The following is a 72,089-nucleotide window of genomic DNA, read 5'->3' as shown; positions in this document are numbered from 1 at the left end:
GCTTCTGTGCCAGTTTTTTGCAACTTTCTTAGAATTTTTCCTTGGCTCTTGGTTTAGGACCTTTCACATTTCAGGGGTCTTACAATATCTTCCCCTTGGGAACATTCATCTTTGAAGGAGAATCATTGACATGTAAAAGGATATTGCACAAGGACTAGCAACCCAACATACTTACAATGACACTTAAGACTCATGAAATATGAAATCTTTAAACTTGAGCTTAAAACATAACTTTAAAATTCAACTTCATGAAGATGCATGCACATGTTGACTTGGAAAAATTGAAACATAAGTCTTAAACATTTGAACATGAATGGCGTATTACCTTAGGCTTGAGTATAATGAAAAAGGTGAGAGTAACATCTCATCATATACGATTCAACTTCTCATGTAGAACTTTCAACTTGTTGATTCCTCTGAAGGATTTTAACGGATGCCACTTCTTTGTTCCACAACCTTTTGACTTGCCAGTCAAAAATTTCAACCGGGACCTCTTCATAGGTCAAATTCTCCTCAACATTCACTACCTCCAAAGGCACATTGGAGTTAGGGTCTCCCACACATTTTCTCAACATTAACACATGGAACACCGTATGAATCATGGTCATTTCTGAAGGTAGTTCCAATTCATAGGCAACCTTTCCAACCTTCTTTAAGATTTTATAAGGACCCATATACCTAGGGCTCAATTTTCCTTTCTTACCAAACCGAACCATACCCTTTATAGGTGAAACCTTCAAATACACCCAATCATCTCTTCTTCTAGTGTTAAAATAGGACTTTTGATGTCTTTGATCCATCTTTAACCTTTCTCTAATGATCTTCACCTTCTCCAAAGCATCAAGTACCAAATCAGGACCTAACAAGGTCATCTCACCCACCTTCTCTCATACAAAGCCTCAAACGCACCATATCAATACTTGAGTAGTAACTATTATTGTAAGAAAATTTAGTGAGCAGTAGGTAATCATCCTAACCCCCTTTAAACTTCAACACACAAGCTCTTAACATGTCCTCTAGGGTTTGAATTGTCCTTTCATCTTGCCCATCGATTTGAGGATGGAATGCGGTTCTTAACTTTACTTTAGTACCGAGGCCCTTTTGAAATGATCTCCTAAAGTGATAAGTGAATTGAGTACCATGATCCAAAATGATTGACAATGGCATACCATGCAACCTCACCAACTCCCGAATATACAACCTTGCATAATCTTCGTCCCTATAGGAAGTCTTAATAGGTAGGAAGTAAGCCGTCTTATTCATTCTATCAAAAATTACCCAAATCGAATCATGACACTTCTGAGTGTGAGGCAAACCCACTACGAAATCCATATTCACTTCTTTCCACTTCCAAGTAGGGATCACAATATCTTAGGCTAGGCCGCCTGGCCTTTGGCCTTCACTTATTGGCAATTTGGACATTCAGACACAAACTTTGCTATGTATTTCTTCATGCCACCCCACCAATATAAATATTTCAAGTCTCGATACATTTATGTCGAACTAGGGTGAATGGAGTATGCAGAATTATGTGCTCCATCAATATCAGACTCCCTAGGCCATCCAAATCTATAACACAAAACCGACCTTGGTAATATAACAACCCATCTCCCCCTTGTGAAAAGACCTCTACCATCTTTTCCTTCACCAACTTCTTTAACTCAGCAAGTGTCGGTTCAAGGTCTTGTTTGACTTGATATCCACTGCCAAAGAGGATTCGGACCCATTTTGGACAACCATACCACTATCATCGGTACTGCACAACTTCAACCCTAATCTAGCCAGCCAGTGAATATCCTTCACCAACTCCCTCTTTCCTTCATCAACATGGGCCACACTCCCCATAGACACTCTAGTAAGTGCATCGATAATCATATTGGCTTTACTCGAATGATAATGCACACTCATGTCATAGTCCTTGAGGAGTTCTAGCCACCTTCTTTGTCTTAAATTGAGGTCCTTTTAGGTGAACACATATTAAAGGCTTTTATAATCGGTAAACACATCTACATGTACCCCATAGAGGTAGTGCCGCCAAATTTTCAAAGCAAAAACAATGGACACCAACTAAAGATCATGGGTAGGGTAGTTACGTTCATGTGCTTTCAATTACCTAGAAGCATAGGCTATGACCTTACCATTTTGCATTAAGACACAAACCAAACCAATCTTTAAAGCATCACAATAAACCACAAACCTTCTAATCCTTTCGGTAGAGTCAAAATAGGAGTGGAGGTAAGTTGATCTTTCAAAGTTTGGAAACTCCTTCTACATTCATCCGTCCATATGAATTTTGCCTTTTTTCGAGTCAACTTTTTCATAGAGGATGAGATGGATGAAAACCCTTTGGTGAATCTTTTATAGTAACCGAATAGACCTAATAAGCTCCTAACGTTTGATGGAGACAATGATCTATGCCAATTCTTAACTGCCTCTATTTTCTTAGGATCCACTTTGATCCCCTCGTCGGATACTATATGACCGAGAAAGGCCACCGCTTTCAACCAAAACTCATACTTGCTAAATTTTGCAAATAATTTCCTATCCCTCAACGTTTGGAGCACAATCCTCAAATGATCTTTATGTTCTTCCTCACTCCGAGAGTAGAGCAAAACATCACCAATAAACACTACAATGAAAGTATCAAGGTAGAGTTTGAACACCCTATTCATTAGGTCCATGAATACCACCAGTGCATTCGTCAACCCAAAACTCATTACCACAAATGCGAAGTGACCATACCTTGTCTGGAATGCTGTCTTTGGAATGTCACACTCCCTCACCCTTAGTTGGTGATAGACGGACCGAAGGTCAATCTTGGAGAAATGACTTTCCCCTTGCAATTGATCAAATAAGTCGTTTATCCTAGGAAGTGGATACTTGTTCTTAATGGTACTTTATTCAGTTGATGGTAGTCTATGCACATTCAAAGCAACCTATCCTATTTTCTTACAAATAACATGAGAGCACCCCATGGAGAAATACTTGGTCTTATGAACCCCTTTTCTAGCAAGTCCTTTAATTGTTCCTTCAACTCTTTGAATTCTGCCAGGGCCATTCAGTAAGGAGGAACAGAGATAGGTTGGGTATCAGGGAGGAGATAGATACCAAAATCAACTTCTCTTTTGGTAGGGACACCAAAAAGGTCATCGGGAAAGATATTGGGAAACTCATTGACTATGGGGACGGACTCAAGAGGAGGACCTTTGGAGTCAACATTCCTAACTCTCACTATGTGGTAAATACATTCCTTAGCAATCAATTTTTGAGCCTTGAGAAAGGAAATGAATCTACCCTTCACCAATGAATCATGACCCTTCCATTCAAGAACGAACTCATTTAGGAATGAAAACTTGACTCGATGAGTTTATAATCTATGGAAGCATAAGATGCTTGTAACCAATCCATCCCAAGTATGACATTGAAATCTACTATGTCAAGCTCTATAAGATCACAAGGAATGACTTTATCCAAGATGGACATGTGATAACCCCTATAGACCTTTCTAGCCACAACTGACTCACCCACGGAGGTAGACACCAAATAAGCCTCTACTAACATTTTGAGTAATAAATCAAACCTATTAGCTAAGAATAAAGTAACAAATGACAAGTTTTCACTTGGGTCCAATAATGCATAGACATCAAAATTAAAGATCCTTAACATAAAAGTAACAACGTTTGGTGCTTCCTCAACCTCTTGCCTCCCGTGCAAGGCATAGAAATGGTTGGTGCGTTGGCCACCTTCTTGAGCCTGTTGGCCATGAGCAACTTGAAATTGAGGTTTATTACCACCACTACCTCTACAATCCTTAGCATGGTCACCCAGTTTGCCGCATTTGAAGCATGCATTTGAGCTTGCCAAACACTCACCCTTATGGGTACTCCCACACTTTTTACACGGGCGAAAACCTTGGGTGCCAACATTATTTCTTGGGACCATTTGATTAGGACCCTTATCCTTGTTGAACTTGGAAGGAACAGTATTAGTGAAACCTTGTCCCATAAACCATTGCCCACATTAACCATTGCCATTGCTACCATAACCGGACCTTTGAGTGTTAGACCCTCCACTATCTACTTTAGCTTTCTTGAACCCTCTAGAACTCTCCCTCAACTTCTCATCTTCGATTTGTTTTTCATAAGTCATTAATTGGGAGATGTCCATCTCCTTGACCAACATGGCCATTTTGCACTCCTTGGATACCAAGCTTGAGACGCCAAAAATAAACTTACTCATCCTTGCCTGGGGGTTAAAGACCATAAAGGGAGCATACCTAGAAAATTTTGTGAACTTGAGGGAATACTCTCTCACACTCATACTCCCTTGACGGAGGTTGATGAACTCTTGGATTTTGGCCTCCCTAAGCTTCAATGGGAAGAAACAGTCTAGGAAGGCACTTTTGAAATCTTTCTATTCTATTAGTCCCCTTTTTTCATTCCTCTCAACAATCGATTACTCATACCACACTCAATCCATGCCTTTTAGTTGGTAAGTCACTAGTTCAACCTTTTTATTCGATGGCACATCCATGATAGCCACAATTTGGTATATTTCATCGATAAACTCCATAGGGGTCCTCATCTAGCTTAGAACCATCGAACTCGAGTGGATTCATTCATTGAAAATCCCGAATCTGAGAGGCTGGATTTTGCACTTGAGGAGGAGGAACACCTTGATTCCCTTGGTGGGCTACAACTTGATCCAATACTGTGAGGATGTTATGGAACTCGACATGAGTTACCTCTTCCTCATGATGTGGGATATCCAGAATTGGAGGAGCTTGGTCCTCACTATAAACCCTTGGTCATGGAGGTTCTCTCCTACGAGGCATTATCTAAAGAACATAAAATTGGTTGTTAGTTAGAGGAAAACTTAGGACACTATAGAGCACGACATGAATTGAAAGAAGTGAAGACCTTCCTAAATGTCCCATAGTTTCCTATTCATAGCTGTGGTAGGCTTCACAACCATGAACAATACCATACTTGACGCGGTGTGTTAGACTCCGAGGACCATTTCAAAACCTCGTACTCTGATATCAAGTTTTTTGCGATCCAAGCCTAGGTCCTAGATGTGACATAGAGAATGAGAAATTCGAAGGTACCTCATCCAAGTCTCTTAATATTCATTAAGAATTTCATTTTTAATGATAAACTAATCAAATGGAAACATGAGGGATATAGGGACTAAGGGGGCTTCACATTAATAAAATAACTTGAACATTTGGGATCAGGCCAAGAGTGTATAATATACTAAGAATAATGTGTTATGAGGTATTATAATAGCACAATGATCATATGTTAAGTTTTGGAGTCAAGCTAGTTGTAAAATAAAGGTCGGCGAAAGTTATCGTAAGTTTTTTTATAATTATTTTTAAACTTTGGGTCACATATCTCAGATCATTTCTCCTAATATATAAAGAATTTTAGGGTCTTCGACCTACTAAATTGATGGCCTATGAGTCTAGTTTGCAACAAAAATAGGATACGTCAATCTGACATTGGAGTATAAAGTTATGACTATTTTACCGCAGACTGTTCAAGTTGAAACTGGGTCGCGAATGGAATGGGTCAACAATTTGGTTTAGTCAACATTTGGACGTTTTAAACCATCAAACATTTCATTTTCATTCCAAAATAGTAAGCAAGCTGAAGATAAGGTTCCATGGTGTTCTTGGGTGATTAAGAAGAGATTTTAATGATTTCTACCATTAAAGTTTGCCCCCGTGCCTAGAAAAGTGATCTCTACGCGTGGCAATCATTTTCCCCTTCTATTAGATGCGTTTGGATCTATTTTGAAAGATAGGACTTTGTAGTTTTTTAGTTTCTTTTCAAGCTTTATACTTTTTTTCTAAGGTAATCATCTCGAGACTCTTTTGTGATCGTTTTTACGAAGGTCTACGCATGTTTTTACAAGTTATAATCCTATGGCAACTCTGCTAATTTAAGCTCAATTATGAGCTACTTATAGGTGTTTATAAGCTGCGTATATATAGTGTTTGCGAATCTTAGGATGTAACGAACAACTTTTGTGAAGGAACTACAGGCATTCAGACGTTCATTGGAAAGGTATGTTAAGGCTAAATTTCGTCCTTCCTTTTATCACGAATTCTAGGAAATTCCTAAAACGCCAAATGTGATATTTTACTATTTTATTGTTAGAAAGACCTTTTGTGAAAGGTATTGGGATTGAAACTGAAGTATTTTTATGATGCTATTAGGTTGATATTCCACTCGTTAGGTTAACTAGGGTATTCAATATCTATATATGTCATTTTGTTGGCTTTCTTGACCATATGTCCATATGTACGAATTCTTATTTGTCTTTCGGTGGTGTGACTGAAAAATATTATGAAAGGAATTTTAATATTTGCGATAAGTTTTTCTTCCTCATTTAAGTATATTTTAAAAACTTTACCCATCGATTTCCCAAAAATCTCAAATATAATTTTTATGTTTAAACTACTAAAACACTTGATTTTTAAAAATACTTTCTTTTTCTAATTATCAAGGAATCAGGTATAAGAACTAAGTGAAGTACCTTAATCTCCTTATGGACTCTTCAAGGTTAAGTTATATGTCTGAAAGGTTGAGTTAAGTTTCCAAGCTTATTTGAAAAATATATGAGGTTCCACGAGGCATTTACATGCTTTACAAAAGTAATTACAGAATTATGAGAATAAGAGTGCTAATGAACTAAGATTGGCTAAGTTCTTGTTATGACCTAATATGTGCATTCCAAGTTCATATGATATATGGGATGTTATGCGGACTCCGAGTTATAATCGGAGGTAAGGGATCTATTTTCCCAGAAGACTATATATATTGTACAGATGGACACAGGTTGGCAATATGATGTCGGTTAGCTTCCAAAAGAGGTCGTCATTGCTAGCTTTGGTTGGGTATATCATGCATTTGCATATATATATATATATATATATAATCACGACATACGATTACACGAGTATACCATGCATATTTAATTACTATGAGGTTGAATGTCTGCCATGGAGGCTTTTAGAGTTTCGTTGACACTATATTTTTATTTCGTGTGTGCAGGTCCAGGTAGGGACTTTGATCGACCACTCTGCTAGGATTCGGGGTTCTGCTGTGAGTTGGTAAGCTTCATCTCTTCCTAGAGCTTTCAGAGGATGTTTACTTTTGTTGTACAGTTTAGGTATAGTCGGGGCTTTGTCCTGACAGTGTTTATGATACTCTTAGAGGCAATTGTGGACACAGTATTCTGGGTTTCCTTTTTGCAGTTTTCATTCTCTAGCCCATAGGCTTGGCGTGTATATATATGTGTATGCATGCATGTCTTCAGTTGAAGCTTCGTCGACTAACTAGTACTTTATCATCTTGACTTATCTACCTTTGATTATAGGATTTACTATTATTCAGGTCATGACCTTAATGGTCCAGGCTTAGTATTTCAGATGTTATGTTGCTCGATCTTTTGGGCCCCATGTTTTGTTAGCTAGTATGTTCTATGGCAAAATCGATCACTTACGGTATCGAGTGCCAGTTGTACCTTCCCTATTTTTGGGTATGACAGCTACTCTGACTCTACTCTTTTTATCAAAAATGTTCTAAATCACTTTCACAAACATATACAGACCCAGCAAATAAATTATGCACAAGACCTATGGTATCAACCTAACCTAACAACCACATGAGACATGTCTAAACCATCACCATGGCCCTTACCTAATTTCAACTCACCTTTTAATTAACCCAAAGAAACTAAGGGATCCTTAAGACATCTACTACAGTGTAAAATGTTGAAGTCTGTATACACAAAAATCATCCCAACATTAAACACAACAACTCGGCCACTTATGGACCAACATACATCACAATGAAATACCCGATTCACTTATGAAACCAACAGACATATCGCACCAAACATGTACTAGGCGTGGTACCCGAGCTAACCATATAGTAACATGTATCAAGCATGGTACCCGAGCCAACTGATAATAGGACCTGTACCAGGCATGGTATCGAGCCCACACCAGGCGTGGTACTTGAGCCAACTAGTAATATATACCAGGGGTAGACCCGAGCCAACCAAGAGATATCCTATACAAACTAATGAATCACAAATATTACATTATCACAACCATAATGAATATCACCACACTTGTAAAACCACAAACAATTAAGAAAAGTTCAATTCATTGCATGATATTGATAATAACATATTATCCACGTACATTCCTTTACTTTATTTCCAGAACATGCATTACACAATCATTACATATGGAATAGTCAATGCACGTGGGCGCTCAATGTTGGACACCATTATGAGTTAATAATCATTTTTGAGAATTTCTTCCCTTATTTCCATGAATTAGTACCCTTCCCATTTATTCTATTTCCCCTTTTTGATTACCACAAGTCTAGAATTCCATTGTAACTGAACAAATCTAGTATGCTAATACACTTACGTACTGACCCTCCAGGTCATTTTTGAATTTAAGTGTTCATTCCATTGTTTAGAGCATTCTCGTAGTGACTCTAAGTCATTTATGACTTGCTAGCACTGATTGTTCGGTCGCCTGGTCATTCATTTGGATTTTAGGCTCTTTTTTCTATTTTGAAGCTATTATAACTTGAAAATTTGGTATCAGAGCCCCAGGTTCACTGGTCTCACTTGTATAGAGCTAACGTCTAGTAGAGTCCTGCATATCAGCGCGAAAACTTCTGTGACTTATCCTCTGGAGGCTATAGTACATCTTTAGAAATGTGTCTCTTTTGTATTGTTTTCTTGCAGTGTGTGTCTTGTTGGTTTCTGGAAATCTCAATTGTTCCACTTTTTTATAGGATGGCTCATATACGCATTGGAGAAAGAGGACGACCACGGGGTCATGCCAGTGATATAGCACCAGCTCAGGACTGAGAGCAAACTTTTAAGCCAGAGATGGAGCCACCACTAGCTCCAGACTTGCAGGCGATGTTCGCCCAGATTTGGATGCCATTAGGGGTATGCGGCAGGCCCTATCTCCAGCCACTCTAGTGCAGAAGGACCAGCCTACACAAGAGGCCCAAGTCGATTAGAAGTCGTCGGCACCTGCCACTCACCCAGATGATTTGAAGGGTGCCATCCCGCTTAGGGAGCAGAAGACACTCAGGGTGTTTCCTAGACTATCACCGCCGAGGTTTTCTGGGATGTGGGTGAGGATGCCTATGAGTTTTATCTTACTTGCCACAAGCGGATGTAATCCTTGGGCCTATTAGAGTCAAGAGGAGCCGACTTTACTACTTATCAGTTAGACGATCCCTCTTGGCAGTGGTGGAATACATACCTAGAGACCAGACCAGCTGGGTTTCCACCGGTCACAAAGGTTGTGTTTTCAGAGGCCTTCTTGGCCCGGTTTATCCCCAGGAGCGCCATAGATCAACTTCGAGACTATTTCTCACGGTTGAAGCAGGGCTCCATGAAAGTATCAGAGTACAAGGCCTAATTTCACGAGCTCTCCAGGCATACCTCCATTATCTTACCCATAAAGGAGGAGAGAGTTTAGTGCTTAATCAGAGGATTGAGGCTCCAGTTGCAGATTGAGACTCAGTCTTTAATCTCAGTGGGTTGACCATACCCACATACTCAAGAAGCTCCATTAGAGGCCTAAGGGGTCAGTGGCAAGAGAGCTATAAAATAAGATAGCCATGATGGGCGCCGCTTTAGACCCCAGGAGTCCTATGATAGATCTCACTAGAGATTTCCGTCGGTTCAGTCTAGCCACCCCTTCCAAGCCTCCCTTCAATCTTCAGTGGTGATCAGCACCATCAGGTTGTCTCTAGTGCTCATCCGAGTCAGAGCTGAGGTGGTTCCTAGGCAGGTTTTTTTGGCCAAGGTGTCCGACCTCCAACTTTCAACCGACATTCCTAAGGTGTTATGAGTGCGGGGAGCTAGATTATTGGTTTTACTAGTGCCCTCAGCGCAGGCTAGCCTTACCAGATCAACAAGCAGGTAGACCCATGCCAGCACCAACACCTCCAGTTAAAGGCGTAGGCCAGAGCCAGGACCGCAGTGGTGGTCATCAGGGTGCATGAGGAGGTCTCTAGGGAGGCAGGTCAGGAGGAGATGTCACGCCCTGAGAAGGTACCCTAGGAATGGCCGACACTCGGAAAACATATCTGACCTCCAAAAAAACCACTTGGTCTCATCCCTCATTTATTCACCAGTGAAAGAATTAAGTGAAAACGAGAATACTTATATGGGCTCGCCATCATCAACATCAAAGGAAAGAAATAATTCTTAGAAGAAGTAGTTTCAAAGGAGAACTACTCTAATTATATCATCAAACTCTATCTATAAAGCCTCTAACAATATCAGACGGTGTCAATGACATGTCCATGTCTACCTCAAAAGAAACATAATACTCAAAAGTAATAAAAGGATAAAGAGTTCCTCCGAATACAAGAAGGACTCACCAAATAGATGGAAAGTAATGATCTTCAATGATATGCCTGTTGAGGATCTCTAACACATGTATCTGCATCATAAAATAATGCATGTTAAATGACTTCAGTACATGGAATATAAGAGTATATAAAATGACAGGAAAGTAAGGACAGATATCAAGAAACTCCTCTGAGGAAGACTCAGCTCAGAACTCAACATCAACATGTAATGGAAGTTTAAAATTAATAATAAGGAATGCTTATTCAGTTGGGAGTTTCTCTAACCGACAACCATCACTTATCAGCTAGTGATGATACAATGAAGTGATGTTGTTTCCACATCCATCCAATACCTTGCCAGGGTAAAGGACATCACCATCATGGATCCAATTATCAAAGTCCTCTTTTTGGGACTTAAGAGGCATAGCCTCCATCCTACGCTGGCTACGTAGTTTTGGGATTTGAGTCAATTAAACTCTTATCCAACTCGTTGCTCAATACTTTTATTTAAACATCAAACTAATCTCATTACCTCTTCCACATTCATTACACTTCAAAACATCATTTATATCTCATCAAGACATCTTGCTCAAAACATCATTTAATCCAAGATAATCAAATTCATTTAAACTCAATTCTTTTGCTCTTTCAAAACTTAATAAAATACAAATATAGTATTAATTCAAATCACTCTTTTTGTCAATGAATATTAAAATCCAATATCTTTACTCAAAACACGCATAAAAATATTCATGAACACCAAATAAATTAGGGTTCATGCGAAAGTAGATGGGAGTAATAATTCCAATAATATGAGAGATAAAAATAATAATAATCTCAATGCATAAATATATCTAACGCAATAGAAGAAGAATTAACTCTTATAGAATTCAAGAATTAGGGTAAAACTCAACTATAACTCAATTACGATGAATTTGAATATTGGGCGCGTGAACGAATTCAATCCAATGCTATGAATAGCCTTACATACCTAGAATCTGAAGCTTTACTCCAAATTAAAGAACTCAATGAACACTCTTGAACTCCTAGCCTTTTCTCCTCGCCGGAGTGTTTCGTGTACTATTCGGAGTATAAGAATCATTGAAATAGTATTTCTACAAAATTAAAAACTAAAACTATATTTCAGAATGAATAAAGAAGTGTATAGAGAGAAGAGTTGCTTGAGAAAGCTTGATGAATAAAATGAGAAAATAAGGTGGTATTTATAGCTGTGGATGAGGGACCTAACAATAAATAAAAATAATTACATATGATGATCTTGAAAATTCAATGAAGGATTGTGATGTCATAGGTGATGTCAAATGGAGGACTATTGATGTCATAGATGATTTCAAATAGATCTAGATCTTTTCATGTTTGGTGAGATGAACCTTTTTTTAATGTAATACCCTTTTTCGGAGCTTTGTTTGAATAAGATAACTTCCTTATTAGATTTGTTTCTTCATATGAATTGTAGCTCTAGAAGTATAATTTCAAGTCGTGCAAGAATCAACTAATTTGGAGTAAGCTACAGTGAGATATGATATTTCTTCTATAAATACTTTATTTTGTCACAACTCCACGTCTTGCAAAACTTAATTTATTTGGCCTACTTAGCCTCTGAATCATAAGATATGGTATTCAAAAAAGTTGTAGGTAATGATGTTGGAGTTATTCAGAAATTTCAATCACCTAGTTTGGACTATCTTATGAAAAGTTATGTTAAACTTACAGAAGTAGTATCATTTTCATCGAGAATTGAAACACCACATACAACGTTTTAGAGGGTGTTACAATATCTCCCCCTTGGGATCATTCATCCTTAAATGAAAATGAAACTAGGAGACATCAAGAAAAAATATCATCAAGACATCAATTTCTCTAAAACAATGATTCTCAAATGCTCAAGCAACACATACTCAAATACTCAATGACTCAAACTCAAGAATATACATTGACTCAAAGGTAGAAGTAAGGAATATTACCTTGAACATCATCATCGGAAGGCACGAATAGATGAGGAAATTTAGCCTTCATATCTTCTTCAGCTTCACATGTAGCCTCTTCAACAAATTGATTTCTCCATAGGACTTTGACATATACCACTTCCTTACTTCTTAAATTGCGAACCTAACGATTAAGAATCTAAACTGGAATTTCTTCATAACTCAAAATCTCTTTCACCCCAATGTTCTAAGTTGGGACAACAAGTGAAGGATCTCCCAAACACTTCTTAAGCATAGAGATGTGAAACACGAGATGAATAGCTACTAATTTTGGCGGCAACTCTAATTCATAGGCTACGTTACCAACCCTCTTCACAATATGATAAGGGCCAATGTAGCGGGCACTAAGCTTTCCTTTCTTTCTAAATATATTTACCCTTTATGAATGAAACTTTCAACTATACCCAATTACACACTTCGAACTCCAAATCTTTTCTCCTAACCTTAGTGTAGGATTTCTGGCGACTCTAAGTAGTCCTCAACCTCTCTTGGATGGTTTTCACCTTCTCCATAGCTTGGTGAACCAAGTCTGGTCCAATTAACTCAGCTTCATCAACTTTGAACCAACCAATTGGTAATCTACATCTCCTCCCATATAGAGCTTCATAAGGAGTCATTTGAATACTCGAATGAAAGCTATTATTGTATGCAAACTCAATAAGAGTTAAATGATCATCCTAATTACCTTTGAAGTCGATGACACATGCTCTCAACGTATCCTCTAAAGTCTGTATCGTACACTCTGCCTGGCCTTCTGTCTGTGGATGAAAAGTAGTACTAAGGTTCACTCTTGAACCCAAACCCTTCTAAAATGTCTTCCAAAACTAAGAAGTGAATTGAGCTCCCCTAAATGAAATGATAGACAAAGAAACTCCATGTAGTCTAACAATCTCTCTAATATATAGTCTGGCATAATCCTCTGCGATGTTTGTAGTCTTAACCGTCAAGAAATGGGCCAATTTGGTCATCCTATCTACAATCACCCAAATAGATTCATGATGTTTTTGGGTTCATGGTAAACCGATAATGAAGTACATATTAATCATCTCCCACTTACATTCAGGGATTTATATATTTTGAGCCACTCCATAAGGCTTTTGGTGCTCAACTTTAACTTGTTGGCAGTTTGGGCACTTGGACACAAACTCTGTTATATCTCTCTTCATTCCACTCTACCAGTATACTTCTTTCAAGTCATGGTACATCTTTGTCGAACCTGGATGGATGGAATACTTGGAATTATGGGCTTCTGCCATGATTCTCTCTCGAATGCCATTAACACTTGGAATAGATAATCTCCCTTGATATCTCTACAATCTATCTCCCTCTTTGGCAAAAGCCATTAACTTCTGCTTGTGAACCTCGTCTTTCAGTTGAAGGAGAATGGGGTCCTGATCTTGCAATCCTTTCACCTCTGTAACTAGAGATAATTCAGCTCCATTCCAGACTATTGTACCACCCTCACTATATTCAATAAGTTGAACTCCCAAACGCGCAAGTCTATGCACTTTCTTTGCCAACTCCTTATTTTCCTCTTCTACATGGATCGTATTCCCTATGGATAACCTGCTAAAAGCATCAGCAATTATGTTTGCTTTACCTGGGTGGTAGAAATGCTCATGTCATAATCTTTGAGCAACTCTAGCCATCTCATTTGCCTCAAGTTCAGCTCCTTCTGACTGAATACAAACTGTAAGCTCTTGTAGTCCGTGAATACATCCACATGTATACCATAAAGATAGTGATGACATATCCTAAGAGCAAATACAACAACTGCCAACTCAAGGTCATGAGTGGGGTAGTTCCTCTCATGGGTTGTAAGTTGTCTGGAGGCATAGGGAATGACCTTAACTTTCTGCATCAACACACATCCCAACCCAACTCTGGAAGCATCACAATAGATTAGAAAATCATTCATTCCCTCGGGTAGGGACAGCACTAGAGCAGTAGTCAATCTAGCTTTCAACTCTTAAAAGCTTTTCTCACAAGCATCAGACCATTGAAATTAGCCTTTTTCTAAGTCAGCTTAGTCAATGGTGAGGATATGGATGAAAATACTTCAACAAACCTCATATAGTAATTGCCAAACCCAAGAAACTCCTTATGTCGTTTAGAGAGGTGGATCTGGTCCAGTTCTTAACTGCCTCAATCTTTTGATTATCAACTCGAATTCCATCACCAGATATAATATGGCCTAGGAAATCTATAGACGGAAGACAAAATACACACTTCAAAAATTTAGCATATAACTCCCTTTCCTTGAGAGTTTGACGGACAATCCTAAGGTGTTTAGAATGCTCACTCTTACTTCTAGAGTAGAAAGAAATATCATCGATGAAGACAATCACAAATATATCCAGGTATGGCTTAAATACTCAGTTCATGAGGTTCATAAAATATGAAGGAGCATTTTTCAATCCAAAAGACATAACAAGAAACTCAAATTGACCATAGCGGGTTCGGAAAGCCATCTTTAAGATGTCACATTCTCTCACTTTCAACTGATGATAGCCTAATTTTAGGTTTATCTTAGAGAATCATGTGGAACCCTAAAGTTGGTCAAATAAATCATTTATCCTGGGGAGAGGATACTTTTTCTTTATGATGACCTTGTTCAGCTATCGATAATCAATGCACATTCTAAAGGACCCATCTTTCTTTTGCATGAATAGGACAGCAGCTCTCCAAGGTGATACACTTGGCCTAATAAATCCCTTATATAGGAGATCTTTCAATTATTCTTTCAACTCTTTCAATTGAGCGGGATCCATTCTATAAGAAAGAACGGAGATAGGTTATGTATCGAAAAGGACATTAATACCAAAGTCTATCTCTCTATCAAGAGGAATTCTGGGTAAATCCTCAGAAAAGACTTCAGGAAACTCACTCACAATGGGAACTACTCAAGAGATGGAGCCTGATCATTAATATTTTTGAATAAAACTATATGATATTGTATCCCTTAGAAATTGACTTTTTGGCCTTAAGTTAGGAAATAAAGTTACCCCTAGGCATTATAGAAATCCCCTTCCACTCTAAGATAGGCTTATTTGGAACTTGACAATTCAGGTTCTACAATCAACTGAGGCATAACAAGCATAAAGCCAATCCATGCCAAGAATCACATCAAAATCAACCATGTCTAACTCAACTAAGTCCCTATCATTTTGAAGGACACTCATTCTGGAAGTGACTTATCTTTCCACATATGTAGCAAGTATTGGTGCCTACATGACACTCCCAAATATAGCTTTCCACATTTAGCATACGGTGGCTTTCCTTTAGTACCTTGAGCCACACTTAATTAGGACTAAGAACCCTGAGCTCAAAAGTTCTAGTAACTCAGCGACCTCTATTTAGGTGTAAAAGCACTTGTTGAGAAAGGGACATATTTAGAAGACCTCTTTTGAAAAAAGGACTTGTTACCCTTCCATTGCTTCTGCTCGTTCTCATGCCCAACAAATTTAGCCTTCTTGATTAAGTGTTCCTCTCGATCCTTTTTCTTGTCATTCTCTACCTGTTGAGCATACACCATCAATCTAGAAAAATCCATGTCATAAATCATTAGCATATCCTTACATTCTTTCTTTACATTTTTGCCTAGGCCAGAGACAAACTTCCTCATCTTGGACCTTATATGACGAATCATTTATGGGGCATATTTGGACAACTAAATAAACTTCAAACTATACTCCTTTACAGTCATTCTCTCCTGCTTGAGGTTCACAAACTCCTCAACTTTTCTTTCCCATAGCTCTTGGGGAAAGAAGTGGTCAAGGAAAGAGCTTTCAAACTCATCCTAAACTACAGGTTCAGTATCCTCTCTATGAATCTGCTCCACTGGTCATACCACACGTTTTCCACATCTTTGAGCTAGTGGGAAACCAACTTAACACCCTCAACCTCGGTAGTATGCATTGCTTTCAATATCTTCCACATCTCATCAATGAAATTTTGAGGATCCTCCTCAACCTTAGACCCTCTGAAGACTAGTGGGTTTATCCTCAAAAATATCTAATTCTTGTGGTGGAAGAAGACTCTTGAGAGATAGAACTAGTAGTTGGTGAACTATGGTTACCCATCTAGACAGCTACCAGTTGAGTGATCATGGTAATAGCTCCTCTGAATTCTACCTCTGAAGTAGGAGTGGTCTAAATAGTAGGTATTTAGGGTACCTCAGTAGACCTTGCAGGTAGGTCCCTAGTTCTTGGTGGAGGCCTCTCTGACTGTGGAACCTCAGTTATGCCAGTGCTCCTCTGACTGGCTGTACATTTAGGATGCATGGTCTACAATGTGTAAATGCACGAATTAGAAAAGAAGTTTTTATAGAGTTAAACTCTATCGCATGAACTCAGATTATGAATGAAATAAAATAATTTCAAATATTCAATAGACACCAGATTATAAGTGTTGTGTATGACACACCCATAAGCAAGTCTCTACTAGACACAGCTTCATAGACACCCTAGGACTCTTGAACTCTATGCTTTGATACCAAGTTTGTCATACCCCAAGAGGGTACCCTAGGTAGGGTCATCACTTAGAAACCATCTTTGGCCTTCGAGAGAACCACTTGGTCTCATCACTCATTCATTCATCAGTGGAAGACTTAAAGTGAAAATAAGAATACTTATATGGGCTCACCATCATCAACATCAAAAGAAAGAAATAATCCTTAGAAAAAGTAGTTTCAAAGGAGAACTACTCCAATTACATCATCAAACTCTATCTATGAAGCCTCTAACACTATCATACGGTGCTAATGACATGTCCATGGCTACCTCAAAAGAAACATAATACTTAACAATAATAAAAGGATAAAGAGTTCCTCCAAATAGAAAAAAGACTCACCAAATAGCTAAAAAGTAATATTTTTCAACGATGCGCCTATTGAGGATCTCTAACACCTGTATCTGCATCATAAAATGATGCAGGTCAAATGACTTTAGTACATGCAATGTATGAGTATATAAAATGACAGGAAAGTAAGGACAGATATCAATAAAAACCTCTCAAGAAACTCAGCTAAAAACTCAACATCAACATGTAATGCAAGTTTAAAAATAATAATAAGTAATGCTTACTCAGTTGAGATTTTCTCTAACCGACAACCATCACTTATGACCTAGTGATGAAACAACGAAGCGATGTTGTTTCCACATCCATCTAATACCTTTCTAAGGTAAAGGACATCGCCATCTTGGATCCAATCATCAAATTCCCTTTTTAGGACTTAAGAGGCATAGCCTCCATCCTACACCGGCTATGTAGTTCTGAGGTTTGAGTCAATTAAGCTCTTACCCAACTCGAAGCTCAATACTACTTCCAAAATATGTGCTCATATTAACCTCATCATCTAGTCGTATTGAACTTTTATTTAAATATCAAACTCATCTCATTACCTCTCCATCAATCATTACACTTGAAAATATCATTTACATCTCATCAAAACATCTTGCTCAAAACATTATTTAATCCAAAGAATCAAATTCATTTATACTCAATTCTTTTGTTCTTTCAAAACTTCATAAAATACATATATAGTATTAATTCGAATCACTCTTTTGACAATGAATATTAAAAGTCAACATCTTTACTCAAAATACATGTAAAAATATTCATGAACATCAAATCAATTAGGGTTCATGAGAAAGTAGCCACGAACAATAAATTCCAATAATATGAAAGATAAAAATAATAATAATCTTAATGCATAAATATATTTAACTCAATATAAGAAGAATTAACTCATTTAGAATTCAAGAATTGGATAAAACTCAACTATAACTCAATTACGATGAATTTGAATATTGGACGCATGGACGAACTCAATCCAATTTTATGAATAGCCTTACATACCTGAATTCTGAAACTTTACTCCGAATTGAAGAATTCAATGAACACTCTTGAACCCCTATCCTTTTCTCCTCACCATATCATTTTATGTAATACCCAAAGTATAAGAATCATCAAAATAGTATTTTTACACTAGTAAAAACTAAAACTATATTTGAAAATGAGTAAAGAAGTGTATAGAAAGAAGAGTTGCTTGAAAAAGCTTGATGAATAAAATGAGGAAATAAGGTGGGTATTTATAGTTGTGGAGGAGGAACCTAACAATAAATAAAAATAATTACAAAGAATGATCTTAAAAATTCAATAGAGGATTGTGATGTCATGAGTTATGTCAAATGAAGGACTATTGATGTCATGGATGATGTCAAATGGATCTAGATCTTTCCATGGTTGGTGAGATTAACCTTCTTTTAACAGAATCGCCTTTTTGGAGCTTATTTTGAACACGATAACATCCTTATTGGGATATGGCTCATATGAATTGTAGATCTTGAAGTATAATTTCAGGTTGTTCAAGAATCAATCAATTTGGAGCAACTTATAGTGAGATATGATTTTTCTTCTACAAGTACTCCATTTCATCACAACACAATGTCTTGTAAAAATTAATTAATTTTCCCTACTTAGACTCCAAATCTTAAGATATGGTCTTCACAAAAGTTGTAGATAATGATCTTGGAGTTATTTAGAAATTTGAATCACCTAATTTGGACCATCCTATGAAAATGTATGCTAAAAATATAGAAGAATTATCATTTTCATCGAGAATTGAAATACCATATACAACATTTTAGGGGGTGTTACAGCAGATTCTATGCGCATGGTAGAGGAGCCTAGTCCCACTTTTATGCAGCTTCAGCTAGAGTAGAGGCTGAATCCTCAGACGATGTGATCACAAGTACGGTTTTCTTATGCCATCAGTCCGCATCTGCTTTATTTGATTTAGTCTCTACATATTCTTATATATCTATTTATTTTGCCCCTCGGTTGAGTATGATCCTAAAGCCATTAGCTGAGTTATTGCATATTTCGACCCCGGTAGGTGATTCTTTAGTAGTGGATCATGTCTTGAGATCCTGTGTGGTGACTACTCAGGGGCGTGACACTAGAGTTGATCTCATTTTGCTTGATATGGTGGATTTTGATTTTATTCTCGACATGCGCTGGTTATCCCCTCACCATGCAGTTTTGGATTAATATATCAAGCCTATTACCTTAGCCATGCCTGGTATACCACCAGTGGTATAGTAGGGCTCTTATAGTCACACGCCGGTTGGGGTGATTTTTTTTTATTCGGGCCTGGAGCTTAGTGGCTAGAGGGTGTTAAGGATACTTGGCTAGCGTTAGAGATGTGAGTAGGAAAGGCCCTACGGTTAATTTATTACCTACAGTACAAGAGTTTGTAGTTGTGTTTCCCATCGATCTGCGTAGCCTCCCTCTTGACCGCAATATTAACTTGGCTATTAATGTAGAGCTGGGTACTCATCCTATTTCCATCCCACTGTACCGTATGGGCCCCGTAGAGCTCAAGCAGCTCAGTGTTCAGCTTCAGGATCTCTTGGATAAAGGATTTATTCAGCCTAGTGTATCGCCTAGGGATGCCCCAGTCCTGTTTGTTAAGAAGAAGGACGATACTATGCAGATGTGCATTAATTACAGGCAGTTAAATAAGGTGACAGTGAAGAACCATTACCCTATGCCTAGGATTGATAACCTATTCGACCAGCTTTAGGGTGTCGTAGTGTTTTCTAAGATTGATTTGAGATTTGGCTACCACCAGTTGAGGATTAGGGCAGCAAATGTCCCTAAGACTGCATTTAGGACTCGTTACAACCACTATGATTCCTGGTGATGTCTTTTGGGTTTACTAACTCCCCTACCACGTTCATGGACTCGATGACCTAGGTATTTAGGGCGTACTTTGACTTATTCATCATAGTCTTCATCTATGACATTTTGGTATACTCGTAGAGAGCTGGAAGGAGTATGAGCAACATTTGAGAGTGGTGCTCAATAATTTAAGAGATCAGCGACTTTATGCCAAGTTCTTAAAGTGCGAGTTTTGGCTTGAGTCCATAGAATTCTTGGGGAACGTGGTGTCCAAGGATGGCATTATGGTGGATCCGACGAAAATTGAGGCTATTCATAATTATGCTAAACCCACCTCTATGACTGATATTTGTAGCTTCATTGGATTAGCAGGGTACTATAAGCACTTTGTTGAGGGGTTTTCTACAATAGCGGCACCACTAACTCAGTTGACTCGCTAGGATACCAGAATATGTGGTCGGAGAAGTGTGAGAGGAGCTTTCTAAGGCTCAAGGAGTTGCTTACCACCGCTTCTATATTGACTCTTCCAATTTAGGGTGAGGGATTTGCCATTTATTGTGATATATCCGGCGTTGGTTTGGTTTGTGTACTGATGTAGTAGGGCTGGGTTATTTCTTATACGTCAAGGCAACTTAAGTTGCATGAGTGCAACTACCCCACTCATGACTTAGAGTTGGTGGCGGTAGTTTTTTCGCTTAAGATCTGGAGGCACTACCTGTATGGAGTTTGATGTGAGATTTACACTGATCATAGGAGCCTTCAGTATATTATGAGCCTGAGGGATCTTAATTCGAGGCAGCGCCATTGGATTGAGCTCTTGAAGAACTATGACCTCTTTATTCTCTACTATTCGAGCAAGGCAAATATAGTAGCTGACGCCTCTAGTCAAAACGCAGTAAGTATGGGTAGTCTAGCCTTCCTTTCGATTGTGGAGTGATCATTAGCTTTGGACATCCAGTCCTTAGCTAACCGGATGATTTGACTTCATATCTGTAATTCCCAATGCCTATTAGCTTATGTGGGAGCTCATTCATCTCTGTTGGACCGGATTCCAGCCATCAATTTAAGGATGAGGAGTTAGTTGCACTGCGAGATCAAGTTTTAGGAAGTGATACGGGTCTGGATACCTTAGAATCAAATGGGGTTTTGAGGTTTGGTGGTCGGCTCTATGTTCCGAGAGTTGTGGGTTTGATTTAGTTGATCCTTAGCGAGGCCCATGATTTTAGATATTCTATCCATCCAGGCACAGCTAAGATGTATCGTGACCTGAGGCAGCACTACTGGTGGAGCAGCATGCGGAGAGATATTGCAGATTATGTTTTGCATTGCTTGAGTTGTCAGCAAGTTAAGGCTGAGCATTTGTGGGCTGATGGTGAACTTTTGAGATTACCCATTCCTGAGTGGAAGTGGGAGCGGATCACCATGGGTTTCATTATTGGGTGGCCTCATACTTTCCATGGTCTTGATAGTATTCAATTATTCAACCATTTCATTTTACCAAGTTCAATGTTAGCCAGATTAGTCAACATTTCTCTCTTTCGATGCAACAACAAGATCATTTTTGTAACAAGTGGTTTTCTTGGTTGGTTAATTGGTCACATTTTATTCATGAAATGGCTTGGATTGGTATTAGTCTGGATACGGCAAAATCATTCTATTAGATCATCATGGACCGATTAACCAAGTCAGCACACTTCCTTCTCATTCATACTTCCTACAGCGCAGAGAGGTTAGCCCGTATCTATATTCGGAAAGAGGTTCGTCTTCATGGTTTGTTGGTTTCTATCACCTCAGACCAGGACTCACAGTTTATATCTAGCTTTTGGAGGAATTTTCAAGAGGAGTTGGGTACCCGTGTTGACCTTAGCACAGCTTTCTACCCACAGACTGATGGTCAGTCAGAGCGTACTATACAGGTTCTCGAGGACATGTTGCAGGCTTGTGTTGTGGATTTTGGGGGTTAGTAGGATCGATTCTTGCCCTTCGTGGAATGTTTGGATACAACAGCAGCTACCACTCTAGTATTCAGATGGCCCTATTTGAGGCCTTATATGGTACGCATTGTCACTCCCCAGTTGGTTGGTTTGAGTCTACAGAGCCCAGGTCGCACGGTACAGACTTGATGTAGGAGGTCTTAGATCATGTGAGGGTGATTCATGATAGGCTCAGGATAGCTCAGAGTAGACACCATAGCTATGCGGATCATAGGTGTCGACCGTTGAGGTTTGCCATTGGTGATAGAGTATTCCTCTATATATCGCCCATGAAGGGCATGATGAGATTTGGGAGGCGGGGCAAGCTTAGCCCCAGGTATATTGGTCTTTTTGAGATATTGAGGATGGTTGGCGAGGTTGCATATGAGTTAGCTTTTCCTCCGTCCTTTTTATGTATTCATCCAATTTTTCATATTTTGATGCTTCACCGGTATATTCTAAATAAGTCATATGTGCTTCAGTATGATGCACTTGACCTAGATGATCGTTTGAGCTATATTAAGAAGCCAATTGCTATTTTCGCCAAAGATGTCAGACAGTTGCATTACAGAGCCATTCATGTGGTTAAGGTCCATTGGAGGCATCGTCCAGTTAAGGAGGCTACCTGGAAGATTGACCATGAGATGCGGGTATAGTTCCCCAGCTTATTTAAGCCTTCAGGTATTTCCTGACTCTTACTTTCACGGATGAAAGTTTTTTTAGTAGTGGATGTTGTAATGACCCTCTAGGTTATTTTTAAATTTAAGCATTCATTCCATCTCTTAAAGCATTCCTGTAGCAACCCCAAGCCATTTATGACTTGCTGGCATTGGTTGTTCAGTCAACTGGTCATTCGTTTGGGTTTTAGGCCCGTTTCCTTATTTTGGAGCTTTTATAACTTGAAAAGTTGACTTCGATCATAACTTCAGGAAAATGACCTGACCTAAGACTGGAATTCTAACGGGTCCATCAGCTTTGAAATAGACAAATTAGGCTAGTAGCATGGTCGACATGCATATCGAGGTAATCGATACGAGTTTAGGACCATTTGACGCTTTGTCCTTTGAAATTTGGCCTATAGTTGACTTTGGTCAACATTTTTGAAAACATACTCAGATGATTTTCAAATTTTATTGCAAACTTTTAACCTCGATATTTCCTTTATTTCAAGCTCAATTTAGGCGATTCAAAGGTCCAAATTCAAGAAAATTTCATGGGGAATCCAATGGTGACCTCAGAATCTTGAGGCGAAGCTTAGTGTGAGGTAAATTTATGTAATTATCTACTGCTTTAGTTATTTTTAGAGTGATATTTTGTTAAACTTTGGAGAATTGTAACTTGGCGAATTTAACTCTGTCTTTAGTGATATTTGAGGCTATATTGTGTGGTTCTTCATAAGGAACATCGTGGTATGTTTGGGTTGGGTCGTGGAGGTATCATTTGCGAGAAATAGTTGCATAAAGTTGCTTCCATTTTTATCTTCTTATCTCGAATTATGAGAATTTTCGTTGCATGCTCATTTTGCGTAGTTTCACAATCCTGTACTATTTATTAAATTGATTTATGAGCTTGGGGTACTGTTTAAAACCTATTTTTGGGGTCAATTCCAGAATTTTAGATGCGGGACCAACATTTCCCATTTTAGTCCCTGAAATTGGACCATCTCTGAATTCGATAGTTTTAGTTTCATAATGATCGTACTAATATTGTGATTCTATTGTTGATAGTGTGGTAGCATTCGGAGGCCGCTCAGAAGGGAAAATCTCTAATTTTGTGAGTTAGAGCGCGTGTGGTCGGCTTACAAGTAGGGTACGGTTTTTCCCTCATTAGACTGAGCATGTTTAGGCAATTATATATTGAATTGCATGAGTTTGGAGGGGTTTGGGTGTCGAGCATGCTAAATTCTTAGATTCCATGCCGTAGGTGCTATTTTTGGGAAATTGTTGGACTGTTTAAGCATGAATCCTGTGGTTGGTGGTTGTTCTTATCCTGTGATGAATATTGTGCCTGTGGTTATATGTTTGGAAGCATGTTGAGCCTTAGTCTAGGCTTAGACTAGTGATTTCCCTAGACTTGCGCTAGTTTGGTGCTATTGGGCCTTAGAACTTCTCCGATGTTGTTTCGGACGGTTAGCTCCCTGTAGACTGATATAGAAGACTGGAGTCTGATAGTCTGAGCCTTATCTAGGAAGTAACTCAGCTAGTGACCTTACCTCTATAATGCCCCATTCTCCTATTGGTCCTATATCGGTCGGTTCTTGACTTTAGAAGTTTTTTCAGTGATTTGGGTTATATTTGGTTTGGGCTGGAGCGGTGCATTGATGGCATTTGGTTTGATGGCACTCCCTGTGATGCATGGTTGGTCGTTAATTTTAATTCATTTTGATTCCTTAGCTATAAATACCCGATCAAATTCTATGGTCCAGCTTGCTTATGTTCGGCTCCTTAGCTACAGATACTTGGTCAAAGTATGTGGTCTAGCCTACTTGTATCGACTCATTAGCTACAGTTACTCGGTTGCAGTCCGTGGTCTAGCTTGCATGTATTCCTAATTTGCTGATGAATCTTCGATTTTAAGTCTTCACCTACTCCCAGCTGTGGGTTGAGGTGTTAAAGTTTGGAAATGGTTCGGTTCAAGTCCAAGAAATGGTGGTATTATTGAAATTCTTTTGGTCACGTTCATTTTTTTTCATTTATTCTTGCATCTGTCGGGCTTATGGGAGTCCTTGCAGGTGGTTTCTCTTAATTTGTGCACGAGCATATCTATCGGGTTTATGGAAGCCCGGAAGGGTTAGTTAGATTATTTCTCTTATTTACTAGTATGCTCGTGTACATACCTACATTTACTTCTTGCCCTGTCTTTGTTTATGATCTTTAACTCACTTTTTCAGTTAACTTTTGCTTATCTTGCTCAGTCGTCCTATGATGCCTACTGGGTACCTGTTGTTTTAGTACTCATACTATACTCTGCAAATATTTTTATGATGCAGGTCCAAGTAATAGCTACCATCTTTGATTCAATCCAGTTGTGGTCGTGATCGGAGGCGAGGGTGAGCACATTATGTCCTGGATTGACATGTCTCCCTCTATATATACATTTTTCCCGTCTTTTACTTTTTGAGACAACTTTGTTTCTGTTGTCCACTTTTGGAACTTGTACTCTTTTAACTAGTAGCTCTGTACATATGACTTCCAGGTCCTGGGAGGGATCCTTTTTGGTTGTATATATATTTAGTTGCTTCCGGCCGTTCATGTATACTTTTGTTATTGCTTTACTGTTTTAGATTAAATTGTTGGTCTTTTAATCTAACTTTTTATTACTCGCAGTTTTGGGATATGGGTTTGTTTGCTTCTTGTGGGTCATAGTAGGTGTCATCATGACTTGAGAAATTGGATCGTGACAGCTTAATCCTTAAGGTACCATCAACTCCCCTTAATAAGAATTCCCAAAGATTTACAATTTTGACCTAGTCAGCCACGCTAGTCATAGGATAATCCTTACTTCCACAGTACATTGTCTCCCTATAAATCAATAACCAACACTTTTTAACAATCTAGACTATGTGCTCGACGGCCTAGGAGTAAAAATCTTCTATCAATCTATAAGAATATTTTGAATTAAACAAAGGTTTAACTACTCAGTTAATTCTAGCCTACCTAGCTGTTGCAAAGGTCTGATCATAAACTTTTGACTTCTTTTGTGATGCTTTAGCTTGTTCTTGGTCTAAAATAATAACACGAATACGAAAAAAATCCCAATTGACCTAAATATTTTTGAATAATAACTTAATCCTAACCCTATGCCAAATTCATGATCCTTACACCCAATCTACGGCTTTCCCATCAATTATCCACCTAGAACTACAAATTACATGATTACATTAGAGAATTACGGTAAATAAATCAAAAACAAATAGGGTTATAAACAATCCAAGGTCTTACACCTCAAAATTCCCGTTAACCCGTATTTTTTCCACCTTAGGACAAATCAAACTTCCCCTAGGGTCACAAATACCACCTCTAAGGCATATGAAATCAAAGTACTGACTTAGGGAACGGTTTACTTACCTTTATGAAGGTTTCCAATGAAAAACTGCTCAAATTCGCCTAGGTCGTCCCTGCTCTACCCCAACTCGTGCTTGAAAGGTAATGAGTGATTTCGGGTAATTTTCTACAGTAATTGCGACTAACCCTACTATAGAGGCCCAAACTCACTATAGCAGCGGCGCTGTAGTGGGATCCCCCGCTATGGCGGGAATTATTTCCACCTCTATAGCGGTGTGTCACCCACTATAGAAGTTTGAATAGGACAGAACCTCAAAAATCCTTCCAAATTAACCTATTTCGCAACACACCTTTATACCTTGATGTTTCAGATTCACCCCTTCACACCAAGTTTGATATCGGAAGTTTTACTCACTCAAATTCACTTCTTAAAATTCACTCCTTAATACCTTATCTAATGGAAAAACCAACCCGAGCTTAGATATTTTACCCAATTCTTCCCTGGATTACCCTAGACTTTACCTCGCTCAGAATTTGTCTAAGACTAGCCTAGCCTGAAATTTTCAACTCACTACTCCAGAAGTTTTTTTTACTCAAATATTTTCACCATTGGCTTACCCGTAATGACAGGACGGATCCTTACATTCTCCATTGTCTATTTTGTCTCTTCAAAATTTCTTCCCTTAACTAGCAACATAGTGAGAAAATTCAACCATAACAAGTTTAACCTTGTTACCTTTAGAGTAGTTATGACAGTCAAAGATGGCACCTACTTTTCTTTCCCAATCAAGGTGCAAGTCTGGATCTCTTATCCCCTTGAAATTAGGGATCTTCATCGTAATGTTACTACGATTATCATCCTCGACCTTAACTCATGGTGCCCTCCTTTCATTTCTCCTTTCGTAAGCTTCCTCGAATTCTTCCTCAAAGTCAACAAATTGATCCTCCATTTGATGGATTTGAGGATCTTGAACAGCTTATCTCCTAACTTGAGGCATTGGGTTTTGATGGATTCTCCTCAAATCGATCATGTTCACTGGAAGGTGAGTTTTGAGAGATCTGTAATACATCAAGTAGGGTTGTAATCATTCTGAGCACCTCGTTTAAGTCGTTGTTTTGAGTCCCAATGTTATTATCCTTTTTTGTTAAAGACATCTCAAAAAAAAGAACTCAAAGAAACAAATACCTCTCGATTTGACTTTTTTCCTCTATTGATCTCACACTCTCTTGCCTTTTTTTCACTAAAATTACAACCTTTGATTGGTTCCTTTAGGATTTATATATAAACCCTACTAGTAACAATCATTTTAGAAGTAAGATGTACAGAAAATAAATTACCAATTCCAGATAGATTGAGTTTGGTGGGACAATAAAAAAATTAATTTGTATAAAAGAAAATTTCTAAATTTCCCCTCTTCGTGATTTCCTTCTTGATGTTGGAAAACAAGAAACACAATAAATTTGGGGTTTCTTAATCAGCCCTTTATTTATTTATTTATTTATTTCATTTTTTTCTGCTATGTAGCTTTGCCTTTTAAGCTACTAAACAGAGAAGATCTTTTTTGTTGCGAAACTCCCAAGATTATCAAGAATGGAATTTTGATACAACCATTATAATACCACTTACTAAAAATCGGGTTACTTGAATAAACAAGAAACTAATGAGGAAGCCAAGATGAATAGAATAAAGACAAGAATTGAATTATATGAGAAATTTTAGAATAAAATCATCAAATTCAAAACATGTGCTAAGAACCCTAATTGATCTTAGTAATCAATAATTAGTGAATTAAAGCTAGTTTATGATACTAATAGAGCCAATTCAAGAACTTAGATCAAAAAGTAATCTAGGCCCCTATTTTGAAGAAATCAGAGACAAAAATTAGTGTGAACTAATTACCTTCTTTAATTTATGAATAAAGACCACAGCTATCAAGTTAAAAAATTAATTTTACCTCTTAAGAATCGTTCTTACTATAAGGTTGTAAGATAAATCTCAAGTAGCCACACATAAAGGTGTAAAGAAGAGAAACTCTCAATTAATAATAATGTTATCTAACAAAAATAATAAAATATATCCCTATATATAGGGGAAAAACTATCTCAAATAGAATGATTTTAGAATCTACTATTATGAAAATAATAAATAAAATCTAACTAGGAAGCTTTAAAACATATAAAAATAATACCAAAAATTCTTCCCTAAAGAATTAAGAAAAAGTTTTCAATAAGGAAAAGTTTTCAACTTTGACCAAAATATGTAGGCCCTTCCCAAGTCACTTGCACGTGACTTTTTCCTCCTTTAGGGTGAGGATTTTAGACTCCTTTTTGGGCAGAAATCCAGTCCATGCGGGTCCCAATCTTCTTTCATTTGGACTCGAATTTGAACCATAAAATATGTGTAGTAGCACTTTATCCATTCTTCTCCATTTGGGATTTTCTTCTCTGATAAGCATTTTCATGATTTCCCATTGAAGCCCAACAATCTTGGCTTGCAACTCCTTATCTTGAGACTTTGATTATTCTCTTCTTAGAGCTCTATAGCATCATCCTTGTCCATGAAACTATCATTTCTACTAGAGCTATAAGTATGGATCAACCCAATCCATCTGGGCTAGCCCATACGGGATTTAGAATTAGATGGGACAGGTCGAGCTGACACATTATTTTGATGGGTCAGAAAATATCAAGCCTAACCCATCACTAGGTGGGCTGTAGGTTGTGCCGAATCAGCTACTTTTTTTAAAAAAAATATTTAAATTCTAATTTTAAAATATTAACATAAATATCTACAAGACAATAATACATGGCGTTACTATGCAAATATCTCGGGTACAAGCATACAAGAAAATGGTATTCTTGACATATTCATTTAAACTAAATAACTTTTTACATGATACCATTCAAATCAATAAAGATATTAATGAGTAAACTAAAATGTTAACGAATAACAATATAACTAAATAAATAAATAAAAATATTAATTTGTTATATTTATATATGATGGTTTAAGTAGACTTTGAGTTTGAATTTCTCTTGTTACTTACTTACTTTTAATATTCTATTTTATTTTTATTTGGCCCACAGATCGGCTCAATCCACATTACTTGAGCTCCGCAGGCCAGTGGACTTACTTAGGCCGAGTTTAATAGTCTTATTTTTAAATGAACTCTAAATCTTTTTCCAATCCTATAGAATCACAAGTTAGGTCGGATCAACCTAACCTGTCTAGCCCATATTAATGACTCTAGTTTCTACGGACCTCAACTCTCAAGTTAGCTAATATAAAGTCTTATTAATCATGTTGGGCCCGTGAATAGTCACTTGCCTTGATAGTTGTTAATACTACTTAATATTATTATTCATTTGTCTTCTTTCTTTTATCAATTTTCCTCGGCATATTTTAAAGAAGTTTGTTTTAATGAGGAATTATTTTAGGAATAGTTATCAATATGTATCATTCGACTTAAGTATACATTATATATATACACTCAATTATATATATTGTGTATACATATGTATATTATATGTATGTATAGATATGTATGTTATATGTATAGATATGTATGTTATATGTATAGATACATATATTATATGTATATGCATGTATAGAATATGTATATTAATATAATATAATATATACACTAGCTATACACTATGTACATATTTTGTACACTAGATAGTTCAAAGTTATTGAGCTGTAATATTGTCCATGATTATTTTATTTTATTTAAAAAATTACTTAATTTGGCTGAATAACACATTAAATTATTTTTAAAATCTAGTTATTAAAAAAGTCATTCAGTTTTTATATATATGTTTTAAAACCATAGTTAGGAACGGAATATGTGTAGATGATTTATATTGGTAACGATGATACATATGAACATGTTGTTGATCATGGTAGTGGTAAAAGAAGAAGGGTTAGTGTGGTGAGTGAAAATGCCGTTTTGATTGAAATGAATGAGGTTAATGCAGGAAAAACAAATTTGACACTTTTATGACATTAAAAATGAGGACAAATAGTAAAACGGAGAACAATTTTAAATCTTTTCAATAACAGAGAAGTAAATATGATATTTTTTTATTTTTTTAATATTCAAGAAACTTACCAATATAACTTGGAGAAATAAAAATTAAGACGGTTTCTTTAAAATAGGTCGATGTAATCAAATTTCAACAAATTGTTGAATTACAACTTGGAAAACAATATTTTCACTTTGATATCCAAGTAAATACTAAGTGCTAGTCTCAAATATAATGGTAAATACATTTATCAATAATGATTTTCTCATCAATAAAAATAAGTTATTTCTAACAAATATTTTCTCCTTTTCTTTCCCACTCCTGTTGTCTAGTCATATTTTATGTTCATTTTGAACATAAACAAATTTCATTAAAATTAAAGAAAATTAGATTGGATCACCCATGTGGATCAACCTGAATCCATATTAACAAATAAATAATACATAATTATTATATTTATTTATTTTTATTAAAAGGGAAGAGACACAACTATTAATTTGAAAAGTTGTGTCTCTTTAGAATTATAAAAAGTTCTCTCTTACAGATAAACAGTGCATCTTCCTTAAAAAACAGAAAAAAAGAAAAGATGCGTCCTTCTTCTCCTTCTTTCTTCTCCATTTCCTGAAAATTGAAGATTCTTTGAAGGTTTCTTTTCTGAAGAGTGTGGAACGAATCTATAACAAGGTATGATTTTAAACTATGTGTCACGCCCCGGTAGGGTACCCTAAACATGAATGGCACTCAGAAATCATTACTGAATCTCAAGTGAACCACTTGGCCTGATCACATATCCGTTCAGTCATTCAATTAGCGGAAGACTTAAAATAATGAGATAAGTAGGTGGACAATTCTAATCAACAATCTAGCTCAAGGAAGAAAGGTCATGGGCCAACAAATCAAACTCTAATCTATTTCATTAAAATAGTCTGACAAGAACAATTCAAGGAAATAAAATACTCAATCGACCCATCACTATCTAGTCTATGAAGCCTCTATCACTACTATCTAACTGGTGCCAATGACAAGTTCATGGCTACTTCAAATCAGAATGAAAAAATTAAATTCAACGCAAGAATAACATAAGTGGTATCTTCCGGTTGTTGGGGAGGACTCACCAATAAGCTGAGTGTGAACAGATCATCAACGGTGCACCTATTGATGATCTCTTAAACTTGTCTCTGCATCATAAAATGATGAAGGTCCAAACGTGGAATGTACGAGTATGTAACATGACAGAATGAAACATGCATCAAGGTGGAATAATATCAGTTTAGATATCTCAAATCAGAAAGATAAGAGAGACTTAATCAAGGTGTCATAAGTCTAAAGTAAGAATACAATTTAGACAGAGACCAATCATATACAATCTAATTCCATCATGTACAATCCAATTCAATCCAATAATATATAATTTAATTCAATCCAATCATATATAATTCGATCCAATTCAATCATATACAATTCGATAAAATTCAATCATATACAATCCGATCCAATCCAATCATATACAATCTGACCAATCCAATCACATACCATACAATCCAATCCAATCATATACAATTCAATCCAATCTAATCATATACAATTCGATCCAATCCAATCATATACTGTCAACTCAATGAATAAAGTCAAAGGACTTAACTCAATAGATAGGCAAATTAGAATTTAGCAATGTTTTACAATTCGACTCAATCATCTACAAGCTCAATCAAACCAATCATAGCATGCAAAATCTACTCAATTTGGGAGTTTCTCTAACCGACAACCATCACCTATGAGCCAGTGATGTAAAACAAGCCGACATTGTTTTCACGTCTGTTCCATACTTTTCCAGGGTATGAACGAATCAATAAATCATGGATCCAACAATCAATCAAGTCCTTTCATGTTAGGATAATGAAATACAAAACATCTGACTTTAACGGTTCAATCCTTTACTACATTAGCTATGTAGTTCATGGGATTCGAGTAGGGACTATACTCTTACTCAATTCGTTGCTCAATACTCCACTCAAGATTCAATATGCTCATATCTATCAGGAGAGTAAAATACTCAAAATACTCATTTAGTCTCATTTTGGACTTAGTTCCAATCAACTCATTTAGTCTCATTCGACTCTAATCAAAATCAACTCAATCTATCTCAATAATCACTTCTTTCAATCAAACAATCATTTCAAGACTCATTCATGACTCATCAGGACTCCGAGTGAATAATCATTAATATTTTTATTTAAGACATGATTTCAACTCAATCAAGCAGTAGATATTAAGTATATTTAAAACATTATTTTAACTCATCAACTCATTCGCAAAATAGATGTTTTAACATAAAAAATGTTCAACTCATTTATATTCAAAATACTCATACTTAAAAGTAAAAATTAAGAAACTTCTCAAACTCAAAATCATACCTTTCCAAAACTCCAACTCAAACAATCATTTATACTCAAAATGTTCATAAGACTCCAATCAAATCGAATTATGCAAATCATATCATGTAGTCACATTAGACTCCAATCCACTCCATCTTCAAACATCATCATCAACATTACCTCTTCATCAATCATTTTACTTTTTTTAAAAAAATACACATCATTTACATCATCATCAAACATCTTGCTCCAAAATCCTTATTTAATTCTATGTTCAATTTCATCAAACTCATTAAAATATGCATCATGTCACTTTGAAAGCAATACTTTATTTGTATATGAAAATCATAAATCTCAACCTCAAGACAAATTATGACAAAAATAAAATCTCATCTTGGGTTCATGTGAATGAATACATGAATGTATACCTCAAATACTCAACTAAAAATACATCATCAATACATATGAATTTATATACAAAACTCGATAGAAATTTTAGATAACTCAAGAACTCAATTCATGGAACTTCAAAACTCAACTCAACTCGAATCAATGAAGATGTAGGATACGTGGATGAAATCAATCCAACGTTGTGAGTAGCCTTACATACCTGAATCTTAGAAATTATTAAAAGTGTTGGTTTTGGAACCTTGTAGCTTGAAGTTGAGAAACCAATCTATGGATTTGTGAAGGAGATCTTGAACTTGAAGTCTTTAGATCTTCCAATATTGGAGAAATCCCTTTCTTGAAGTTCTTGATCTTTGGGAGAAGGAGAATTTGGGATTTTGAGAGTGTCTCTACATATAAGAATGTTATTAGGTTGAAATATTGAGAAAAATCACCTTTTAATAAATTCCGTCGGCAATTTTGGTGAGCTGGGGGTCTTTTGGTTCAGCGAGTTGCCAAAGGGTGTTTTAGCTCGCCTAAAATAACAGGTTTTGGAGGATTTCGAATCCATTCGACTAGATAAATCATTTTTTCATTGAACCATTTGGCGAGTCGCCAAATTGGCAGATGAGCTCATCGAATTGTCCTATCTGAACATGGTTCAGTAAAACGACCATAATTTTCTACTTTGAACTCCAAATGAGGCAAACTTGGTGGCGTTGGAAAGAGGAAACAAAGATATTTAATTTTTTTGGTCATGGAATAAATAAATCTTAATATTCTAAGAGATATGGTCATTTGAAGTTGACCCTCATACGGTCTCATACGAAAACTTGGACGATAGAAATTCTTTGGACTTGACTTGGTGTTAGAGATCTTTTATTACCCTAGTTCACCTCTAATACACTTAAAATACTTAGGAATTGATCCTAACTCATATATACAATTAGAATTCATTCCGTTCGAGTCTATACGCATGTGAAAAATGGTTCGAGTCTTGGCGAAAGAAAAATAAATTGGGGTGTTACACTATGTCCTTATATGGTATAGTTCATCTTTGTATGTGATTACACTTTCTGACTAGTGAAACGAATTCAATGATCCTGCGAAGTAAGTGTTTGATTAGATTCTTTTTTGGTATCAGAGTATAGTTTTATATTTATTTCTAGTCATGTTTTTTCATTGTTGAAAGTACCGCAGTCATTTTTTTTGGTGTCCTGGCATGTATCGAATATATTGGTGTTGTCTTTTTTGATTGGATTTTTTTATGAAACTGGTAATTAAAAGATTAAATTAAGATTATTTTTTTCTTGTTAAAAGTTTTAATCTATAAAACAATCGGGCACAAGTTTTTTGTTCTATCTGGAAAGAGAGAATTGTTTGTGTCATGGCCCACATGAAAAAAGAAATTAAAGAAGGAGAAATCTTCTTTTAATGTTTTCCTTTATTGATTGTTGTGCATCACTGTGAAAGATTTTAATTTTCACATTACATGATATTGTTTGTTCCTGAACTCTCGATTCTATAGAAATTGAAAATTAAAGAATGAAAAAAATTATTTTCTAGTCACTATCAAATCATGATAGTTTTTTCTAAAGAGCACTATTGATGTAATGTTTGCCACAAATATTTTTTTTGAAATATTAAAAGGTCGTCATCTGCAGTCCTAAATAGTACCTTCAAGTATTATTTTTATTTTTTTGGATTATGTGTAAGACACATTTAATTGTTGGAGAAAGTTCAAAGTTTACTACTACATTTTATTTATTGTGTTAGTCATGATTTTTAAATGAGATGCAATTTTTTTTAAATAGCAGGTTTTTAATTATATAAAATTTGAGAGTAGATTGTAATTATTCTCTTTGTTAAACCCTAACAAGATCCTTTTATACAAATTCTTGTATAATTATTTCATACGTGGTTAGTCCTAATCATTTTTTGTATGTGTTACAGAAAATCATGGTAATGATAAAGAAACACAGACGAATTTCCACAAAGCAACAGAAGGATAGGGTAAAAATTTTGATTGACAATTTGATTAATTTTTTGCCAGAATTCAATGTTCAAGATGATGATCTTACAAGATTTGTGAAACACATAATGTGAATTAACAAGTTACTTCAAGAAGTTGGGGCTGGGGGTTTATTAACCGTGGAGAAGAAATATATGATTTTACGACCTACACTGCCTGATGATTTTCAAAAGAAATTACTAACAAATCTTGGCATAAGTTACATCTCAAAAAGTCGAGATCTTACAATTCATTGGTCCAATATTTTATAGATAAAATGCATTGACTTGATCGTTAAGAAGACTGTGTGTCATTCTCATTCGTTGTCTATAAGATATAAATTATCTATGAACTTGGTATAGATTTTATTTTATCTATTTCTATTCATAAAGAGATATTAAAGTGATAATGTGTATATTATTTGTATGTATTTGTAGTTGTATGAACTTAAATTTCTATTATTTATGCAATTACATTCTTAATTGAATTTTTCTATATTTGTTTTATAGAATTATGCATATTTAGTCTTGAATTTTGTAATTTAAGAAAAGTGGTTCTTAGATGACTGATTATGTTAGATTTATGACATATTATAATTCGGATGATGATTGGGAATTTAGTAAACTTTCGAATCTAAACGTAATGTGAAATGAATATTGACATAGTTAATTATCTTAAAAACAATTATGTATATGAATTTAGGCTATAATTTATACATAGTTGTCTCACGTTACTTTATATTTGTTTAATCAGTATGTCAACTGCTACAAAAAATATTATTGTCGAGCTTAACAAAGGTAATAAGCTTAACACTGATAACTGTGAAATATGGAACATGAAAATCAATTATGTCATGAAAGAGCATGGAACTCTTAAAGCTCTAAATGTGTCTATGACACTTCCAGAAAATAGTAATACCCTTCAACATGTGAAAGTCTTAAATAACCCTAGAGTTAATCAAAAAGGAGAGAAAAATACTTCTGCTCCAAAGATTCATAGAAATATGGCTAAGCTTAAATGTTATAACTGTAAGAACAAAGGACACTTTGCCCGTGATTGTCCTGAGCCTAAAAAGACATATGACCTTATGAACAATTTACATAGTGATGTAAATATTTCTTGTTCTACTCTTTTAACTGAGTCACTTTCTATGTGGATTGTAGACTCGGGAGCCATCGAACATATAGCAACGGAAAGAGATGTTTTTGTAAATGTTTCTTGTTCTTCTCTTTTAACTGAGTCATTCCTTATGTGAATTGTAGAGTCGGGAGCCACCAAACATATAGCAACAAAAAGAGATGCTTTTGTAGATTACCGATGAAACTCAGGATCCAAATGGGTGTATGCAGGAAATAACTCCAAAGAGGAGGTTAAAGGAATTGGTACCTGCAAACTTGAAATGCATGGTGACCGAACTCTGCTCCTACATGATATGCTATTTTCCCCATCAATTTGTCGTAATCTAGACTCTTTCTAAATGCTGATTAAGTTTGGATTTAATTTATTCTTTCATAAACATGATATGGACATGTATTTGGACAAGATAAAATATGGAACTGGTTATTTTTACAACCAGTTCTTTGTATTGGACGTTTGTCAAAGTCCTAATAATAATTATATTAGTTTTTCCTTATTTAAGTCTTCTAATTGTGAGAATAATATAAATACATTGCATGCTAGGCTTGGACATATTGGTCAGCAAAGTATGAATTGCTTAGCTAAGTAAGGTTTGCTTAGCACAATAGATAAAGTAGAATTGTCTACTTGCGAATCTTGCCTAGTCGAAAAAACTACAAGAAAACCATTTGAAAAAGGCACAAGAGATGATACTCCACTGCAATTAATTCATTCTAACATCTGTGGTCCAATGAATGTAAAGGATGATGTTATTTACTTCATCCTTTTATTGATGATTTTACTCAATTTGGCTATGTATATCTGATTTCTCACAAATATGAAGCTTTAAGTTGCTTCATTAAGTTTATGAACTTAGTTGAGAATCAATTAGATAGAAAAATAAATGCTCTAAGAACCGATCGAGGAAGAGAGTATTTGTCTGATAAGTTCAAACATTATGTGAAGAAAAGAAAATTTAAAGACAATTAACTACTCCTTATACTCCACAATAAAATAGTGTTGTGGAACAATGAAACAGAACTTTGTTAGAAATGGTTAGGTCGATGACGGCACAAGCAAAATTGCCAATCACTTATTGGGGTGATGCTTTCCTCACTACTGCATTTGTACTTAATCGTGTCCCCTTCAAAATTAGTTACAACTAAGCCATATGAGTTATGGACTAAACAAAAGCCCAATTTGAGCATTTTGAAGTCTTAGAGTTGTGCTGATTTTATTCATAATTCTTCTTCTCAATATGGAAAATTAGGTCCAAAGGAAAAAAATGTATCTTTATAAGATACTTTGAACAATATAAGGGTTATGTGTTTAAAGGTGAACAAAATAGTGGCACTGTAACTGAAATTGAGTCACATGATGTTACATTCATAAATAATGATTTTCCTAAGAAGAGCGAGATAGGTCAAAAATTATCTCTTTGTGAAACTACGGACCAGACTGCTTTTGTTGCTGAAGTTCAAATGGATTTGAGTGGGAATCATTTTAATGATAATGGATCAGTTCCTATTTCCATAGATACACTGTCTGAATTAAATACTATTGATATTGCTGGTTTGAGTAGGAGTAACTTACCAATTGATAAATCAATTTATCAATCTCAACCTTGACGAAAAAGTCATCCACAAATTCTCCGTCGTCAATTTGAGATCGAAGGGAAAGCATTTATAGTTACTCCAGATGATGAAAAGTCAAGAAATATAAATGAGGATCTTACATGCCCCACTAAAAATATGGTTAAAAGCACAGGATGAGGAACAAAGGCTGAGGAGATGGAGTCAATGAAATCTAACCAAGTATGGAAATTGATTGATTATAAGCTGAAAAGCTATTGAAAATACATGGATTCTTAAAATCAAGCGTAAGGTAGATGGTAGCATCAAAAGATTCAAATCTCGCCTAGTAGCTGAGGGGTACACACAACAGGAAGGAATTGATTATGAAGAAACGTTTTCACCTATTGTACGCTTTACTTCAATAAGATTAATTGTCTATAGTGGCTAAGTTGGATCTTGAATTGTATCAAATGGATGTGAAAACTGCATTTCTCAATGGAGAACTAGAAGAAGAAATCTATATGGAACAACCTATAGGTTTCATGAAAAAAGACGAAGAAAATAAAGTATGTCGACTTCAAAGGTCGATTTATGGCCTTAAACAATCTTCTAGACGGTGGTACTTATGTTTCCATAATGCGGTCATATCGTATGGATTTGTTATGATACATAAAGACCATTGTATGTACATCAAAAGATTCAAAGATAAGTTTGTGATCTTATCATTATATGTAGACGACATACTAATAGTTGTAAGTGACATTGATTTTATAAAAGAAACAAAAGAGTGGTTATCATCTACTTTTGAGATGAAAGATATGGATGAAGCAGCATATATTCTTGGAGTTAAGATTTCACATCCGAAGAGATTGTTAGCTCTTTCACAAGAACTTTACATTAAGAAAGTTCTTGAATGCTTTAATATGCAAGACTGCAAACCCATAAACACTCTAGTTTCTAAAAGTGAAGCTTTGAATCGAATGATGTGCCTTCGTACTCTATGTGAGAAGGAACAAATGAGAAAAGTTCCTTATGTCAATGCAGTCGGAAGTCTTATGTATGCTATGATGTGTACAAGGCCGGATATTTATTATGTCGTTGGGTTAGTTAGCAGATATCAATCCGATCTAGGACCACAACATTGGAAAGCAGTTAAAAGGATATTGAGGTATCTCAATGGTACAGTCGATTATTCCTTATGTTATAAAGGAAATGATTTGCAACTCAAAGGCTGCACTGATGCTGATTAGGGAGGAGATTTAGATGAAAGAAAATTCACCTCTGGATATACATTCTTGCTTAACAATGGCGTCATATCAAGGAGTAGCAAGAAGAAGTCATGCATAGCCTTATCTACTATGGAAGTTGATTCGTAGCACTTTCATCTACTGTGCAAAAAGTTGTTTGGCTTAAGCAATTTCTGATTCACTTGGGTGTGTATAACAATGTTGTTGAGCTTGTCACAATCAGTTGGATAGTCAGGCTGCAATAGCCTAACAAAAGATCCAAAGTACCATGGAAAGACGAAACATATTGACATAAAGTATAATTTTGTAAGAGACATGATAACACAAAAAGAAGTGAATGTGAAATACATATCTACGCATCAAATGATAGCATATCCCTTAACAAAACTCATAGCATGTGATGCTTATGAGAGACATGTGAAGTCATTGGATTTATGTAGATGCTAGTGTATTTATATTTTTCTTTCCCAAACATGTTCATGTAAATTCACATTATTAAAATTAATGTTGATTTATGCCTAATTTTCATTCTTATTGTTTCATATACATATATCATTTTTTATGTCATGTACATAAAATTCTAAGAATAAAAAGTATGTCAAACCGACAAAAAGATTGGCCTATTCGCACAGGTAATCGCCTCTATTGTCTAAGTGACAAGTAGAGATGAGACAGTTATAAATTAGTTATTGTCAGAAGTAGTGCTAATAGAGAGCTAAAATTTAATAATCAAAATGTTGTTTGTTAGTGTGTGTTTAATCAAGTGTGATTAAAAGTGAGTTAGTCTGTTTCTAATGCCGGGTGTGAGTTCTGAAGAATAAAATGATGAGTAGATTTGTGAACTCAAAGTTAGACATGAGTTGTCTGAACTATCATCTACACAGTATTTATTAATGAAAAGACATACGCTCCACGGAAAATGAGTTAGTACTGTGATACATGTTTCATACCATGTATGCATATAGTGACCCATAAGGGCGTTACAAGTTTAGTCTCTACTTGCTATCATCTAAAGCTCAGAAAATTATAAGTAATTTTCACATTGTACCCTCATGACTTTAATCAATTTCTTGAGATTCAATTTGGTGCTTCCTATCTTAGTATGTTGCCAAGAGATCATGCTTGATTCGGTCTGGTGGGACATTTCTTGAAAAGCATATCACGTTGAGATAAAAAGATTCATGAGATGAGGAAGATCATTGAATGTTATCACATCAATTGTGTTCATTGACGTCCTTTATGTTTGTCTATGAGACAAGTACATAATGATAAACTCAAAATTAAGAAAAAGTGATGATGAGAAATATGAATGTGATAAATGATCTAGGGTACTGCATACTATAATCTACTCTAAGTTTCATTGATCGAGATGTTGTATATTCCTAACAGATGTATAGCAGCGAAGCTCTCGAAGTATGCACTGGTCGCACGGTCTAGTCGTAATGTATGAAAGTTACAGAATAGGAATAAGAGTTGACCCACTATGTGTGAGTGGGAGAGAAATTCTTGATGATTAAAATTTTGCCATAACGATCTCACGCATGAATTCTTCCGGTGCTGCAAACAAAGAATATAAGTTAGTAGTTTACGGTTTACATTTCATGGAAAGAATCTCAATGTTGTCTGCAAAATCCAACTGAAGAAAATGTTAAAACACAATCAATGGGAGACATTGTGAGAAAGAAACCTCAAGATAACTAGATTTGAAAAGAAATAGGACCACCAGAGCATTATGGTGGGGGAGGAGAATTTATATCATTGCATTTGACAGCTAAACTATATTGTTGGAAATAGCCAAATTATCTAGAAAACCTTTTGAGAAATCTAAAAACAGATGTGTTTCGCAAATGGGTTTGAATTAAATCTAATATCTTAATTGCCCTTGTCAAATCCAAAAATCAAGATTAATTATCTCAAATCTTCATTTCAATGCAATATGTAAAACCTTAGATCGTTACCTTTGCTTCCCGTGAAAAGGTTGAACTGCCCAATAGCCTGTCTAAGAAACATTTCAACTCCACTGACAATGACTGCTCCAGCAGCCTCAGCGTCTTCCAATAGAGTAGTCTTTCTAGGTGTATACACAGCATCAAACACCACTACATAATCCTTCAAGCTAGCCTACGGGAAAAAAAACATGAATATTTACATATGTATATGTACTCCATTTCAAAATATACCTGTGTTGGAGGATAAGTGACTACACTATTGATCCTAATGAAAAAAAAAGTAAAAAATACTTTTGTATCTTGTGGTCTTCAACTAAAAATATGTAAAATATACCAAAATGTCCTTTGATTTTGTGTTCTTACATATGTCATGTGGAAAGTTAAGAATCAAAGAGTTGCCAAAAACGGAAAGCTACATTTTGTTAAAGGTAATAAAAAGGAAAGTAAGATAAATAAATTGAAATGAAGAGAGTATGTGTATATGTGTGTGTGTGTGAGGTAGTATAAAATGTGGAACCAGAGTAGAAATGATTTGAGATACCTCAGGCACAGGTATCCTATCTTTATTTGGATGCATTCCGATAGGTGTTGCATTGGCAAGGATTGCACCTTTTTCCGGCTGAAAAGAAGCTAAATTTTCATATGGCAGAGCTTCACCAGAAACTGCGGCAGCAAGAGCCTTTGCTCTATCAAAATCAATATCAAAAATCACAATTCGAGCTCCCCTGCTCTTGGCTCCGAATGCCAGAGCTCTTCCTGCACCTCCAGCACCCACCAGCACAAACAATTTCCTAGCGAGTGAAGAAGGAAGAAAAGCTGCTCCATTTGTACGTCCATTTACTATGAAGTTCCAGAATACACATGCACCAGTTAAACCTTGAATTGGATAAGTGAAGCTAAGCTTCATCTAGCTAAAAGAGAACACACAGATAGGTAAAGCAATCAGAAGGAAATGGTCTAATAACTGTTATACCTTTCAAAGCATCCTCAATGGCTGTTATAGAAGCCTCACAATCTGTGTTATAACCAATTAACTTCCCATCGTAAGGCCTGCGTATGATAGTATTTACAGCCCCTATGGACTAATGGAACATAACAAAGGTGAATTAGGTTGAGAAAGAAAAAACTAGATGTAATGGAATTATTGTGCTTGACATATCAAAAAGTCTCATGACATGAACGCAAAAAAGTTGTATCTTTTCGTTTCTTTTTTTTTTAAAGTAAGCTTTGAACTCAGAGAGAGAAATCTGAAAAAAAGAGTCAAAAAGATCACTCTAGCCAGTTCCTTCCCATGCAAATCCCAAGCTAGTCGATACCTTAACAAACATATTGTTGAGCTGTCAGGAGGCACCTTGATCTCTGAATCTACATTCAAGATCATATGGTGTTTTGATGATTGACAATGTATGTACAAGGAAGAATGAAGTACAAGAACCAGATCCTTAACAGATCTCCAAAAGGAACTCGTACAACAGGCAACACTGAAGAGGAACTGATCCTTTGGACAAAGAGCAAAAGAAATAGGGACTGTTTCAAGAATCTATTCCACGCAGACTTGGAGAATTGGTATGAAGACTTAATTCATTTAATACCAATTCTCCAAGGATATGGAGTTCAAGTTATGGAAACATTACCAAAAATTGAACGCATGAAAATAGTTTAGAATTAGGAGAAGTTGGCCGTATGCGTGTGAAAAAGAAATCCAAGTAAAACAAGGATTGGATTTTTGGGAAGTCTTGAACCAAGTCTCGGTTGGATTAGGAGAACTACAAGAGGCTACTTACTCATATAAATACAACACGCCAAAGAGCTTTAGAGCTTAACCATAACCAAGGAGAGAGACATTAGAGTAAGAGAAGAAGAACGGAAAGCTACATTTTGTTAAACGGACTAAAAAGCAAACTTGAAGATGAGAAAAGGAAAGAAGAAGAACCTGATTTCTCCAAAACAACCAGGACAAACATCGAAGCACCTTTCTTCTCACATAAAGGACACAAGCCAGTTTAGGTTCCTATAACTCCTCTATGAAAAAAAAAAGGGGGGCAAGGTAGGAGGAAGGAAGAGCATGTGTGGAGGTCTTAAAACATGACAAAGAAAAGAGAAATAAATCGTCCTACTGAAAGCCCATGAAGAGAGAGGTTGGATCACATAAAAGGAAGAGTCCCACTCATAGAAGATGAAGATAAGAAGACCAGCAGATGAAGAAATGTCACAGGTATATGATAGAAGAAACAGGTTCTGAGGTGCATCAGAGCCAAAGAACCTGGTTTTTGATGGTTTGGGCACAAATGAAGAAGAGTTAACACCAATATGGTTCTAGAATTGTCAAAGATCCAGACAAGACGAGAAAGAAGAAAAGATGCAGAAGACGAGCCAATATCCACTCAGACAGATGGCTATAGATTTAAATCATGAATTTCTTGAGAACACTGATGAAGGAACTGGTTCTTTAATCAGGAACAAAGCTCCTTCTCAGCTTGCATTCAAGTATATGCAGATCAATGGTGTGCCTTTTAAAATATCCTTCTTCCTATGGAGATTTTGGGAATTCAAAATCCCTACAGATAATCGGTTGTGGAGAATGGCGTTGCAGTGGTTTCTAGATGCTGGTGTTGTAAACAGACACAACAGTGTTTCTGACAGGTACATTTGCTAAAGAAGTACGGAAGGTATTCACATCTGCAGCAGGTTTTCATTTGAACCTGGTTCAAATTCATGAGGTGATAAAGGCATGGTGGGAAGCAGACTGCTGCCCTAAGCTTAAACCTCTCTTTGAAGTTGTGCCAACATTGATATTATGGGAACAATGGAAAAGGAGAAACAGATAGAAGTATGGGGGACGAGAAAGCTTTAACAGAGTGGTGCATGAGATCAATTACAATTTATTCTATCTACCAAAGATGAGCTATCCATGGTTGCATAACATCCCATATCTATGGCCTGATATGATCAAATTTTTGGAAGAATAAAACCTATAATGGTTACAAAAAGAGTAGTATGACAGTGTGCACATAAAGGATGGTACAAATGCAACACTAATGGAGTTTTAAGAGGTAACCCTTGGCTTCTATTTGAGGGACAGTCAGGAAAATTAATATATGCCAATGCCAAGAAATTGGAAGATACAACAAATGTGGTGACTGAAGCTAGAGCTATACTGGAAGGTCTTACATATTGTGTAGAACAGGAGTTGCACTCATATTGGAAACTGAGTCACTAATAATGAAGAAGATGGTGGATGGAAGCGGGGAACCACCCTGGTGTATAGTGGTAGAGGTGGACAAGATCAAGCAGATGATGAGCAGTTTCAATCTGATCATACAACATATCTTTAGATATGGCAACACATTAGCAACTATTTTAACTAACATTGCTTTTGATTTTGCAGGTGAAGTCAGTTTTAATTCCTTCTCTGAATTGCCAAGTGTAGGAACGAGAATTCTAAAACTAGACAAGGCACACATTCATAATCTTAGGATAAAGTCAATACAAAAGAGAGCATCCGATGGATCATAGATATACACATAAGCTGTTAGGATCAGTTTATTACCTGTTATTGACAGATCTTCAATGTGTAGTATTAGCTTGGCACAATCTATTGAAAGTCTATCAGTACATGTTAATGTTGTATCCAATAGATACCGAGGAACAAGAATCAATAAGGAGTAGCGTACACAAGAAGCAGAAGACAGAAGAACAATGTCAAGGGGCATACCGGAACTGATTTTGCAGTTGATTACAGAATTGTTGACATAATGGTTCTGGCTGCCAGATTCCGGTTTCACTTTTTGTTTGAGATTCTCAGTATGGCTTAGGTTTCATAGTACCTGGTGAGAGCTTGGAGGTACTACTATATGATATTAGCCAAAGGAGAAACGAAGCACACGACCTATAAAGGCATACAACAAAGTCCCGAGGAAGGTTCTCCGGAGATTCTTGGAGGCTAGAGATGTACATGTGGCATACATTATGGTGATTAAAGACATGTACGATGAATCCAAGACCCAGGTATGAAGAGTGGGAGGAGACTCGAAGTACTTCCGAGTGATGATGTGTTTGCACCAAGGATTGGCTCTTTGCCCATTTCTGTTTGCCTTGGTGATGGATGAATTGATGTGTCAAATCCAAAGTGAGGCGTTTTGGTGTATGTTACTTGTAGATGACATAGTTCTTATTGACGAGACTTACGACGGAGTTGATGCTAGATTGGAGGTTTGGAGAGAAATCTCGGAGTCTAAAGGGTTCAGGTTAAGCAGGACTAAGACAGAGTACTTAGAGTGCAAGTTAAATAACATGACCCATGAAGCTAGCATAGAAGTGAGGCTTGACACCCAAGCCACCAACAAGAGAGGAAGTTTTAAATATCTTGGTCAACAATCCAAGAAAATGGGAAAATGACGAGGATGTAACACATGGTATTGTGATAGAGGCTCGCACCCCGAGTCTTGTGTGATAAGTAGTTTTGACCAAGGTTATAGGTAAGTTCTATAAAGTAGTAGTTAGATCAACTATGTTGTATGAGGCGGAGTGTTGGCCTGTCAAGAAGTTGAAAGTTGCGAAAATGAGGATGTTAAGATGGATGTATAGGCATACTAGGAGAGAGAGAATTAGAAACGAGATATGTGAGACAAGGTGGGAGTGTCCCCGTTAGAGACAGGATGAGGAAGGCAGGCTAAGGTTGTTCAGGCATGTGAAGAGAAGACGCACAGATGCCCAGTGTAGATGTGTGAGAGGTTAGTTTTGGTGGGTTTTAGGAGAGGTAGAGGTAGGCCGAAAAACTATTGGGAAGAGATGATTAGACAGGACATGGCACAACTTCATTTTGCTGCGGACATGACCTTATATAGGAGGTTATCGAGGGCAGAAATTAGAGTAGAAGATTCGTAGATAGTTGTGCGTTGCCTAACTTTCCCTTTCATACCAGTAGTAGTAGTATTATTACTCTTGTAGGCTCTAGTCCTTTAATTTTTGTTTATTAGTTGTTTCTTTTTGTACTTCCATTATCTTTTTATTTTGTTGTAGATACTTTTCATTTCTTTTCAGCATACTTTTTGTCAAGCTTTCCTTATTTTTTTGCCATGGCTTCTTCGCTTCCTTTTTCTTTTTCTAAACAGCTTTGAAATGCTTATTCTTGAGACGGAGGTCTATCGGAAACCTCTCTATCTCTCAAGGTAGGGGTAAAGTCGGGTTACACTCCACCCTCCCTAGACCCCACTTGTGCGATTACACTGGATATGTTGTTTTTGTTGTTGTTGAGAAAGAAAGCACACGATCAGAGCAGAAGTCCAACTCCATAATTCTGTTATAGCTGTTAGCTTGTAATTTATTTTTTCTTTGTAGGTTAGTTTCCTTTACAACGGATGACTTCCATTACTGAAAGAGAAAATAATATTGGAAAACTTTGTATTAAATCTCTTTGTGGAATAACTAGTAAAAGCCTATCCAGTTTGCCCTTTACTTCCCATAGAGAGACACTGCTGACAGCTTATTTACAATAAACACATAAGGAAATCGATCTGTCCTTTGTTTCACATTACTTGAATTTCTAGTAGTTCCTCCAGAGCCTTCTATGATTAAACTCAAACTAGGATATTTGTTCTTATCATGAGTCCATAATCAAAAAATATGCAAGTCTTTGCTACAGCTGAATTTTTTGAATTGTCACTACTGATATATAAGTTATACTATAATGCTTGGCCCCCAAAACAGGATATCAGTAATCAAAGTCCAGATACGTCAACTATTTTGTTCCATATTCCATAAATGAATTAAAGAGACGGTTGAAAGTAGAGACGCATACGAACCTCAGCCAGTGGATCAACTTCATCGCAAAAATTCACCACTGCTTCCTTGTATGGAATCCCAACACTACAGTTCATAATAGTAGGAACATATGAGGACTCTATGCCCAAGTTCTCTTGACTAAAAATCAACTAATCCAACAATCAGTCTTGTAATTTTCTTAGGGACTGATAGCTTAATGACTATTGCGTGACATACCTGAAACCAGCAAAGTCAGGACTTGAGTAGACTCTAAAGAACTCCTTAAGATCATCCACAAACATTGGAACATAAATTCCATTGTACCGCACATGTCTAAATGTAGGATTATGCAAAATAGGTCCTTTACTATGACCCACTGGTTTAGAAATGAGCCCGAAAACTTTAGTATCATTATCCATAAAATCAACTCTGTAAGCTTGTCTAAGGCTGGCAAGAGAAGGCAGACCAGGCACTGCATTACCATCAAGAGATCCATATAATAGGACACTACCGAATTTTGGGCCCAACAACTGACTTATGAGACCTCTTTCCCCAACAGAGTACGCAATAAGCGGCACCTGCAGGTAGCAAGCCGATGTAACACCAGTTTAACTAAAAATAAGTAACAATGAAGATAAGCAAACACTTTTTCCTTCTTTCCTTTTTTCTATTTCTTTTATTCTGTGTGGATAAGCAGACAGTTTCTGTATCTTTTTCATTGGTATATGACATAATGTGATTCCAGTAGAGGGAAATACAGTATCAATCAGAATGAATACCTGGCAATGTGAAAGCAAGTGAAACGTTTTCTCTAGTTCTGTAATGTCATTTGCATTTGTAACAATTTTGAGGATATCTGCACCAGTAGATTGCATGGATGCAACAACTTGGCTGAGGTCTTCTTTAGAGGTCACATTGTCCACGAAACATGATGTAATTACTTTACAACCACTACTCCACCTCGACTTTTCTTTTTTTGTGAAGTCACTAGCTATCTGAACAACAATACAATGAATTAGAAATCCATGAACTCTCTACATAAATGCTTTAGAGTCTGTTTGACATTATTGTTGGAGTCTAAAAACACTTATTTTGAAAGAAATTATTTTTTGGCCAATCAAAAAAAACTGCTTTTAAATAGAAGCACATGCAGATTTTCTACAATGAGAAAGAAGCTAAAAAATTTTGCTTCTTAAAATTTATTTTATGTTTATATATATATATATATATATTGTTTTACGTATTATTTTGCAGGGTTAGAAAAAAAGGGTAACAACAATATTTTTGCAGGATGAAGACATTAACTATTATGCTAGTGAGGATATTATCATAGAGATCAAAGAAGAGATGGACTTTCAGGTATACCTTCAGAAATAGAAGGCAGATCTTCTACTATTATGGAAACATTGCATGATAAAATTAGGGATGAAATCATTGAGAATTTTTATGATGTATGAGGACTTTATTTATTTTTGTGGTGAACTTTTCATATTTAGTAATTTAATTTGTGGAATGGTTTTTAAATTTATTTTGCTATATACTTTTAATTATATTTAAATCATCATGTTAATATTATGTTAATATTTAATTTTTTTTAATTTACCTATGTATAATATTGATTGAAAATTTGAATATGTACATTTTAATTTAATAAAAATGAAAATTTTAATTAAAATATTTATAATAGATATTTAAAATATTTTAATTAAAATGTTTATAATAGATATTTAAAATAATTTTTCTCTATAAAATAATCAAAATATTAAAAATGCATTGATACTTGTACTTTTTCGTAATTTAACTCTAAAAAATATTTTTTTAAAAAGGTTTAGTCAAACAGCTTATCAAAAACACTTTTTAAATGACAAATTATTATTTTTCAAAAGTACTTTTCAAAACTATTTTTAAAAAGTACTCCTAAAAATAATCAGTTTTTTTAATAGCAATGTCAAAAAAATAATTTAACAACTAATTTAAATCCAGTTAGCTTGGCCGGATACTGAAATAAAATAGCAAAATGCGACAATTAAGATAGTTGCTACCATTATGAATCTGGAAAGAGAAGACAGCACAAGTTGGCATAACCAACCAAAACAAGTTATTGAAGGGAACTTCAGTACATTAATCATATTAATGGTCAACAACTGGGTTGCAATAACATTAAAATAATTGAAATTAAAAACAAAAAATATATCAGTCAGTATAAACAAACACATGTAATGAGTACCTTGAGGTCCAACTCAACATAATCAGCCCCCAATTCTTTAGCCAACCGAAGGACTTGCAACTGCTTGTGGCCATCATCTTCAAACTTATTTCCATCCCATATTGGCCTGAATAATGACTTGTTAAAACCCCATTGATTCTTACAAAATCAGGTAAAATCTGGACCTCAAAATTATGTATGCAAATTTAGAAAATGCGATTCTGGTGCATTTTTTGTTATTACAAAATTATAGCTTCAAAATCCAGAAAGTTTACTTAAAGCGATTTTGGTGCATTTTAGTTTTCCTTTCTATTGATTATAGATGCTTCCGCTTTTCTCCCTATTCTGACCTGACAAGGGAATTTTTTATTAAAAGAAGAATCTTCTTTCAGGTCCAAGTCCCCGACAACTGCTATCAGATATGTTATTTGTTATTTGAAGATGGATAACATGTTGGGGCAGCTGAATATATAGAAAGCCATGAAATTATAATTACTATGTTTAAAGATATTTAATAAATAGTAAATGAGACAATAATAAAAAGAAGGTCAGAAATTTACAAGGTTCGACAAAATTTGTTTTTTTGCCTAATATTCGGATATAACCAATCAATATTTATTTCACTTCAAAAGAATACAAGTGAAATATTACAAAAGAGAAAAAAGATCAAATGCCTTAGAAGATGAGAAGGCAAGTGAGAATTGTGTTTCAAATAAATCAAGAGTTACTTATTTATAGGAATGAATTCTCCTTCTGGATGTTATCCGTGACATTAGTATGTATCAAAATGTTAAAGTTTAACTTGTGAAATCAAGTTATGATTTACCAAACTTTCACCTATAAAGTTACTATTTATAAAAATGAATTCTCCTTCTGGATGTTATCCGTGACATTAGTATGTATCAAAATGTTAAAGTTTAACTTGTGAAATCAAGTTATGATTTACTAAACTTTCACCTATAAAGTTACTATCTTGATATTTTATACCAATAAAAAATTATCTTCATACCATATATTTAAATTAATTAATCTAAAATCTTATCAAATTTAACATAACTGTCTATCATTAGAATATACATGGAAAAAAGAAATAAATAGAAAAGGAAGTGAAATGAAGGCAAAAGTAAAACAAAGCAAAAGAGGAGAAACTGGAAGAAAATTTCGTTTTCCCTTATTTGGTTTAGGTTTAAGAGGAAATGGATACGGAAAGATAATCTCCACTTTGTTTTCATTCCCATTTAAGTGGGCCTCGGGTCAACAAAAGCTTTTCTTTGTAAAAAGGAGCATTCCCACAAATGTCCCTATTTTTGGTGCGCTCTCATTTTTTATCCTCAAAATTGATCACCTCTAATTTTTATTTTTCAAAAAGCTTTAAATAATAAAATAAATAGTTGAAAATATCTCGGATAGTAAATAAAATAAAAAATTACAACATAAAGAATAAGTTCAGTTAAAGTTGTGGCATAAGTTAGATGACACGAGTTATGTTCTAGAATATAAGTTCCATGACACATATTATGCCTCAAGATAAAAAAAATTATGTTGGATACACAAGTCATATCTAAAGATTAAAAAAAATTAAGCTCAAGGCATAAATTTTGCCCCAAGACATAAGTTTAGTGGCTTGAGTTATGTCCAAATCGTCAGTTTTATGCCACAAGTTATGCCACATAACATTAATTTAGTTGCATAAATTATATCTCAAGATAAAAGTTCACTAACATAACTTATGCATCAAGATAAAAGGTCATGCCAATCAAATACAATAGAGCTTATGCCCCAAGGCAAACATTTCTAAAAAGTTTTGCCCAGTGAAATTATGACAAAATTATGGATACTTTGGCTTACAATTTTTGTTAAATGAGCAGGAAGAATAAAAATAAAAGATCACGAATTTAGGGGATAAAAATTAAAAATCGCCCTAAAATAGAGGCAATCCATGCAAAAACTTGTTGTAAATACTATGTCCGTTTTATTTGTTTTGGTCAGTTTGGACATGATTTCAAATTGGTGATTTAAAGTTATGAATTTGAAATTAGATTGATTTAAAATGAAATTTTTATTTGAATAGGTAATTTAGTAGTGATAATTAATTATTTTTTAATATAATCCTTACATATGGTACGTGCAATCTATTCACATCAACCTTTAAGTGTTTTTTTTTTTTACAAATAGTCTTAATTTAACCGAACATGGAATTTTTTGAAAAGTAAAAAAAATAAAAAAAACTGTTGAATATTATAATCTTAAACTAAATATATGTATAATGTATCAAAATATTATTTAATATTTTACTTTAGACATGTTATATAAAATGTTGAAATTTAAAAGTTATCAAAATTAGAAGCAGTCCACTAGTTTTGATAAAAATATTTTAAAAAAAGACAAACAAAATTGAAATCGAAAAAGTAATTAATCTCCATCGAGAAAATACTTTAATTCCACTAATCAAATTATTTGAAGGAAATTTTAAGTGAACATTATCCGTTCTAGTCATCGAATTTCCTTCGCAAATGTCTACGTTTCACAAACTTGGTTCTAAGTTCTTATCTGTAAAAACAAATATTGTTTTGAGAATAATGAAAGGAGATTATAAATTAGAAAATTGAACCCCATCAAATTGTTTTTATAGATTATCAATTAACTCGATTACTAAGATTTTCCTTCACTTGTAAATGTGTCTTCAATTCAAAATAATTTTACTTTTATTTTTAATCAAATATTGTCCAAATGATAAATAGGGAGATTGAATTAAAAGAGACTTTTGAGAGTGTAAATAAAAAAAAATATGACACAAGTCTTGAAAATGAAGTAAAGGGGACATTTTTTTAATTAGTGATAATGACACATATTTTAAAAACCCACAATTTTTTTTAATTTACAAAAGACCCCCTTTCTTTTTTTCCTGCCCCTCATCCACCCCTCAGCCCCATCATCCCCTTCTCCACGTCATCATCACCTCTAAACAACTGGCAGATGTTTAAACATTTGTCTAAACAACTAACAAATATTTTCATATCTCGATCTCCAAAACAATTAGCAAATATTTTCATATCTCTCCAAACAACTAGCTGATATTTAAAATATTCTCATTATTTTAACTAAAGAATCATAAAAAATACTTAAACGACTTAGGTTGTTTAAATATCTTCTGGTTGTTTGAACTAAAACAACTTTTGATTGTTTAAACAATTTTTGGTTGTTTAACTTCTGTTGTTTGAACTAAACAACTTAAGGTAGTTTAAACAATATCTCTTGGTTGCTTGAACAATTCTTGTTTATATAAATAACATATCAATTTTTTTTTTATAATTTTCACAATCAAATCGAAGTGAAGAAAAAAATGAGGATGACAACATCCGAAGAAGAAGAAGATGAAAACATAAAAAGTTTGAAAAGAAAGGAAAAAAGGGAGAAGAAAAAAGGCTAAGAAGTTAAGGAAGAAGAAGATGGAAAAAAAAAAGAACAAGAGCGTTTAAAAAAATGGAGAAAAGAAAAGAGAAGAGGGAAAAAGAGAACAGAGCGTTTAAAAAAATGGAGAAAACGAATGAAATTTAGGATTTTATTAAAAAATTTGATCTTTTAATTTTTACCCTAAACTTTTAAATATTCTAATTCAACGTCATCTCTTCATAATTAATCTCTAATTAAATATTTATAAAAAAAATAATAATAATAAAAATCTCGTATGTTTCATTCCACTCTCAAAAATTCCTTTTAGCTCATTTTCCCTAAATGCGGCGGAGGTTTGAAACTCTCTTACTTCCTCCGAGAAAATGTCAAAATGACAAAAAAAAAATTGGGCGTGGACTGTATCAATCTACAGAAGTTACCAGCCAACAATGAACAAACTAATGGATCTTTCTGACAACTGACATTAACATTTCATAACTTTATTTTTTTTCCCCAACAACTCTTAATTTGAGCAAAAATTGTGGCCCCTTCCCAAATAATATTTTCTCCATTTTATTTTATGTATCACTGTTTAATTGACATAATATTTTTAAAAATAAATTAAATTTATAATCTAAAACAATTCTTAAATATTTTTTTATAAATCACTCAATAAAAAATAAAAGTACAATTATTTCTAATGGTAATAAAATGACATTTTTTTGGCACACTGAGAAAAGAAATGGATACACATAGTTAACGGAGGGAGTAGTTTGTTTTGTTTTTGGTGCAAAAGAATATTCTCATAATTGTCCGAGTTTGCTGGAAGAGGACTTCATCTTTTGGGAATGATAAGTAGAATGGTATTAACAGAAAGAAAATGGAATTATTTCAACAGTAAAAGGGAAAAATAAAAAGAATTGAAGCTTTATATATACCTGTAAAGAATGAGAACAGGAAGCGGCTTATTTTTGAAGAGAATTTGAAGATCTTTGTGGGGTTGGAAGTTGTGGATAGCATCAAGTCTAATCTCAACACAATCTGCACCTTGTGATTTTGCCTGAAGCATATCATGAACTAATTCCTCCACTGATGTGGCCATTAATGGAGCACAAACCATGGCGGAATTCTTCAACAATCCAACACTACCCATTTCCACAAACCAATAAAACAATGGGTAATCAAGGAAAATAATGTGGATTGGGTAATTGGTTGACTACTATTTATATGCAAAATTGAAACATAAAAAAATGAATGACGAAGCTTTACTTGTCTTTTTCGGAAATGTATTTGTTGTTGAGTAGGTTGGGGAAAGATAGGTAAGTAATTTAAGTAATGGGGGTTGTAGAATCTTTTTTGCAACCCAACAACTTTGAAAACGTAAAGATAAGAATGACAAAGTTTGAATCATTTGCAAAAGTACTGCGGCATCCCGTAGAAATAGTAGGTGGGTTGGTGGCTGCGTACTAAATTAAATTCTAAACAATTTTATTATACATTATTACTTTATTTCTTAAATTATCATATCATATTGGTGTACCTACTGCATTGATGCTCGATTAATTTAAATTTGATTTACGTAGTATTCTTTCGGGGGATGCACTCAAAATTAAAAAAAATTCATACCTGAGCCTTCTGATTAAAGAAGCAACTTGATTCACTGTACCACATCATTTGATGGTATATCATACCTAATAATGTGTGTTGTTACATGTTAGTCAACTAAATAGAGTAAATACATCAAATTCTCTCTGAACTTGGCAACAAAATGTAATTTAACACTTTAACTACATAGACGTTTAAATAACTCCCTTAACAATTTTCAGGTGAATTAAATACTATCCTGAAATTATAATATCAATCTCATCTGCCACATCATAGTCATATAAGTACCACAACATAGCTATGTCAGTGCCACATCATCAATTTTTTTTTTGTTATTCACCATTTTTTGTTTTACAATTTTTTAAAAGGGTGAAAATCATTTTCACCCATCAACTTTGCTTTTAAAATCAAACTCCCCCTCAAATTTGAACGATAATCAAACTCGCTCATTTATCCCATGCATTGTTCATTTTACCCTTGTTATATCACATCTATTTAATATCTCTTTATATTACATATAATTTACTATTTAACATAGATATTTATAACTTTTTGTTTAAGTCTTTAACATTATAAGTAGAATAATAATTTTAAGAATTTATCACAAAATTTAATATTATTCTTATGACTGTTATTTCAATATAATATGCATTAGGTGTGTGTATATTTACGTATACACATATTTTTTCTTTTCTCCACTATTTTACTCCAAGCGTTTCATATTAATTGACTCTTCTTGATATATATGACACCCCTTAAAAGAATTAATTAGAGGTGTATTTTACTAAACTAACAGTATTAATAATATTTTGAAACCTTAAATTTGACTATTACTACTTTATGCAGTTATTTAATACTAAGGGTAGAAATAAAAAAATATTTAATTTTTTTAAAATTTCATAAATTAGACAAGTAAATTAAAACGACTATTTTTAGAAGGAGAGTTAAGTAATATAAATGGCGGTGAGTATTCTTTTCTATATAAATAAACAATGTTTGATTGACATTGATGGAGTATTACAAAAATTATAATCTAAAATAATTTAAAGTCTAAATAATACAATCTTTAAAAATTTGTCCTGAACTAATTAATTATTTTTATTTCTTACATTGAAATATATTTGTATAGTTATTATTCTCTGCTATTTTTACTTGTATAAATAAATATTAGAGTTTTGATTATTATTAATAAAATTAATTTTCTCATTATGCTAATTTACTTCGTTATAGAACATAATTAACTTATATATTTAATTAGTATTTTTTACTTTTTTGTCCAAGAAAATGTTTATGCTTTTATGAAAATTTTGTTACATTAAATAAAAAATAAAAAAATCATAATTTCTAAAGAAGAAAAAACAATTGATAATGAAAAGGTATAATAAACATTTTTAAAATTTAATTAGGATAAAGATGAGACAGTGATTATTGTTCAAAGTTGAGGGGGAGTTTAATTTATACTAATTTATTAATTAAAAATACATTTTTAAAAATTAAAATTTAAAATTTAAAATGTGGACCCCTTTTTAGTTTTCCCTCCACCCAAACTTCTTTCTTCTCTCTGTTTCTTTACCATTTCCAGGCCTTCACTGCTCGTTTTTTCTCCTCTTCGGCATTCATTTTAAAAAATAGCTTCAGAGAAGAACTATCACAATATCACGTTATCTTCTTCAAATCACCCATTCCCTCTCGCCTCCCCCCCCCCCCCCCTTTCTCGAATCTGCCTTGTGGGAGAATAATTTTTTTAGAATTCATTTTTTCTTAACAACTTAAATGAAAAATGAAGGTTATATAAGAAAGTTGAAAGACCCACTTTTTTTGCATCACAAATATTAAAAAATTAAAATGGGTCATTCAAAATTCAAGAAAGCTTACATTTGTGAAATCGACATCAATAATATAGAGTGAAATCGGCGTAAAGTGTAAATGTTAAATTTTGTGGATTACTAAAGGAATAGTAAAGTGAAAATAGCGGATATAGGTGAGGATAAAGATGGAGGAGAAGGGACTTCAATGGAGTAAGAGGTGTATTGTGGAAGACAACAAAATAAAGAGAAAATATTTTTAAAAAAAATTAAAAGGGGACCCACATTTTTTAAAATAAATTTTTTACATATTTTTTAAAAAGTTAATATGTCAAGAAAAAAATATTTAAAATATTAGTAATATATTGGCCTATAAAAAATATCATGTGTAAGATTTTATAAATTCGGATTTTTTCTCTTTTTTCACGCATTTTTAGGAGATTGAGTATACTCTATCTGCCACGTCACCCCTTAGGAGGTATTTAAATAACTTAAAAATTGTTGGGGGTGGGGATATTTAAACGCCCACGTAATTAAAGTGTTAAAATAAGTTTTGCTACTAAGTTCAAAGGGGATTTGATGTATTTACTCCAAATAAATATTGTAAAAAGTATTCCCTCTGTTTCAATTTATTTCTCTATTTTCCCCTTTAGTTCATTTCAAAAAGAATATTTTTTTTACAACCGTTTGATTTTAATTTTTCATATGATATGTTTAAATCTATAAGGTTAAAAATATTTTAAAATATTCTATATGTCTTTAGTTTAAAACGACAAAATTCAAAAAAAAAATTACTTTTTTAAAATTTCAAGTCAAATTAAAATCAAACAAACAACCAAATTAAACCGAAAGAGTAATCATTTAGATTATGCAAGTAACATAATCTCGTTGTCAAGTAGAACAATAGTCTCCAACTACCCCTTTCCTAGAAATGGAGAAGGGATGAGTAAGGGGAAATAACAATGTTAGTCCCTGAGTAATTGCCATATTCTAATTTTGATCATTGTATTACTGAGTTAAGCATATTTAACCTTTTATTAATTTGAGCGTTTAAACCTAACTTGGAGTTAACATTGTTAGATTTTTCTTTTTTGAAAGAAACAAATAAAACAATCTTTCCATAGAAATGAGAAGAAAACAAAATCAAAGAGTATCTTCTCAATTTCTTTTTCACGATAATGTACAAAAAATAGTTTGGAGTAAAACACTCATACCTTTATAGATGAACAAAATCTAATAAATTATTACGAAATAGCTGCAAATGAGCATATTAGATGATAAACCGTAATATGTAAGTGGCAACATACAAGACAAAAAAATTGTTACTACTTTTAGAGGATTAATATCCAATTGGGTCACGCATTGACGATTTGTTTTCATTTTCATACTATAACAAAAACGGAAGATTCTTCCGAAGTTTAAAAAATTGGTTCACATTTCAAAATATTTTTGATTAAAAAATTTAAAGAGAATCAAAAGTTAATTATAGAATGAAAATGAGATCGGAGTGTATGAAGTATATGAATACTACCGATAATTCCTTTTGGTCTAATGATTAAAATTGAATGTTGTTCAAATATTTAAAATAACCTATATCTTAAATTTATTAAATACTCAAAAGAAAAAAAATTAAAAGATAATGGTGTTAACTTCTAGTTAGGTATAAGGATTAAAATCGCACATTTTATCTACTTAAAAATTAAATATACTTGGTCTAATAATAGAAATATCAAAATCATAATATGACAATAATTCAAGGACTAAAATTGCTATTTTTCCATGAGTAAAATGTGGCGCTCTTTGTTTCAAGTTGTAGAATATGACCAATACAAAGAGTTTGCTTTGTGATTTGTGAAAAATGACAAAAGTATTGCGAGTTCTCTATCAAAGTTAGGCGGCATTTACTAAGGGAATGAGTTCCTAGAACTTACCAACACACAATCCTAGTCATATTTGGATGTCTGGGGCAATAAATAAACATATAAAATTATAGGAAATGTCAAGGTGAAAATCAGCCTTCTCTCTGACTTTACTCTAAAATTAAATATTTTTCCAATTATGAATAATAGATATCTTCCCCTTCTAATCTATCTATAATATAATGTCTATTTTGCATTTGTCACTATCAATCTCATTTATTGTTTTACATCGGCCTGATACATAAGCTAATACCTAAAGTTTACATTAATTTCCTCATTGATACTTAGGACCCGTTTGGACATAATTTCAAATTAAGTTGATTTGATTTGAAGACAAAATTTTATTTAAATTTGTAATTTGAATTTCTTAAGTTGTGTATTTTGCTTATAAACTTGAAAATTTTATAATTTGTGAAAACTATCAAAAATTTTCAATGCTCGTACAACCTTACCAAATGAGCAAATCATAGTTCATAATTAATGTATCAAAATATATAGGACACTACATTAATAAATCACATATCTCCATATTCTTTTATAAGTGAATGTTTGTGATTACATGTTATTACAAGTTTTCGAATACACATAATTTTACAAAGATTCACTTGTCTAAAATAATAATAAAGGAGTAACTAGCTATACTTTCATATAATTCTTTCACATTGTATATATTCACATCGAGCAGTGGACTTTTTTGACAAAATTTAAAATGATATTTTGTTTTACAGAATATAAACTTATGGATCAAGTTTTACACTTAAAAATATGAAATCCTACTTCTTGGAGAAATTGAGATTTGAATTGAAGTTAACATTTTGTGTAGCTTTCATAAACAAACGTTAATTTCAAATCAAAACTTTAAATTGAGAACTCAAATCCTATGACAAACACCTACTTAAAATTAGGCACCTTCCTATCAGACATTCGAACATCGTCCTAATTGTGCCAATTTAGCACATACCGTTGACATTATGGGTGTTTATTATATAGTTTGGTTGGATATTTTTGTTTACAATTTAGTTTATCGATTAGTGATTTTTAAGTATACTAATTTGCTAATGATGTCGTCCAAATCACACCTTCAATTAGACATAAAGTGGTCGTTGTCAAATATATGTCAATTTTTTGTTGAATGCCTTTCAAAGTATGAATCTTTCCAATAAATAGAGAGTATACAAATTACATCCCTAAAGATCAGGCATTCTTATTCCTAAAAATGAGCTATTATATCCCTCCAAATCTTCCATTCAATCCTTCTAAATTTGATATACTATCCCTCTGAATCTGCTATTCTATCATAATATTTATTTTCTTTGATTATACAACAAATCTCTATAATTATACTTATTTACAACACTATATAGTTACATTAATATATACAATCATTCACTATTAATCCATGATTTATGAGTTGAATTGTTACAAATATTAGGCAAAGTGCTTTTCCTTGCTCCCTCTTGAAATTGATGATGGTGGATTAAAAAGCATCATTTGCCTACTTGAAATTGATGGCGTCGTCGCGCCATGGCTTTTGTAAATGCATAAGATATTTCAAGATTATTGGACACATATGGAAGAGTAATGATTCTTTTATCTACAATATCTCATATATAATGACAATCTATTTTGATGTATTTGATCCTCTCATGATGAACCAAATTAGTAGCAATCTGAATAGCACTTGCATTGTCAAGTGCTTTTCTATCATAATATTTATTCGCTTTGATTACTATAATAAATCTCTATAATTATACTTATTTACAACACTGTGTAGTTACATTAATATATACAATCATTCGCTATTAATTTATGATCTATGAATTGAATCGTTAGCGATACCAGACAGAGTTGCTTTTCCTTGCTCACTCCATAAAATTGATGCTGGTGGATTAAGAAACATTATTTGCCTACTAGAAATTGATGGGATTGTCGCGCCATGACTTTTGTAAATGCATCAGCTATTTGAAGAACAATGGACACATACTGAAGAGTAATGATTCCTTTATCTACAACTTCTCATATATAATGATAATCTATTTTGATATGTTTGGTCCTCTCATGATAAATCAGATTAGTTACAATCTGAATAGTACTTGTATTGTCAACATGGAGAGGACTAGGATTAGATTAAGGAAATCCAACCTCAACTAGTAATCTACGAAACCATCGGAGTAAGCAGTAGATATAAATGGATATTCAGCCTCTGTTGAAGATTTTGACACATTTGCTTCTTACTCTTCCAATATATCAATGACTCTCCAAGAAACATGCACTAACCAATGGCTGAACGATGAATATCAGGATATTCCCCTTAATCAAAACCATTAAAAGCATTAGGATGAATAGGAAAACTACTAAAAAGAATAATCCATGAGTAGATGTCTCTAGAAGATACCAAATGATATGATGAACAATTACCAAATGGAGATGACAGAGAGCTTGCATAAACTGAATAACTTGTTGTACTGTAAAAGATATATGAGTTATAGTAGGATAATTTAGGCTCCCAACTAATTGTCAAAATATAGTTGGATCAGGAAGAACATAACCTTCCATGTAATGATATTTCAAAATAAATTTCAATAGAGTATCTAGAAGGAGGAATATTAGAAATCAACTAAATAAATCAAATTATGAGTATATTTGTGTTGATTTAGAAACACACAAAAGAATCATTATGAACTTCCAAACCCAAGAAGTATATAAGAGTACCAAAATCATTCATATCAAAATAAACTTTAAGCTACTGTTGGAGGTTGGTGATTAATGAAGAATTAGTTCATGTGATAATAATTTCATCTATATATACCAAAAGAAGAACACAATCTATAGATATTTTTTTAAAGAAATAAAGGTGAGTTATATTTTCTCTGCTTAAAAAAATCATAGCAAAGTAGATCAAAACCTATCAAATCAAGCTCTAGGAGCTTGTATTAATTCGTACAAAGTGTCACGACCCAACTCCATAGGCCATGACGGGTGTTCAAACCGGACACTCGCGTATACCCTAGACCTGTCGTATGCTCACATATTGGCACAACTAAATAACATACATAGATACATAACTCACACACACGTATATACAACCCACACAACGATGACATAGGCGGGACAGGGACCCTGCCGTACCCTTGAACAAGGAAATATATATCTCAAGGTTCAGTACCAAAAGCTGGGCTCCGGTACAATGGAGCTCTTCTCAAACTCGCTGGGTGGAACCCTAAGCTGGCAGATCCTTGAGTCGTGTGTCTGTACCTGCAGAAATAAAATGCATCCCCCCGTAGAAAGGGGGTCAGTACGATATATGTACTGAGTATGTGAGCATAAAAGTTACAGTTGAAATAGGGATGCATGGAATAAATATGACAGTTAGCAATTACTGTGCCTGTATCTTAGGACATGTAGTCATATACATTATCATACACTGTACCTGGCCCTTTAGTGAACTCGGTGTCATAATCGTTCATCATATCAACATATCATCATCTCTTTTCATCATGTATATTACTTTCTCATATCATCGTATACGATATCATATCATCGTATATGACATAACCTTATCGTATATGTCATCATATTATATCCGGTCCATTATGGGGCTCGGGGTCACAAATATATCACAATATTTTCATATGCATGCCTACATAAAGTATCTGGCCCTTTAGTGAGGGACTCGGTGAAGGGAGTGGGATACATCTATAGCGTACCAGCATCATATATATATATACATACCCGGCCCTCTAGTGGGGAACTCGATATTCCTTTCTTATTTCACCACACATACCATCATATTACAACACATACCATTATAGTACAGCCAGCCTGGGAGTCGATGAATAATCTTATTGTCATAACATATACTGCGCCTCACATACATAATTGTCTTCTTATACATAAAATCATATGTATCCGTCCTAGGACTCGATGAAAGAAGTAGTAAAGTTGTGTCCGATATAATATCTGGCCCATCATGGGACGCGGAGAAAGAAGGGTTGCAGTATGCACGAGTAAAATAGTGAGAAACCATATGCAACTAAGTCACCCTCTGAGACTCAATGAAACAGTCAAGTGAACCATCACCTGAAGACCAGGAAAGGAGTTATCCGAAGTACCCTTTAGATGTCATTAGGGATTGCATCAATTGGGGACTCAGGAATCACAGACATGTATCAAGACAATGCCACATAGCTCATGTAACCAAAGACACAACTTATGCAATCAGAAACATAACTCATGAAATCACAGACACAACTTATGTAATCAAAAACATTTCTCACTGTAGATCCTTTAGGAAGAGGAGATGGTATCTTCACTTACTATTCATTATATAAAAGGCTCGAGAATAGTAGCTTAACTACTTTTAGACCTTTAATATTTAGAAGTGACTACAAGTTACGAGTTATACCTAGAACTTATAAATGGAGTCACCTCCAAATCTATGTCCTATATTACTTATAGTCCAGTCTTTCTAGAAGTAGGAAAAGACAAGCTTTACATGTACTACTTTTAATCACATGGAAGACTTGAAAGGTAATGACTCAACTTATTACAGGAGTTCTAATCAGTAGGAAGTGAACAGGAGTCTTAACTCATACTCAGAGCTTTAAGAATGAAATAACTCTCAATTTCACATACATAATACTTACATCTAAGACATGTCAAAAGAGAAGAAAGGGTAACTTCACATACACTACGTTTCAACACATAGAAGCCTTGAAAGGCAATACTCAATTCTTGCAGGGGTTTCAACATCAAGCAGTGGATAGAAATTATAAGGCATACTTGGAGTTCTCAGAATAGAATTATCCCCACATTTGATATACAACCCACTTACGGCTAAGACATGCCAAAAGAGAAGAAATATAACTTTACATACCTCTTATTGATTAACTATAATCCAGCTCGCCTCGTTACCTCCTTAACCTATTAATCATGAAAGTAATACCACTATTAATAACTTTTAACTTTTCATCTTCTAAATTCACAACCAAGCACCCATAGAAATTAATTCCTTATTCGCCTTTCTCGACTAGTCTCGTCTAATCTATTAGTTAGTTAAGAAGTTAATGGAATTCGGGCAGCATCTCCTCTATAAATCGCCCTATCCAAACTTCCAATTTCATCTTCAATTAGTACATCCAACCAATAATAAAAATCAATAGCCAATACACAATTATACCACTTCAACATTACACAAAACAAGTCCCGAACAGCCCGCTCAAAAGTACGACTCCAAAATACAGTTTTCAATCTTTATTTCGTAAATTCTTAACCACACAAAATGGGGTGTTATGTGGATGCAACCAGAAGCACTTATACCCATATTTAGACATGTTTCCATCCCTACAACACTACAAAGCAACTCTTAATACAACACCACAATAACAACAACACTAACCAAACTATAACTTGTTAGAATATCATCAAAACAACCCCTATACGACCTGCAACATCCTTCAGCTATAACGTACATATTTTCACATCCCCAACTCGTACTTACACACCTATAACATGCTTAAACCTTTACCAAAATATGAGAGAAGAGAACCAAGCCATACCTTGCTAAAAATTGACTTCGGAAGCTCTTTAACGTGCTGAAAATTAGTGGGGCTGCTTGCTGCACTTCCTTGCTTCCCCAATGAGTAATTTATGCTATTAAACACCGTTAGTTAACCAAATAATACCTTATATAGTTAATTTCTGGAGCAAAATCAGAGGCCTTACCTTGGCAGCACCCTTGCCGTAGCTCTTTCTCTATTTTTCTAGCTTTTCTCTCAACTTTCTAAGTCTAAAGTTTAAGAAAAGACTGAATTATGGAAAAGTATTAGTCATAACTTGACTTATATACACTTTCCTTCAGAGTGAAACATGGCATCCCCTAGGGGTGAACGTGTCCAGCCCCTAGGGCGCCACCTCATCCATGTGCCTAATCCAAAGCTGCCTCGTGGCAGCATGGGCCTACCCTAAGTAGGTGTGTCACCTACTTATTTCAAGTAGGTACTACGTCTCCTTATTCCTCTTCCGTGGGTTCGTAATCTCATCTCACTTTAAAAACCTATGTAATCCTTGGTATGTAAGATCAACATGCACTCAAGTAGCTTACGTATGTAAAATATCCAAGTTGGTAGCTTACACAAGTAAATTGAGTTCCACGACTTGTTATTTAGCCTCCATCTCCTTTTAAATCCTTATGACTTTATTCCCAACCTTTACTATTATGGGGCATCGCATCCTCTCTTTCTTAGAGTTATTTGAAAATGTCGTAGATACTCTAGGTCACGTGGTAACTTTTAATAAGCTTAAGAAAGTATTCCGAAGTACGAAAGTACGGGGCATAACATCCTTCCATCCTTTAGAACATTCATCCTCGAATGTTAATTAGTCTCATAAGGTCTTACGAGGACTCCAGGAGCTCTCTATAATGGTTATCATCCATAGGCCTCTTATTCATCAACCCAATCAATTTAGGAGTTTAGATCACCCGTAGATGTAGGAAACAGGTACAAATATTTCTTTTTCATCTCTTCTTCGGCTTTTCAGGTCATTTCTTCTTTATTCTTATCTCTTCATAAGACTTTGATGGAAGTCACGTCCTTAGTTCGCAACCTTCTAATTTATCGACCCAAGATGGCGATAGGTTGATCCTTGTAGGATAACTCCTCTATTATGAGGATATTATCCATGGGAAATACTCTGGAAGGGTCGTTTATTTATTTGCGGAGCATTGACCCGTGAAAAATTAGATGTATTGCTTCCAAATCGGATAGTAGATCCAACTTATAGGCAGCTCTGCCTATCCTACAATTGATTTGGTAAGGACCAACATATCTCGGGCCAAGTTTCCCTTTCTTGTCCAATTTCGTCACACCTTTTATCGGGGACGGTTTCAAGAATACCCAATCTTCAACTTCAAACCTTAAATGTCGACGTTGATTATCTGCGTATGACTTTTGTTGACTCCAAAGTCTGCTGAGGCATATCTGGGCCTGCCAATCATGTTTCACCAATATCAACCCAACTAATAGGTGACCTATATTTTCTGCCCTACACAGCCTTATACAGTGCCATCTGGATACTAGAATAATGTCTATCATTATAAGCAAATTCACTAAGTGGCAAATAGTCATCCTGTAGTCAGCAATGCAGGCCTGCAATAAACCTTCTAGCATCTGGATAGTACACTTAGCCTGTCTATTAGTCTGGGGTGAAATGTTGTACCATGATTCACCTATGTTCCCAATCCCTTCTGGAATGATCTCCAGAAGTTAGCCGTAAATTGAACTTCCCTGTCCGAGATAATAGATATGGGGACTTCACAAAATCCTACTACTTCTCTGATATACAGTCTTGTATAGTACCCAGTTGAATATGTAGTCTTAACTGGAAGGAAATGGGCTGATTTTGTCAGCCTTAGCATACTAATATTCGTAGGTTGCATAACTTTTCTTATACACTTTTGTACAAAGTGCGTGCAATTCTATTCATAGCCTTTTTTTCTCTTGACTTATTCTGCTCCACATATTTCATTGTACTGACACGCAGTTACATTCTATTTTGTCATACTTGTTTTGCTTCCTTTACTTACTCTTAAGTTCTCTTATATTCTACCTTAGGAGAGACTTCTTCTCCTTTCTCTTTTGCTACTAGTATGTCACAATATTGGTAACCAATAGCTCTATTGCCAACATCTTAACCTTTAGTCAAGTATAGCCTGGCTATCCCTTACAATATCTTTAAGTTACTCATTGTTATTCTTTTGTCGTATTCATCCCTTTTTGTATGCACCCATCCTTCGATGTCATACTATTCAATGTCCTTATCAATAATTCCCAGCACTATCTCAGATATCATGGCTTCTATCTGTTTATTGCTGGCTTTAAGATCTTGTTAACTCGTGTCAATATGGGATCTCACCTGAAGCCACTTCCCCCCTTAGGGTGTACCCATGTCATTATCTATTTGTATTCTACCTTATTCCCTTAATTCTAATTTTCAAATATGTATGATTCTTTTCTAACACATTTGGTATATTGCACCATATCCATATCCTCCTTTATATCATCCATACCTCAGATTACCTATGTACGACCTTAACACAATCATGAGGTGCTTAGAATCCTTGATATACAGTACCAAACCTAGTCTGACCACTAGTACTCGAGTAATATCCTTAATGTAGCAATGCATTCAAATCCACATTCCATTTATCCCAATCAGTAATTAGCTCGTGCTCCTAATCATTTTAAATTCTCCACTCGGGAGCACTTATACTTTGATGATCCATATTTCAAGCTTTGTCACAATACCAGCCTTATTCCAGTGGATACCACTTGTCCCTCTAATAAATTCGCACTGCATCAGTTGTTTTGCAAAGCTACATCCCCTATCCTCGAGGAATCTTACTATTCTCTATGGTGGAGTCACATATACACAATACTTCTTTATGCCTTACGAGCTTCCATCCCTATCGTGTACTTAATGCTATCTTCTAATCTTACTCAAAGTCATATCAACTTTTTTTAAATAGCGGTCTTGTCTTCTCACCTTTTCATTGTACTACACCTTCAGTTCATAACTATCTATCTCCCTCTTTGTCCGATACTCATACATAATTAATCACGTCTATCTTGAGTACTTCCTTTAGTATTCCTTTCATTTCTCTAGCTCATGTCCATTTTTTGTTATGCGCCAGGAATTTCATGTTACTCTTTATTTCCTTGTACTAGCTATCCTTTCCATCGTCATATAACCTTTGTTCGAAACTTTCCTTACAGAACTTCATAAATCTTCCTTATTTGTTCCATAGCTCGCCTTTTCATTTCACACCTACCTTTATATTCTAGTCATGTGGATCATGTCATATCTTTGGCCACTTTTTCACTAGGCCTTATTTATTTCCATATCGATTCTCATTATATTCACATTATACCCTGTTCTTATTCAGTCCCATAGTATAACACTTCTTAACCTTCTTCGCAATTCTTACTATGTTTTATTTACCCTCTGTGGAGTAGGAGTGTCAACCCTTCACCCTTTCTGATCAATCTTATCCTTAATAACTCACAAATTTATGTTTTCCTTTAATATGAGCTTTTTCTAAGGCAATATGTGTTTGGGACATATTCTGATCCGTTCAAATAAATTCTAAACTTTACTGCTCACATACGCTTCTCTTTTTTTTAGTCCTAGGAAAATTTGGGCAGAGTTTCCTCTGTATTTCTTACTGTCTCAAACCTGCATGCAAAAATTACCAACAGTGCCTCACAGGGACAACATATATAATGATATATATATGTACCATATCATATCATATCACAGCTACACAAGGCGCCCAATATCAATAGTATGAAAATGGACTTACCTCGTATGTCCACTCGAACTGCACCTGTTACACTCTCCTGGCTACTTTTCCTTCAATTTCAACTTTACATTCCAATCGTACTTTAATACTGTTACACCCCACATTCTTGAGCTCGGAATATCTCTTAATCTTCTTAGAAATTATGAAGTGAGTCGGATAATCGACTACACTATCACACAACTCTAAGTAAAGAAGAATGCGATACCTCATGAGATGGAAGGTTGGAAATAGGGTTGTGAGATGTCGGAAGGAGTTGGAGGCCAAGTAATGAGTCGTAGGACTTGATTTACCTACGTAAACTACCAATTTAGAAGTCTTTCATACCAAAGATACTTGAGTACATACCAAGCCTACGTAGAAAAGATTACACGGTTTTTTAACATAAGACGAGATTATGAACCCATGGGGAAGAGGAGAAGAGGACACGTGGCAGCAAGAGGAGGCGCCACATGGCAGCATAGGAAGGTGCCATGTGGCAGAAAGTGACCCACCTACTTGGGGTCAAGTAGGTGACCCACCTACTTGGGGGTGGGCCCACCAAGGACATGTGGCAGCCCCTAATTGGTTGCATAATTACGTTGGTCCAATAAGGGTTGGACACATGTCACCCTATGGAGATGACACATGTAACCTCCTAATACAACCTATATAAGTATGTATGTTGAATAAGTACCTCATTTCTTATCCAAAACTTCAGCCAAGAAAAGAAAAGGGAGCCTAGAAACTAAGAGAAAAAAACATAGAGAAGAAAGGAGGGTAGCCATGGTTTAGCGGAAACTAAGGTAAGTTTCCAAGTTTCTCTCTGTGAATTACTTACCTATGGTGATACTTAATCATTTGGGGAGTATATATGTATCTTACGATGTCTACGGATTCATTTCTTCAGCCTACACTTAGAAACTTGAAGAGAAAAATGTTGGAGGGCAAGAAGAGGGAGCTACGATTTTTGGGGCTGCCAAGGTAAGCCTTCGAGTTTCATTATGTGAATTAATTATTTAAGGTGACCCATGGTTATATAATGGTGTTTGATAACATAAAATTCCATTTTGGGGCAGCAAGGAAGTGATACAAATAGTCCGCGCAATTTCAGCAAGTTTAGAGAAGTTCCGAGTCGCAATTTGGCAGTTTTGGCCAATTTTGGGTAAGAAAAGGTTTCTACTTTCAATTTGGACCTTATGGTGTTTTTATGAAGTGTATTACACGTCCTATAGGTGGCTGTAAGTATCAAATTTACGTAGAAATGCTTGGCGTTAAAGACAATCTAAATTGGAGTCGTTATAGTTGAATTATCGTCGAAGTAAAGTGTTGTGCTTGTGGTGTGCTACTGCAGGTGTGTGGGGATGTGTTGAAGAGACTAAAAGTATTCTAAACGATTTCTTGGTTCTGATGGTTACAGCCACACGACCCCTCATTTTGTATAATTAAAGGTTTTGCGAAATAAAGACTAGAAATCCTATTTTGGTATCGTAATTTTCAGCAAGTTGTTGGAGCTTATGTTGTATAATGTTGCCATGTTTTATGTGTACATGAGCTGCAGGTTGTTGTTGTTGGTTGGATTTAGTGATTAGGGATCTAATTGGAAATTTGGATTGGGCATGTTATAGGGGAGGTGCTGCTTGATTTTCGTTAACTCCTTAACTAGCTAAAGAACTAGTCGAGAAGACAACGAGGAAATGAGTTCTATGAATACTCGTGTGCAACTTGAGACACAGAAAAGTCAGGGACGATTGATATTTGTATTTCTTCCATGTTGAATAGGTTCAAAGGACGACGAGGCGAACGTGATAAAGAAAAACTTGTAAGAGGTATGTGAAGCTTTTTCTTGGCATGTTTTTGGCATGAGTACGTAAAGATATCTTTCTTTCCTTTTGGCATATCTTAGACTTAAGTGAATTGTATGTGAAATGTGGGGATAATTCCATTCTCAGAACTCCAAGTACACATCATAATCCCTATTCACTGCTTAGTATTGGAACTCCTGCACGAATTGAGTATTGCTTGTTAAGGCTTCTACGTGTTAAAAAGTAGTGTAGGGAAAGCTATCTATCCTTTATCTTGATATGTACTTAGTATGAAAATGAGATTATAATGCCATAGTTGTTCACCGAGCCCCAGGATGGGCCAGGTATGAATTACATATATGATGACCATACGAAGGGAAGTACAGACTAAATAGAGCTTGTTTTTGGCATGTCTTAGTTGTAAGTTAAGTATGATATGAGCTCCAGAGTAATTCCATTCTTAAGCATCTCCTATTGACTTCTGAATATCGAACTCCTATAATAGTTGAACTATTTCCCTGGAAACTTCTATATGTTAAAGAAGTACCAAATATACAGGCTCCAAGTCTTAAAGACTATATGATAACAAGTGTTTCCGGTTCCATAAGCGACTTAGCCTTACGTTGGTACATGTTTAGGGTCGCCGAGATTACAATTGATATAGCTCATAATGGCATTTAGAGGACACTCGAGATGACTACACTGCTACTCGAGTCCTCAGGCAAAAGCTTAAATTTCTTATTCTGTCGAGTCTTTGATAATGATTTGAATTGCATATAGTTACTCACTACTCTACTCATGTATACTGTAACATTTCTTCTCCGAGTCCCGGGCCAGTTATCAGATTCATGCTCAATTCCACTACATTGTCCACTGCCCCTCACTAGAGGGCCAGGTTACGTATGTATATATATGATGATGTGTCGTAATAAAGTGGTTATAGCGCCGGACCTATAATGGTCCTACAGACATGATTCACTGGATCCTTGACAGGGTCGGCTATATGGTATAATTTGAGCATGCATGTTTTTATGATTCATATAATACAGGTACAGGTTTTTGATTTGATATTTTATCCCCCGCTTCTCTATTTCAAAGATACTTCCAGTTGTGTTGTGTTGTGTTTTACATACTCAGTACATATATCGTACTGACTCCCTTCTCTCGGGGGCTGCATTTCATGCCCGTAGGTATAGATACACGTTTTGGGAGTCTGTCAGCTTAGGATTCTATTCAGCTCAGTTGGAAGAGGCTCCATTGTCTCGGATCCTAATTTTTGGCACTGGCCGCTGATATATATCATTGTTCTATTATTCAGGGGTACGGAGGGGGCCCTGTCCCGCCATATGCTATCGTTAATATTCTTAGAGTCTATAGACATATATATGTGAGTTACGTATGTTAGTTTAGTTCAGCTGGGTCTACATGATGTATGGTATATATTATTATGGTATAGCAGTCTTGTCGGCTTGCGTGTCCTTTAATAATGTGATACAAATGAAAGAGGCTATAAGTTTATGAAAATATTATCACTCAATAGGGTTCTGTTGCATGGTATTATGTTATTTACAGTTTGATTTGACCACAACTGATAAACATGTACACAGGGATTCAGATTGGACCCCAGTCGTGGCCTACGAGGTTGGGTCGTGACAAATACCTTACCCGATGTATATCTTTTGTGCCTTTGCTTACTTGCGTACTTTGTAACTTCCAATATCATCAGTCTCTTTCTTCCATAAGTGTTTTTTTTCTACTGTAGTCAGAGGTTAGTATAAGGGGAATCTCATTGTCTATGACTCGGCTCTATCACACGATCTTAGATATGAAAGAAAGATAACATCCTAAATGTCCTGTAACCTCCTATTTATAGATGTGGTGCACAACACACCGATAAACAAGACTCTACTAGACACAGTTTGTAGACATTCCAAGGAAGAACTGCTCTGATACAACTTTTTTCACGACCCAATCCTGTTGGCCGTGACGGGTGCCCAAGCCAAACACTCACGTATACCCTAGACCTATCGTATGCTCACATATTGGCATAACTGAATAACATACATAGATACATAACTCACACATATGCATATATAATCCATATGTATGTCTACAAATATATGAGAATAGTAATGATGACATATGGCAGGACGGAGCCCCCGCCGTACCCCTGAACAAGCAAATATATACCTCAAGGTTTAGTACCAAAAGCTGGGCTCCGATACAATGAGGCTCTTCTTAAACTTGCTAGGTGGAACCCTAAGCTGGTAGATCCTTGAGTCCTGTGTCTGTACCTACAAGCATGAAACGCAGCCTCCCGTAGAAAGAGGGTCAGTACGATATATGTACTGAGTATGTAAGCATAAAACCTTATAAAGAAGTTATAGTTGAAATAGGGATGCATGGAACAAATATGACAGTTAGCAATTACTGTGCCTACATCTTAGGACATGTAGTCATATACATTATCATACACTGTACCTGGCCCTTTAGTGAACTCGGTGTCATAATCGTTTCATCATATCAACATATCATCATCTCTTTTCATCATGTATATTACTTCCTCATGTCATCGTATACGACATCATATCATCGTATACGACATAACCTTATCGTATATGTCATCATATTATATCCAGTCCATTATGGGACTCGGGGTCACAAATATATCACTATATTTTCATATGTATGCCTACATAAAGTATCTGGACCTTTAGTGAGGGACTCGGTGAAGGGAGTGGGGTATATCTATAGCATACCAGCATCATATATATACATACATACTCGGACCTCTAGTGAGGGACTCGGTATTCTTTCGTTATTTCAGCACACATACCATCACATACATACCATCATATTACAACATATACCATCATAGTACAGCCGGCCCGGGACTCGATGAATAGTTTTATCATCATAACATATACCACGCCTCACGTACGGAATCATCTCTTTATATATGGAATTATATGTAACCTTCCCGGGACTTAGTAAAAGAAGTAGTCAAGCTGCGCCTGATATAATATCCGGCCATCATGGGATGTAGAGAAAGAAGGGTTACAACATGCACGAGTAGAGTAGTGAGAAACCATATGCAACTAAGTCACCATTTGCGACTCAATGAAACAGTCAAGTAAACCATCACCTGAAGACCAGGAAAGGAGTTATCCAAAGTACCCTTTAGATATTATTAGGGATTGCATCAATTGGGGCCTCAGGAATCGCAGACATATATCAAGACAATGCCACATAGCTCATGTAACCAAAGACACAACTTATGCAATTAAAAACATAACTCATGCAATCACATACACAACTTATGCAATCAGAAACATTTATCACTGGAGAGCCTTTAGGAAGAGGAGCTGGTATCTTCACTTACTATTCATTATATAGAAGGCTCGATAATAGTAGCTTAACTTCTTTCAGACCTTTAATATTCAGAAGTGACTAGAAGTCACGAGTTATACCCAGAACTTATAAATGGAGTCAC

At 35.1% G+C, this 72,089-nt stretch overlaps 1 protein-coding gene and 1 long non-coding RNA gene across 2 annotated transcripts; one reads left to right on the top strand and one right to left on the bottom strand.

Annotated features, from left to right (window-relative positions):
* The first annotated feature begins 25,060 nt into the window (after positions 1-25,060).
* LOC129877723 (uncharacterized) lies at positions 25,061-36,317 on the top strand. The gene is made up of 4 exons (XR_008763596.1): positions 25,061-25,123; positions 25,401-25,490; positions 34,820-34,879; positions 36,140-36,317. It is a non-coding gene; the product is annotated as an uncharacterized LOC129877723 (long non-coding RNA).
* A 3,696-nt stretch (positions 36,318-40,013) lies between these two features.
* LOC129877262 (bifunctional 3-dehydroquinate dehydratase/shikimate dehydrogenase, chloroplastic-like) lies at positions 40,014-53,570 on the bottom strand. The gene is made up of 9 exons (XM_055952750.1): positions 53,064-53,570; positions 48,754-48,859; positions 47,306-47,521; positions 46,764-47,104; positions 46,568-46,631; positions 41,737-41,845; positions 41,305-41,603; positions 40,773-40,935; positions 40,014-40,371 (listed from the first exon to the last, which is right to left on the bottom strand). Exons 1-9 carry the CDS (start codon positions 53,276-53,278, stop codon positions 40,328-40,330), a joined length of 1,557 nt encoding a protein of 518 aa, XP_055808725.1. The 5' UTR covers positions 53,279-53,570; the 3' UTR covers positions 40,014-40,327.
* Positions 53,571-72,089: the final 18,519 nt, after the last annotated feature.

This window comes from Solanum dulcamara, chromosome 12, assembly GCF_947179165.1.
Source record: "Solanum dulcamara chromosome 12, daSolDulc1.2, whole genome shotgun sequence".
Lineage (NCBI taxonomy): Eukaryota > Viridiplantae > Streptophyta > Magnoliopsida > Solanales > Solanaceae > Solanum > Solanum dulcamara.
This window is presented reverse-complemented; position numbering and strand designations above follow the sequence as displayed.

What these genes read in the sequence shown, in the direction of transcription:
- LOC129877262 (XM_055952750.1), bottom strand. Translation starts at nt 53,278, where the DNA reads ATGGGTAGTGTTGGATTGTTGAAGAATTCCGCCATGGTTTGTGCTCCA. An exon ending in CCTGTTCTCATTCTTTACAG is followed by an intron (nt 48,860 to 53,063) that starts GTATATATAAAG and finishes GTCATTATTCAG; the next exon opens with GCCAATATGGGATGGAAATA. An exon ending in ATAGGATACCTGTGCCTGAG is followed by an intron (nt 40,936 to 41,304) that starts GTATCTCAAATC and finishes TTTTTCCCGTAG; the next exon opens with GCTAGCTTGAAGGATTATGT.